General features: G+C 37.1%; 2 protein-coding genes across 2 annotated transcripts; both read left to right on the forward strand.

Moving 5' to 3' along the window:
• Positions 1-4,421: 4,421 nt before the first annotated feature.
• LOC115924753 lies at positions 4,422-6,619 on the forward strand. Its single transcript, XM_030987562.1, has 3 exons — positions 4,422-5,001; positions 5,458-5,633; positions 6,304-6,619. Exons 1-3 carry the CDS (start codon positions 4,422-4,424, stop codon positions 6,379-6,381), a joined length of 834 nt encoding a protein of 277 aa, XP_030843422.1. The 3' UTR covers positions 6,382-6,619.
• Positions 6,620-33,283: 26,664 nt separating this feature from the next.
• LOC100889521 (mucin-3A) lies at positions 33,284-51,212 on the forward strand. The gene is made up of 18 exons (XM_030987564.1): positions 33,284-33,569; positions 34,885-35,070; positions 35,473-35,679; positions 35,988-36,140; positions 37,179-37,277; positions 37,850-38,044; positions 38,408-38,602; positions 39,289-39,416; positions 40,192-40,426; positions 40,981-41,175; positions 41,484-45,215; positions 45,489-45,590; positions 45,966-46,093; positions 46,771-46,993; positions 47,399-47,539; positions 48,095-48,166; positions 48,652-48,806; positions 49,294-51,212. The coding sequence occupies exons 1-18, from the start codon at positions 33,488-33,490 to the stop codon at positions 49,375-49,377; spliced, it is 6,312 nt and encodes a 2,103-aa protein (XP_030843424.1). The 5' UTR covers positions 33,284-33,487; the 3' UTR covers positions 49,378-51,212.
• Positions 51,213-72,089: the final 20,877 nt, after the last annotated feature.

The raw sequence follows: 72,089 nt of genomic DNA on the forward strand, positions 1-72,089 counted from the left end.
TTTAAATGCATGGCCATATATACCAACATGTAAAGTAAACGGTAGTTAAAGGTGAAGACCAGTTTTGGAAACGCCCCAATTTAAAAAAAAAAAAGGAAATGGAAGCTCTTATTACTAATCATGTGAAAGAATATGTTTTGACTAATACATGATGATAACATTTTGTCGGGAAACCGCCTACTAATTGATATATTTGGTAAATTAGTTGATCTACATGGTCCCATATAGATCTTTCTGTGTACAGTGCTTGTAACTTTACGAAGACTGGGCCATATTTCTTATCATTTTGATGATTCCAGAACCTTGCAGTACACACCAATACTTATATGCTAGATAATCAACCTTTTCTGATCGATTCCACAACGTTTCTTTCACAATGCAATCGTATGACCATAACTGGTCTTTATCTTTAAAGCTTATAACATGAGTATCATTTGTCATAAATAAAAATTAAAGATAGAAAAATATATAATGGGGTAGATTCATAATGAGAAATAATTAATCGAAAGTAGCTACGAAATATTTGCCCAAGCGATTATAACTTACATATGGTTAGGCAGTCTGAATTGTTTGAATGGAATCGAGCACGCGAAGAATTGGCCCGACAACCAACAACTACTATGTTTGTTAAACACGTTTCAGAAATTAAAATCCCTGTCCATTTGATTTGTAACCCTTACTGTACTGGGCTATTTCGAGCACTCTCTGACTGGGGGGGGGGGGGGGGGGGAGCCTGGGAGGCCCCCCCCCCCTATGATCTCGGCCGTCGAATGTCCGATGAACGCCAAAATTTGCACGTTTGTAGATATTAACGTAAGGAACAAGATGGTATAATTAGTTTTTTCCTAATATGCAAATTTCTGTCGTTATAGCCTAATTAATTATGCAAAATGCTAATTTTATGCAATTTACAGAAAACTCAACATATTTGTCCGTAGACTTGTGAAGAATCTTGAAAATGTATTGAATAAATGTTTCCTTCATCTCAAATTCATGAGGTTTCATTATTTTTATGATATTTGAAAATGCATAGGTTAATTTGCATAAATTATGAATACGCATTCATGAATATCAAATCTGGAAATATATAAAGGGAACTAAAATCATTACAAAAATTTTCAGACTCCACTTTTTGAATGTTGAAACTCATTATTCATATGAAACTTCTTTTCTAACACAAAATAGTTATTTGATGTAATTAATAATGATAATTTATGCAAATTTGATGCGATTTTCGAATATTTAATTTGTTATGTATTTTATTGTTTTTTTTTCTTATTATATCTATTGTTTTATTTCTAATGTATTCTTTTGTTCTGAAATACATCAAGTTACTTTGAGAAACATATAAAAGCAATTTGATATCAATTCATATCTTCACATTTCTGCTTGTACATGAATATATGCAATTATAGCACTTTTTTGATGACATGCGCATACTAATTGTTATGTAACACCTTATAGGTATATCCAATTTCGACGAAAATGGTATCAAAATGTGCGTAAGACTTGAGGGGAAAAAGTCATGAAACGACAATTCAAAATTCCGAGCGGTTACGGCGCAATCTCCGAAAATGTCGAGGGGGGGGGGGGCTCCCAGGCCCCCCCCCCCCAGTACAGTAAGGGTTAAAGGAATATCGAAAGACATTGATTTAGTTTAATCCTCACCCTGCTCTCCTTCTCCTCCTCATTCTTCTCCGCCTTGAACTTCTCTTTCTTGTCCTTGTTCTGTTCTTGTTCTCTTATTTCCTCCACTTTTTCTTATTTTTTTTCGGTTTCTTCTTTATTCGTGTAACATTTTGTATCTTAAACATAAAGTTGAGTGCTGGTCATGCGTTTGCATTGTGAAAGAAAAGGTGTGGAATTAATCCCAAAAAAAAGGTGATCATGTAGCTTGTAAATATGTGTACTGCAAGGTTCTGGAGTCATGGAAATCATAATAAATTTGGCCAAGTCTTGGTAAAGTAACAAGTATTGTACACAGAAAGATGCATATGGGACTACACAAATAATGTCTGGGTTACTTGATTTCATTATCTTTATATGCTCATTACTCAGCCAGTATACAGTTTCTACCAACATTGTTTGGCAAATGACATTTATTTGTAATTTGAACATTCAGTGTAAGTTTCGTTTGATTATGTTAAGTGACAAATCAACAAGGTCGGTTGTCGTATGAAAGTCCTGTAGAAGTGTATGAAAATCAATTTATGGTCCCCATAAACACAACCCACCTTTCATACGTTGATTATCGCCACTCGTGGGAACAATGAGTCACTGCGGAATGTCTATGAGTTTCAGACTACACTTTTGATCCATACAAATTCACTTAATTTTCAATGTTCACGAAATAGAAAACCATTTTTTATTACGCATATTATTTTAACGGAAAGAACTGCAACAAGAGGCGGACCCGAAACTGGCTATGGGGTCCTTGCAAAACGCCTTTTCCCTATTTTATCAGAAAAAATGGAATTTCCGTCATTTCTCATTTCAGACCCTTGCCAAGTTCTAGTTGCAGATGGCATGACGTATAGCAGACTTGCTGGTCAAACTGATGGTGTCATCTTAACACATGGTAGCCGTATATCATTCACATGTGAAAGAGGGGACCCAGGCCCGACTTCTTCAACATGCAACGATGGTGTTTGGGAACCACCTGTATTGTGTCCAGGTATCCTCATTTTCAAAACCAATCTCGATTAACTATGTAAAGGTTGTGTTGATTGGTACTTAATGGAAATACAGATATATGTAGGGAAAAAGAGAGACTAACAAAAGGGAGATGGTGATAAAGAAAGAGATAGAGGCAAACAGTATATGAAGAGATATACAGAACAAATTGGGAGGGAGGAGAAAGAGAGAGAGAGACACACACACACACACACACACACACACAATAGAACGGAATTAAAATATTCAACTATAAAACCAAAACAAAATGCGGAATAGATTCAGAGAAGTGATTAATAACAATTTATGATATGATACTGAAACAGGTTTTCCGGCGATTTAAAATTGGACAAGAGTTACGTTATTTTCACTGAAGTATGTCTCTCTATAACAGACAATAAGCATACACAGCATCGCGTACACTACTTATCATATTGGCCTCGGTTGATTTTTCGACTTTCCAGAAAGACCCATATAAACCGGAAAGTAACAAATATTTGAGTATTTAAAATCTCAATTTGAGGGGTATGTTTTCACCTTTGTCTGTTTCAGAAACATCAACAACTTACTTAACCACGCTATTTGTGTCCCCGGCTCAACCATCGACTAATGGACGTACAGGTGGAACTGAATTATTGACGACCCAGCCGCAACCCTCGATTACTTCCGGTGCACCAATCTCCCATTCAACAGTTGACCACTCTACTACGACAGAACGAGCAGGTACAGACGATATTTCGACAAAATCATTGCTTACATCGACACCTGCTACAACAGCTTTTGACATTTTCACGACACTATCTATATCTTCCGAGTCAATAGTGGATCAGCAAACGACTGAGCTGCAGCCCTCGATTACCTCCGACGCACCTATCTCCTATTCAACATTTGACCTCTCTACTACTACCACGGATACCAATACAGATCACACGTCAGACGGTTTTACATCTAAGCAAATAACATCCATCCCATCTTCTGGGACAAATGAAATAATTTCAAACAGTCCTATGGAAGCAGTTTCAACCCTTTCACCTGTCACTGATGGTACTGAAACAGATTCCGCGTCAACAGAACGAGCAGGTACAGACGATATTTCGACAAAACCATTGCTTACATCGACAGCTGCTACAACATATTCTGACAGTTTCACGACATCATTTATATCTTCCGGGTCAATAGTGGAACAGCAAACGACAGAGCTACAGCCCTCGATTACCTCCGACGCACCTATCTCCTATTCAACAGTTGACCTCTCTACTAATACCACGGATACCAATACAGATCACACATTAGACGGTTTTACATCTAAGCAAATAACATCTATCCCATCTTCTGGGACAAATGAAATAATTTCAAACAGTCCTATGGAAGCAGTTTCAACCCTTTCACCTTTCACTGAAGGTACTGAAACAAACTCAGCGTCGACAGAACAAACAGGTACAGACGATATCTCGACAAAACCATTGCTAACATCGACAGCTGCCACAACAGCTTTGGACAGTTTCACGACACCATTTATATCTTCCGAGTCAACAGTGGAACAGAAAACTACTGGGCCGACAGAAAGCTTAACACCACCAACAAAATATTCCACGACGACAAATGCTGACCCGTCTAGTGCTCCTACTATCGGAAATACAGTCGATGGAGCATCGGACCAACCGAAAGTGACTTCAGAAACTGTCGCTGCTACCAAGAAAACACCTTATATGCTTCATACAATGACAATGCAACGATACACAGCGACAATGCCGACTGACGGGTCAACATCAGACATAAGCCACCAAGGTACTGCATCAGCTAGTGATGAACCTACGTCACATGTTCTGGATAATACTTTTTCAACCACGGGAACCTTACATACTTCCTTGGGGACACTTTCATCAGTCGCTACATCAGTCGCTACATCATTCGAAAGTATAACAACGGAGACAGTAAAAGAAGAAGCTTCAAGCGACTCGTACCATACTGGACGATCTGTTGCTACCTCACAATATGATACATCAACAGGCACAGATTACTTCAGGGAGACCTCAAATAATCTAGGGACATTCGTGACTCTACATCAATCTATAGGAACTACAGGTCTTGTTAACACTTACTCGCCCAAACCCTTCTTGGCTTCCTCTGACCCTACGTTTGAAACCTCGACAACTATTGGGCAAATAAGCCCAGAGGTTCCAACAGAAGACGCAACAACTCTTGAAATAGACAGACCAACACTAGGAATTACAGAAGGTGCTACTACAACCCCAGCTGAAGAGACTAAATGGTCTACTACAGTAAAGAGAGCTACGACGGATCAACGAGTAACTACCCAAGGGCCAGGTATTTCAATGATGTGCTCCTAGATAATTTCGGCTTTCAAATGATTTTTAGTGTTAACTGGCGGCTCGCAGAATTTTGTTAATTACTTGCCACCTACTTTTTGTTTAAAGAAAGCATAACGATGCTTTCTCTGTTTACAGGACATGTTTGTGATAAGTATAATGAGTGCCCTTGTATTCTGGTTTATTGTTTTATTATTATTTTCATTCGAAAAGGTCTATACCAAAACATTAAACTAAACTAAATCAGGATTGTCATTTTTATTCTGTTTTCATCGTCTCTCAATAAATAACGTTTTCTACTTTTCTGGGAGCTAAAGTTGACAACATTTTCTTCACTTTCTCCATTGATAAACGTATTAATTTCTCATTTACCTCCATCTCGTTTCGGTCTTCCTTTTCCCTTTCTCTCCGCTGCCAATCTCATCAATTCGTTTTTACGTTCGCCTTTGTTTAGTTTCCGCAGAAACCACCTCGAGCTGGTGGGTGATCTTTCTTGGTAGCGTGGGGGCTGCATCATTATTTTTGTTGTTGGCTTCCTGTACCGGATTCATCTTCGCAATGGTCTTTAAGGAGAGACGCAAGATGCATCACAAGGGGTTTGAGTCATCGGATTCTAGTGCACCTGGAAGTGTAAGTGGGCGCTTGACCTACTTTGTTAAAGTACACTCAGATTCATACCAAATAAATAATGTTTACTTTCCCATGAGATATATCCGGCACGAGCTCAATCTTTTATCCATTAATTCAATCTAAAAAAAATAAATATTTTGGTGATTGTACATTTTTTAATTTCTGCATTCAAGGCATTATTCATTGGTAATACCAAGATACTTTTTTTATTGTTTAAATTGATTGAGGAACTACAACGAAAGAAAGAAAAAAAATCAAATTATTCGCCGTAGTGTTGCTTGCCCTGTTAAACCTTGTCTTTAGGCTCGTTCAGAAAGGACATGGCAAGACCGGACCGCGGCTGTCTTGCTTAAAGATGATGTTTAGTGTAATACGCATCACATTTCTGTATATTGTAACAGAGCTCAGTGAATACGTGTAATTCCTTTGTTGCGCCCGGATGCAATTCGTTTATACGTTATACAAAAATAATGATGATAATAATAATTACCCCTAAATTTCTTCTGCCATTCTATTTGTGTTTCTGAATAAAGTCATCGACAATACCATCACCTCCCATTCCCCATCTTGCGATGTTAAAATGTGAGTTTTGATGATTACTTCATGTAAAACATGAATGGAAACGCTCAACATTTATTTTCTCATGTTTAAATTTGGTCTTTGTAAACAGCTGGAGTTTAACGTTACCTACAACCCAGGAGCAACCACGATCACAGACCCTGAAGATCCAGCCATGTTTCACTACTAGTATTATGTAAACGCTTGAAAGGCTATAAAAACCCTCAAAAAATTCAATGCAAAAATAAATGCAACTCGAAATGAATTTGTATCTTAGAAGAAAAGACGTTACAAACCTCTCGGCGAAAAGTGGTTATAGTATATATGATGCTAAAACAATGTCAATCAGAATATGCAGCTTTATTATATTGGTAAAATATGGCAGTAATTGGGTTTATCGTCTATGATTAAATCAAATTGATTGTGGATAAGAAGAATTCATAAAGGTTTCAGGATTTTATTGCACATTGTTACGAATTCAATAAACTTGATCAATCTTGGTTTAACAACTCCTCGACAAAGAAATATAATATTCGTGAATTCAAAAAGAAAAGCTTGAGACCATGATAATCTAACAAAGATCATTGCTTCCTTGTATTATTTTAATTAAAAAAACGAACAATCACAAGATTTGAAAGATTCAAGATGTTTTTTTTTTTTGTCTTCTTTGTAATGATACCAGGATAATCTGCAAGGTAGCCAGTAGGCTTTAAACTCTAAGAAAGTAATATAAACAAAAATAATACTGTAACATTGTAAGTAGAGATTGGGGGAAGTGAAGTCTTTTCCCAAAATTTAGAATTACATAGTGTGTTCCTTTGAAAGTACCACCAGTATTAAACAAAATCAAACAATATGTCGAAAAATTAGGGATCATTCGGCTCAACTTATACCAATGCTTGGAAAGCATAAATCAACCATGGCAGGCATATTTTGTATTCTCGAATCTCACTTTGATGTAGAATATATTTTTTTCGCAATTGAAACACATATTTCTCACTTTAATAACAACAGAATAGTGTTTGAAATCAAGTGACAAACCGAGCCACTCTAACTCATGAAGTGTTTTATTTGAGCATTCCTCGCCACAAGAAGAAATATAAAACAAAACGCAAATAATGTAGCGTTTTTGAAAGTTCACTTTTTAACACCTGACACTTCAGACACACCTTTTGTGCAATCAAACTCAAGGAGGGACATGCCATAGTGTGGCAAACAACCACCGATACACAGAGAGTTCTGACCTGTAAGGAGGTAGATATGATATAAAGTGGTTCGCATGCGTGTGGAGTTTTAAAACCGTTGCAAGGATTATGGATATCTTCAAGAGGAAACTCATTATTCTTGCTGTTATTTGCAATTTCTACATAAATGCAGAATCAGGTAAGGGTAATTTACTTTTATATTCTAATTCATAATGTTTCTTTGTTATTTGAAATTACATTCATGGTCTTTGAATTTACTGCGACACACTGGTATGTTTCCCTTTTTAAAACAAGTTTCATTTTTACTCTGCAGTAAGATGCAATAGGTCATCGTTAGCATGTTGATTTGTATTGATTTGATCTGTCTGGACTTAATGTCAAAATGAGTACAATGTATCGATGTTTTATGGATGATTCAATATACAATCTTTGATAAAATGGGAGACATGGAACTTATGTTTGATCGTAAAGCAGATGTTCTTAAGAAATTAGTATGTTTCAAATTGAATTATCATTGAAGAAAAATAATGAAACCCCATTTATGTACAGTGCCCATAACACAATTGATTTAAGGTATCTCCACATTTATTAAGAAAAACGAATCGTAAATCAGTTTGGCTTTGGTGAAGGGGTTATATATCAATGATACAAAAATAACCTTTATCCCATTTCGTGTTTCCATACAGTATGCACCTCACCAGTACTCACTGAACCAGGTCTGCTGGTCAGCCCTGACCATGATGTATATGATGAGATGGATCTTATCATCCTCTACTGTGATCCTAGTCTATACCTCCTTCATGATGGTCCTGCCTTCAGTTTCTGTATGTCAGATGTATGGGTAGAAGATCCGACGCTTGCTGTATGTCACGGTAAACGATTTCTACATTTCCATTTTTGGTCGAAAATCCTTTTTATTTATCTTTTTTTTAATTATCAGTGATGAAGTTATCTAATCGCACCTTCTTTCAAAAACTGCAAACTATTATCAATTTGATTGTTCGAATATTCAGTTGAAGATACAATTGTGTACGTTTACAGAAGTTAACATTTACATATGTGAACGAGGAGTGTATGTGGGTATATACGACCGATTTCGTTTCATTTTAATGAAGGGGTAAAATGGTGGAAAATTTTACCCATAATAGGAAAAGTGAATCAATATTTTAAATGATTTATGTGTTATGGAAGTCACCGATTGAACAATACCTATTCGGTGTTGCGCTGACAATAACAATGAACAAAAAGAGCGAATAAAACAACATAAGATAATAGTTTTAAACAAAATCGTTATGACAATAGCAAAGAAACACCATTCCAGCTTTTAAAAAAAAATCGAAGTTTCCCTAATGTTCCTTATCAAATATGTTCTTGAAATCGTTATTGAGAGAAGTTCGGTTTGTACTTTTCATTCATTTTGATAGAAGCATGTGATCCACCTGCTACAGACCCAGATGTTGCACACACCAATCAAGAAACAGGTGAATCAGCACCCGAGTATTACCTCCATGGTGCTATCGTTGAATATACCTGTAAAGAGGAACTAGGTGTACTTGATGGTACCAGCACGGCTACCTGTCACGATGGGGTTTGGGACCCTCTTGATATACCAGTTTGCAGGGGTAAGATAATACTTTTATTTTTAATCGATCAATGCTTATTACAGATTAATCTATTGACATATAATCTCAGACATAACGTATACATCGCGGTCATGTGTTTGAAACTGGTCTTGCAGACATTTCTTAATACTGCCAATAACAATGTTCAACATTTCAAATAAAACTGCATGTGTTTTGGTGATAATTTTTAATTATGATAACAAGTATTCTCATTGCAGATGAATGTATGTCACCTGATAATGTATATGAGACTGGTTCATATCGACATGGTACATTAGTGTTCTTTATCTGTCTACCTGGTACGGTTTCAAACGGTATCTCGTTGGTTCGCTGTGTAGATGGAGAATGGTCTGATGCTGTAATGTGCTCGGGTAAGTAAGCATTGGTATTTACTCGTGAAAATGATACCTTCATGTTGGGTTAAACTGATCCTCGGTCCTAAAGAAACGTAATTTAGGTCAAAACATTCTGGGGACGTTCTGCAAACGTTTCGAGAATGTTGTATGTTTGCTGGAAAATGTTTATAGATATATACCGTTTTCTCTAGTTGATTTAAAAGAGATGTACCTAGCTATCTCGTATAGACAGCAAAACAATATGTCAACATTGTACATGTAAATATCCCGACGTGCTTTTTTGAAGCTTGAGCACCACTATCTGTTCAGTCAGCTTGTCAAATAATGTGTATTCGTAAATTATATAACTTGGTATGAATAAAGGTATGAATGAAGAGTGGCCTCCTTAAGATACTGACTAAACATTGTTCTGTATGCAAACATTCCAAGGCTCCTACTCGTAGGCCGAGGTGTACAGCCCTTACAAACCAGCTCACTGATCTCATATTCTTATTGATATTGTCCAGAAACCTCGCAAGTCTTCTCATGATTAAATACATCCCTAGTTGGCCACGCAATAGTCAAATGTGCATCTCCTCTTTTATCTTCATATTTCAAAATGAAATACAATTACCACAAACATATGTATCCCGATGTACTTCCCCTCTTTCTTGTTTTTATCTCTCTTTTTCTTTTTCCAATTTTTCCAATTTTTGTTCCTTCATGTTTGTATTATTATGTATCCATTGAGGGTAATACTGCTATCAAACTTTGCTTACTTTGTCAACCCTCGCGTTTGATGTGTTTGAAGGACAAACATCTCGAGGACAACCCCCCCCCCCCCCTGAAAAATACCCCCTCTAGGACAATAACCCCTGTGGACAAATACCCCACCCCTTAAAATCAATTACCCCTTCTCCAAGAACAACCAAGACAAACCACCTCGAGGACAATTAACCCCCCCCCCCCCTGTCCATTAAAGGGGAAGTCTAACCTGATAATAAGTTGGTTTAAAGAAAAGCATACATTTTTTCGGGGGTAATTGTCCTCGCAGGGGATAATTTTTAAGGGGATAATGTCCTTGGGGGGTTGTTGTCACTTGGGATATTTTTTTTTATTTTTTATTTTTTTTTGGGGGGGGGGGGGTGTCCTTAGGGGAAAGTTTTCCGGGGGTGATTACCCAGGGGGTCATTTTCCTATAACCCACGTAGAAAAACCTGTGTCATCAATTCTAAAACATTCCTGTATTTTCTATATCATCGTTGATCGCAAAATTGTCCAATACCAAAAGAGTTTCTACCAATGTCATGTAACCAACGTATATATATATATATATATATATATATATATATATATATTGTATCCCTTTTATGAAACTTTCGTGAAAGAAAGTCAACACATATTTCTCTTTAAACACATTAGAACCAACACAAACGACTGCAATACCATCGGAAGAACTGACTACAGTCTACAGCCCAATAAGTAAGTCCAAGATAATAAAGTATTGTTTCAATCTTAATATAGAGTGTATTATGATGAAATATGAAGCATTGTTGAACAGATATTCACAAGTTAAAAGCGTTTCTTATTTTACTGGCATAGAAAATGTTAGAGATAGAAATAACTGAAAATATATCCAGACTCAGGTATTTCAAATATTTGAAAACCCACATAATGATATTTAAACAATTAACCAATATTCTTGTTACTTTTAATAACAGTCATCCTCTTAATTTTTTATTTTTTAGCCAATTCTCGATCAGGCATTAAACAGAAATTAACTTGAACGATATTTATTTTACTTCTATATTAAATAACGATATTAAGACAGTCCTGATATGCCTATACGTACAATGATACAAAATTATTTATCGTTAATACTTTTTAAATATCATTACTGAACCAAAGTTATTACGCATTATCGTAATTCTGATATATATTTTGCCACCGATATGTTGTACTAGTAATTGAAGTGCAATGTTGATGTTTATCCACTGTGCTTTATCTATTTAAGCTTGCATTTAAACTGTTTAGTCCACATCCTTGTACACTCACGTTTCCATCTCGTTTGTTCGTAGCCTGCCAGAAGCCTCATTTCAGAAGAGACAACGTTTACATCGACCCGGTTCAGGAGGTTGGCTATCGAGATTTTGATGTTGTGTACTTCTACTGCAATGAAACCATGCCATACGTAGCATATGTCGCCCTCTGTTACAACGAATCCTGGGTTCCCACCATCCCAGAAAGGATTTGTCACGGTAATATATTTGACTTTCTTATCGTAGCGGTCATTTATATATCTCTTTTCTTTTGTTAGTTCACCGAGATCCCTCTTAGACCTTTTAGAAAATAGACTTCGTGTTTAGTAAATGGTCAAAGAACATCACGTTAATTATCAAACATAGTTTTACGAGAAGAGCAACACCATTATCATTTTTTTTTTCAAATCCACTACTGCTATGAAACAATGAAATACGTGGGATCGTGAATTAGCTAATTAGTTTCTTTCTTGCATAGACCTATACTCCCACACTTTTCTCCGCTTTCCCCAGATTGTCTATTAATACCATAAAAGACGTAAATTAAGTAAGATGAAGACAAATTAGAAGTTGATATTCGAAAGCGAATGTTACGCTAGAAATGCAAAACAACACCAACAAATCTAATTATTATAATGCTAAGGATAAACATGACATAACCAGTGTGCCCTCCAATGTCTTACTCTTTCTAGACCCATGTGCAATCCCCGTGGCAGAAGGACTCAACTATACCTTGATAGCTGGTCTTACCGATGGCATTATCTACACGCATGGTAGCGATATATCATATACATGCGAATCTGCAGGACACACCACCACCTCATCGACCTGTGACGATGGTAGCTGGATTCCAATAGTAGAATGTCCTGGTGAGAAAGCAAATAAGCATTGGATGTGTGACATACCTTTCTTCTTTTTTTTTATGTCAGTAATCGCTTATAAAATGCAAGTATTAATACTTTGAAGATTACGGTGGCCGGGTGGTTCAGACAATATTTGTTTAATTGATATTAATGAATGTGATTCATATAATTTTGCTCTTTCCAAACTAAGCACACAAAAAAGCATGTTAAATGTTAAGGCTGGTTTTATGGACCCACTGTTTTTTTCAAAGTGCACATATTGTCCAATGAAACTATACTTACCTTGTACATGTTAATGGACTCACAAGAAAAGTCATAGGCTACGAATGCCTGAATATGTCTTGTTTTAATTTCAGAATATACTACACCAAGAATCCACACTACATCAAACTTTTTGCCAACGGAATATACTTCTAAACTGTTGACCAGTCTCCCTTCAACATATGGTAAAACTAAATATGCCTCAGAATGGACATACTCGACATCATCACCAAGTGCTTCATCGAGACCACTTATCACATCTTCTAGTAAAACATCGCCAACTGTTCCTACCTCATCAAACACTGAAACATTACTACCTCATACAATCATGACTACACTTACTCATACAGATTCCACAGGAACAGAAGTACCTGAAACAGAAACTGCATCTGATCGAACTGATTCAGAAGTTATTCGTACGGCTGTCCCTATAACTGACATATACAGCACATCTGGAATGGAGTCTACTGAGACACCAACCACATATGTTCCAAGTGAAAGCACATCATTCATGCTTACTGATAATAGTCTAACGGAAACCACACCAGAAAACCTTATCACAGACAAATCTACTTCTAGCATATCAGAGAGTTTTCCAACCACATATACATCTATAGACTCCACCTCTCTGGCAACAGCGACCACAGTTGAAAATCCGACGCTAAGTAATTTTACAACATTTGAACCAGAAGCAACACTCCCCGATGCTACCACTGCAGAAAGTCCTACCTCGCGTTCTTCGACTACCCATCATATTACGAGAATGGACTCCACATTACAACAATCTTCTGGCAAACCTATGACATCCCCTACTGTATCGACCACGGAAGCGACAGGAGAGCGTCACAGCTCTACACCATTTGAGACAGAACCATCTGTTTATGACACTACACGTATCCGAATGTCGACGCATACGAGCTTCACTGATACGACGCCTGTCTTGACATCCGCTGCAGTTGACACATCCTCGGTAGAACATACCGGTACATTCACAGAACAGTACATTCAGTCCCCTTCAATATTGACCTTAACTGCAGAAAATACACCAGTTGCATTTTCAACTTTAGGAGCGGAAACAACAGCTTCCCATGACCCTACCACAACTACTATTCATCTGGTCACCCCATTGACTGATAATGTTATTACGAGAACAAGGTTAGCATATTCGACGCATGTCGTATCATCCACTGTGGCTGATGAACTCTCAGAAGAACCTCCAAGTATATCTCTGGGAACATGGACAGCTTCAGATTTTACAAGCGTAGACACGTCGACACTGATTGAGACATTGTCGAAAACGGATTTAATTACCCTCAGTGACGAGTTGACCTCTCCGTTAGGAACAACTTTAGGAGGCAAACCTTCTGTTATAACAATATTACCTCCTTCGACACTATCAAGGACAGCAATGACTGATGCGACCGATGGAGCTTTGCCAGGAACATCTTCTATGATTACAGAAAGTATGTACAGCTTTGAAACTACGGGGAAAACCCTATATACGCCGACTGATATGCCTGGAGTTGATTCAACAAGCCATTCGAAAATAGAAGCTGATTCTACCGAGCACGGCTTGAGTAGGGATCCTAACCATGTCACAACTTCACCAATAACAAGTTCACCAGATTTCACTGAAACTAGAACACTTTCGAGTAGAACGTCACAGTCTTTGACGATTACCGATGCACCATTTACCTTGCAGACTGTTGTGACCACAGATATTGCATCTGTACCGAGTGGAACACATTCTTTAAGCACACCCCTGAAGAACGGTGAGGTAGCAACGCTTTCTACATTTGAGACCATCACTGCCAGTACTGTAGAATCGGTTTCAACGAGGGATTCAATTGTTGACCCGACTACTTTCGTATCGGAGTCATCATCTACCGAGATAACTGCTGCATTAGCCACTCAGTCCATTTCCTTAGAATCAATGACGACATCACTTCATGAGACAGAGATCTCAACGGCCCGACCGGGTTCTTCACTTTTAACCGGTGTTACCATCTATGAGGACCATACTAACAATGTTAACCCTACATTGCAGTACAATAGAGGTAATTATCTATTATGGTATTCCAATAGATATAAGAATTACAAATAAATAACTCCACGTTTATTACGACAACAAAAAAACGGTAGTTCTGTTTTGCTTGCTTTTTCGTTACTATTTCATGGAGTCCTTTAAAACTTTAAACAACATTATTTTCTGTCATACTAAGGTGAAAATTATTTATCATTGATTGGGTCTTCTTTACCCAAACTATTTGTATAATCTGCAATTGATCTGTACTAATACTTGAATGAATTACTACACTGCAGTCCAAATTGAATGCGAAAAAGTATGCGAATTGAACTTTGCAATATGTATTTCCGCCAATTTCAAAAGACTAACGACCTAATAATTTGATTGATTTATCTCGTTTTAAGTCTAGTGTTCTTAAGTGTATGCTGATTTATACAAGCATGACAGGCAAATATTATTTGTTTTGCTTTTTTGTTTAATGGCATTTAGGAGCTGAGGAGACTTGGGCATGGTGGATATACCTACTCGTCGTAGGTGGCGCAACAGCTCTCGTTCTTGCTGGCGTCGCCCTCATACGGTACAAAACTAGGAAGAACAACAACCAAACTGGATCACTCGATACTGCACTTTAGCCCAATGGTATGTCAATATCATGAAATAGTTATACTTATGCTAGGTGAAACTGCATTACTTATATTTAAAAAATGTGTATATCATACTACTACTTTACCATCACACAGAAGAAGAAAAAAAATAAAGTCCATGACATGGTCATCACTTTGTAAACCTGGAAGCAACCGATTATATACATTAATAACGACACATTACTTCTAATTTACCGAGCCACGTTTGCCAATGTTTGTATTATTTTACAAAATTGATGTGTGTTGATGACAACCTACTCCCTTTCTCCTTTCTTTTCCTCACCTCACTATCTCTCTCTCTCTCTCTCTCTGTTTCTATCTCGCCCTCTCTCTCTTTCCAATATGAAACTCTCTTTCCATCTCTACCCCCTCTCTCTTTTTGTATATCCAGCTTTCTCTCCACTCCTTCCATTCTCTAGCACTATCAGTCCTCTGTATTACTCTCTCATTTCCACCTACCTTCCCTTTGCCGTCTTTATCACACTACAATTTTTGAACCTTCATCTATACACCCAAAATCGTTCTACTAATTGTATTGGTGACTCACATGTCCTACTTGGTATTAAACTCATAAATAATTTACAATTGCGTATTGTTTACTTGTATTATTATTATTCTATAAAGTGTCTTTCTTTCATCAAGTAAATATTTTTGTACAATTACTGTGTAATTTAGCCCCCAGGCTTCGTTGCTAATTTTCGAATATGTAAACCATTATTAGTATAAATGTAAAACAAGTAGATCCTTCCTCCCCTACCTCGCCTATATAAAAAGTATCGCTATGAATCGAATCAATGTTGATATTCCTAAAATCGCACATTTTCGGAAAAGAACTTATAAAAACGCCAACAAATTTACTAAGTAAAAGATCAAAGAAGGTATCTCTTTGAATAACATGAAAATTTACATTGTTGGTAATACTATTTTAAAAATGTGTTTGTATCCCCTCTTCTCCATATTTCTTGTCAAACTTTCTTCTTTTATCTTATTCTACCCTTCTTTTCTATTTCATCTTCTCTTTTTCTTCCTCATTTTGTTTTTCTATTGCTTCTTTTTCCTTCTTCTTTCCGCCCTCTTTTTCTTTTACCAGTCTTCACCAGATTTAGATTTGGAAGGAAGATCCGATACTGTGGTGAATGGACTGGAACTTCAAGACAGATGATTATATGAGGATTTTTTTATCTCTCGCTTTCTACATGTTGTACTTTCGTTTTAACTATATCTTTGCGAAAGCTAAATTCAATATGTTGACTGTTTTAGAAGTCCGTGGATACCAAAGATGATGTCAATTCTGGGGAAATGTTGTTTACAACAAACGTAGAATCGTTTAAAAATGAGGTCTTGGTAGACTTGTATTACTTTGTGACACTCGTGTCATTAGTTTACTTAATTTAGAAGTCATTGAAATTAGCGAAATTGTATTCTTTTTCGACCTAAATACAATATTCTAGGATATCAAGAGAGAAAAAAAAATCGACAATGCTCAACGTCATATTATGTCAGAAAAGGGACATTTTGTTGTGGCTGTGTGCGTTTTGTAAGAAAAAATGCTTTGTAGCCAACTAATTCAAAATCTGCATGGTTGCAACCTAAAGAGCCTAAAGAGTATAAATCACATATGGAACGTCTATTTGTAGTATTACACAAATACATTTTGAATGAATGGATCACACAGAACATTTAAAGTCAGTTATAGACTTAACAACACGTGTCACTCCTACCTGTATTACGCGATCAAATACACCGCTTGTCAATCAGTGTATGTCATCAATCTTTGACAAGCAGCTAGTATGATTAAATATGATAAAGAGCAGGGAGGGCTTCAGTAGGAAATACCTAGACAAGGTACCTTTGGAACAGTTTAACGACGCCCGAGGCGGTAGCCGAGGATGTTTGGACTGTTTCGAAGGTACCAAGTGTGTGGGTAATTTTACTAAACCCGAACAAAATGATGGATATTATTTGTTTTATCAAATGAAGTTTTTTAATGAAATGATGTTTTATTACATGATTTTACTAATGATCGGTCATAAGTATTAACTAATGACTGGTCATTAGTAAAATTACGTGTTTGGCAAAATAAATGCCTGGTCACGTGTACTTTCTCAGCCAATCATTTGATTAGGATCCGCTTCATCATTTGTTTTATTAAAGTAATGCACGCTGCAAAAGAGTATGCACACAACAGTACGTAACCTAAAGGAATGTTATGCTTGGATGACTTTGCTCTTTCATAACTTTACTTTACGTTTAGTGCTAAGATGTCATATAAATGTTATATGTAAACAAAATATTAAAAAAAGCTAAATCCATCTTATTTCTTAGAATTCCATATAATATAAGATTTATGGCATCGAATGCTATTTCGGAAATTACGGGATTATTGGATTTATTACAAATATGACGAATCCGAGGACAGTTACAGCGCAATTTCGCTGGTTTCGAACACAAAATACTTCATGCTCTCAATACAAAGCAGATGAAATTCGAAATGATACGACTTTTTTCTTCACACCGAATATTAATCTTGTATATTATATATTAATCTTGTATATCATCATGTTTCATAATTATTTTAAACTGACTCTTTGTTGTACTTCGTGATAGCTATATTTAACCAGAAGTCAAATATAATGGATGACATGTGAATATAGTTTATTCTGCACTTGAAGTCATATTTCCTTTGTGTGGTGTGGTATATAAGTATATGAGTGTCCAATAGAGAGCTCTTGAAGCTTTCAAGTGTATCTGGTCAGTTGTTAGGGACACACGTATAAACAGTGTAACAATCAAACATCTATTGACGTTTAGAATATTTACTATTAGACCGTCCCACCCAAAGAATACCTATTCAAGTGAAATTATTTCGGAATATCTCTGAACAATCACCTATCATCGTTAAACAGTTATACTCTATCTTTTGGCTCAAAATGGAATGCAAAAGAACGTCAATTCTGATCTTATTCTTGTATCAATGCAAACTTTGTACAATGAGTTGGTTCATTTTATTCTCACTGGTATGGCATGTTCTGCGAGTCAATGCAGGTAAGTGAAATAACTTTTTTAAAATGCACTTGTTCAGTTTATTTATTTTTATTGATTGAGAACAAATTGTTTTCTTACTCTGAAATGTAATGTGAACGTTACTAATTCTTTTAATGACAACATTATTTATATAAATTACTTGCCTACTGGAACTGGATGACTCCTGTATGAAAGCTTTAAAGGTACTATGTCCCATTTTTAGCCAACATCAAATTCTGGTAAACTTTGCAGGAACTATGAAGATGTCACGCATGTCCTACCTGTAAAATGTAAAACGTTAGCAGTGTCCTATTATTCAAATCATGCAAGAAAACCAGTTTACTTTCTAAACGTCCTTGTCAGACTATTGAGTGACTGACTAACTTTATTTATTTGGTAATAACAAACATGAAATGAGCTGTTTTGGGGGTAATAGTGTATCTGTAAAGCGCTTAGAGACATTTGTATTAAGCGCTAAATAAAAGCGGAATATTATCATATTACATGAGCATTTGTCTACATCAATACTTCACCTCTTGTAATGGCCAACATTAGCGAGATTGAATCTTCGCGCAGCACAAAACGTACGAACATTCGGTACAAGGGTCTGAAAATCAAACTATTACTAAAATTATTGCATCACTAAAATCGACTCGACAATTAATGCTTGTTATTTTTCCATTAAAAGACACTTTCAAGCCCTTTCGTTTTGAGGAAAGTTCTAAATTTAGTATTATCTTCTAGATGCCGTTGGAATTTAACTTTTTCATTTTATGTGGCCTGCAAACGGGACATAGTACCTTTTAGGAATATTATAATTCAGTAGTCAACTGGATAAATTTGTAAAAGACACTCGCATAAATTCACTTGAAACATTATTGATTACATTTAAATCATGTAGGATAGTTCTCAAGTGTCCGTTAACAAAGGGTAAAAGGAATGAGAAATATAGTGGCAACAATAAAGTTCGCCAAAGTTATTGCATGCAATGTCAACATGAAAATAAATTATTGTATCTAAAAACAAACATGGAATAAACAATGAATATAAGAATTCTATTTATTGAGAATATTCAGTTACTTTGTTCACTTCACAACTTCAAGTTAATCATTTATCCTTACCTCATTTCCCATCATCTGTCTGTCTGTCCGTCTGTCTGTTCATCTCTCTTTCTCATTTTCTTTCTTTAAAATCCTTTATGACTAGCTTTCTTGATGTCATTCTGTCTCTTTTTCTACAATACTCTCTTCATCATCATTTTTCTTCCTTTTTCTCCCTCAATATCCCAGCAGCTCGATCTTCCTCGTTATATTTTAATAAATATTCTACTTTTGTCTTTAATGCAGTCTGTACACCGCCGATAATCACTGTGCGCGGGATGTATGTGGAGCCTGAACAGGCTAAATACGATGAGATTTCGATACTGTCAGTACAATGTGAACCATCCTACATACACGATGGATACTATACGAGTTTATGTTATCTTGGTGTGTGGAATCCCGACCCGTCAGAAACTGCATGTCGTGGTAAGTTATAGCGATGCGAAGAGTATTACCGATGTGGTTTTGTCAAATTTACAGCGTTCTCTATAACCAAAACTGAAATCAATGATTTGTACTCTTCAGATAAACTCTTTTGGAATTACTACTCAACCTTGCAAATCGACAGTTGATGGCACGAAGACCGTTACTTCCATTGGCAATATGTATGATACATTCCTTTTAAGGCTTTTTGCTGACAGCTGGAGAATATTGACAAGCATAAGTGAATTACATTACTCTATTTCCAAAAATACACAATGTCTAGTACTTAATTTATACTGGGAATCTCGCTCAGTAAGCCTAGCTTTTCTGAGATTCCCTCTTTTCCCCTCTTAGTTAAATTAAACAATATTAAATATGTTTGTCTCATTCTCAAACTGAAATGTACCCTGTAAACTAATTTTATTACGCACATACGTATCAGTATTTCGTTACTTGTATAATTCATGTGTTCTATTATATATTGTCACACCGTATGGTTTATATATCTCAATTTAATTTGTGGATATTTCAGTGGAAGCATAAATCAAATCAAGTTGATATGTCGTATTGAAATAGTCCATTCATTTGATTCTCATTTCTAGAAATTAGAGTTCGGATCCCAGTCCAGTACTAACGTTCTTAGACAATATATTAATCTACATCTTCACACTCCACATAATTATGTGTAAAAAGGTATTTAACAATTTATGGGGAAATAATAGCTGCAGGGCAAACAGGAAGAACAGCATTGATATTGATGAGGCTTCCGTGGGTACACCCCATTGTATTACTGTTATTATGAGCTTCCAACAATCAAGGTGGCAAGCTAGGAAAAACAATAACGGGTTCTTGCAAATGGTTGGGTATTTATAGAAATTATCATTGTTGTTACTTTTTGAAAACTTTCAGCCCCTTGTCCCGTTCCCGCCGTGGACTCGGATGTACAACACTTCGATAAAGCAACGAAGATATCCGAGACTGTTCAATACATTCACGGGACAAATATCAGATACAAGTGTGTACAAAATAAAGGTGTTTTCGAAGGAACTAAAACAGCAAAATGCAAGGATGGAATATGGGATCCACCTGAGGTGCCAATTTGCAGAGGTAATGTCATTATGAAATATTTGTTCAGATTATATTTTAGTTCTTAGTTTTGCCAGAGATAAAAATGAAAGTCGTTAAGACAAAGAAATATATTGTAGCATATCATATATTTATATTGCCTGATTTGTTTCAATTACATGATTTTAATCTGTAATTAAGGGTTTACCTTTTTCCTGAAAGGGTTTTTTTTTTAAAAAGTAGTTTCAAGAATATTTAGCTGCATGGCCGCCTATAAAAAACGTGAAAAGGCATGTTAAAGTTTGTATCAACTTTTATTGAGTAAACATGTAAGTTTTCAATTAAAGCCTATTTCAGATCAAAACTCGGAGATCAGAATGTTTTTTTTTTCATTCATGTTTCACATACGACATTAAGATACGAATGCATGAATGATTCCTTCTTTTAATTCTTATGAGAATTATATATTTCTTCCATTGTCTGTAGATAAATGCTTCGCCCCAGCCAATGTATTGCCGTTTAAGCCCTTAGCTTACAAACACGGTTCCACTATTTTCTTTGCGGGTTGTATCGATGGCACAGTTTCAAATGGTATCACCTCCGCAACCTGTAGAGATGGGGAATGGTCAGATAATGTTATTTGTTCAAGTAAGTATTTTTCGTCATATTCATTGATCACGGAAGTCTTAATAGCACTTTTCCTATCTTCAGAAACATAAAATGGAAGATGAGAGAGAACACCATATTAGGAGCATCATTACTTGACCTTGACCTTGTAAGAGACAGAAACGTGAGGATGTCTTTGAAGTGTGTGAGCTTTTTTGTCCCGGAGTACATGATTATTTTACAAATATATCTAAAATGTAATATTTATGTTAAATAGAAGATTACATAGCCATTTGTTTTTTTTAGAAAGTACACACTGTAAACCAAGTGAGAATCTAGATTCGAGACTAAAATCACGTCAATGGTTATCACATTTGAAATGAAACCATTTGTCCTTATTATATCAGATTACGGCATCCATAATGTGATTTTATTCGCAATAGTTATCTTTTTACCGCATTGTCGTTCTGAAAGGACAGTTAAAATAAATGTTGTCACATATTTGAGATTTCATGGGTACCAAAACTAAAGAAATTTTGTCAAACATGTAGCTCAAGTTCTCATTAACATCGCAGAAATTATATGTTAACATGACAGTAAGTTGTGACCCTTTGTCGAGCCGATCAACATTCATAACAAGCAAAGTGTTAAGGGTGACAGTGACTTGACAATTTGTGTCCGTGTTTGTTCATAGTTCCTTCCGAGACAACTGCTAAAGCAACGACTGAGAAGTTAGTCACTACAAGTATGACGACTTTTGGAGTACCTGGTAAAACTTTTCTTTTACATTGTTACCATAACCTACCAATCGAAATTATAATGATTTTGTTTACACATGGAAGTGTCGTCAGCGGCGGGGCCTCGCATTAACCATTATCCCAGTATTAGTCCCATACCCATTGACACCTGGGTGGAATGTGGCAAGGGACGTTAGTTCTGAGCTGAGATTTGAACCCTGAATCCCCGGATTGAGAGTCAAGTTAATGAATCCTTAAGCCGCGACACCATATATCTTTGATTGGCTTATATTTTAAATATAACTGCAATGTAGATATTGGAAATTATGTATATTTTAGAAAAATTGTTATTTTGGAAAGGAAATGAGAAAATATTGACTTTAGACTACTTTAATGAAATGTTATAAACAGTAAAATAATGGGCAACAAATATAAGCTTTTCAAACACACTACACATATTGCCTGCTCAGTGAAAATGTGATATACCTCAAGAAAAGTAAAACTTTGAGACATGGCAGCTGGTAAAATTTAAGATTGAGCGAAATCGAATACCTCGTATTTTCTCTTTTTGTTAAGATTGCTCATATCCAGATCTTGGAAAACAGAGTGCCTACCTAGAACCCTATCAACTGCGTGGTTACAAGAATATTGATACGGTATATTTATACTGTAACGAGACCATACCTTATGTATCACAGATTTCCACTATTTTAGAGATGTTGGCCCTGCTTACCATGCACTGCCGGAAACCTGTATTAAGACAATAAGATGAACTTTGTGAGTTAGTACCTACATTAACGTCAGTCACCACTGACGCCTTTTAATAATGTTTTTCAGTTGCAGATGCTACAACTACCTCTACATATACCACTACTATTGTCAGCGAACCTTTGGCAGAAAGTACACAGCCGAATTCATTTACATCCACAGAGACATATACGAGCATTTACACAACAATCATTACAGATAGTCAACCTTCTACAACAGATTACTTGTCAGAGTATACCACCAACAGCATGTCAACGAAAGATAATACACACTTGACCCCATTGCATACGGATTCTGGAATTTCTACAGCAGAGAGAAGCACGACAGATACGATCATGTATACAACAACCGAAGATTTGATGACGTCTAAGCAAACGGAATATGTGACTGGAACGGAAAAGACAACGGCAAATCCTCCAGTACAAACTCCACGTAGCCAAAGAACAGATTTGACTTATTTACCTGTTTTAACAGAACTTGGAACGCAAACGGATCTAGCGACCGAAACCTTTGAGACATCTTCCACACATCGAACTTGCACCCATGATCCAATAAACAGTGTTCCCTCATCTACCCATGAAACACCTTCAGACTCTACGTTCGACGTCACAATAATGACTGAGACTCGATTGTACACAACGGATGTTCCAGAGCTGACTACAGGCGAAATGTATTCTTCCTTGAAAATGACATCATCCGACTTCTATTATGAGGGTTTGACGTCACCTTCTACAGCTGAAAGTCGAACAAAGCAAGTGACAACAGAACCTACAACATACAGTGTAACCTCACCTACATATTCAAAAACACCAGATATCACAAACCTTCCACAGTCCACCAAACTTGTAACGCAAACAATCACAGTGACCGAAGATTTCCCCACAACCATTTTTTCGACAATCGAACAAACGTCAATAACTAATTTCCCCTTAACAACCGGAGATATTACCACGAAAGACAGCAAAACTACGAAGCGAACAGAGAGTATGCCAAAAACACCCGTTCCATCAATAAAAACGACACGTTCGAAAAGTACAGATTTTACAAGCTTGCTACCAATCACGGAACTTGTACTCTCAACAACCGGGGACATCCCCACGGAAAAGACTAAAACGTCAAGACCAAATACACGTTACAGACCTACAGAATCAACTAGCCTGCCTCAAATTACCGAACTCGAAACTTTTGCAATGACCGAAACTGTCACCACAGCCAGCTTTCCGACAAACAAACAAAGTAGCTTTCCGTCAAGAGCCACGGATATTCACACACTAGAGAGTGAAACGTCATTAGGAGTATCAAGTTCCCAATTTACAGATTCCACAAGCCTGCCTCAACTTACCGAGCTTGGAACGAATACTATTGCAATCACAGATATTTACCCTACAGATCTGCAGACTAGCCAGCAATGGACGGAAAGCAGCTTACCGTTAACAACCGAAGGTCTTCTCACATATGATACTTCTAATTTTACCCAAACGACTGGTGACCCCAAGACACCCACCGATAGCGTGCTAAAATCGTCTACAACACGAACCGAGGCAGTTACGTCGCAAGAGCTTCCAAATGATATCTCGACTTCAACGAAACAATATGATGGAACAACACTCGTTAATGCTATGACAAGCGATGCAACTAGTACCCTTACATCGCCGACATCGGAGACATTAGACATGACTTCGAAATATAAAACTAGGCACTCTTCTACAACTATTGCTGATAAAACCTCCTTGGTGACAGATACTGGCCAGGAAACAGAAGCACTGAGTGAGGCAACTTCTGGATCATCCATATCTGTAACAAATCAACAGCCTTCAACTTTAGAAAAAGATACCAGTACAACCGAATATGCAACGGAAGAAGTGTCTCTTCCATTCCAAACAAACTTAAAAACAATACGTGTTACAGACGATATCACAGCAACACAAAAATCCACATCAGATATCATTACAACAGGACAGACACCCACAACAGATATTTTTACAACAGAACAAGCACTCATCACATATTTCATTACAGCAGAACAAACACCCACAGCAGATATCACAACAACACAAAAATCCACATCAGATATCTTTACAAAAGAACAGACATCCTCAACAGATATTTTCACAACAGAACAAGCATCTACGACAGATTTCATTACAACAAAACTAACACCCACATCAGATATCACAACAACAAAGAAATCCACATCAGATAAAGTTATAACAGGATGGACACCTACAACATATATTTTTACAACAGAACAAGCATTTACGACAGATTTCATTACAACAAAACCAACACCCACAACAGATATTACTGCAACAACACAGAAACCTACAACAAATATCATTACAATAGAACAGAAATCGACAACAGATGTTATTACAACAGATGAGAAAATTACAACATATATCACTACAACAGAACAGACGCTCACAACAAATACAACTACAACAGTACAAACACCCACATCAGATATCGTTACAAAAGAACAGACATCATCAACAGATAGTTTTAGAACAGAACAAGCACTCGTCACATATTTCATTACAGCAGAACAAACACCCACAGCAGATATCACAGCAACACAAAAATCCACATCAGATATCATTACAACAGGACGGACACCCACAGCAGATATTTTTACAACAGAAAAAGCACTCATCACAGATTTCATTACAGCAGAACAAACATCCACAGCAGATATCACAACAACACAGAAATCCACATCAGATATCGTTACATCAGGGCGGACACCCACAGCAGATATTTTTACAACAGAAGAAGCACTCATCACAGATGTCATTACAGCAGATCAAACACCCACAGCAGATATCACAACAACACAAAAATCCACATCAGATATCATTACAACAGGACGGACACCCACAACAGATATTTTTACAACAGAACAAGCACTCATCACATATTTCATTACAGCAGAACAAACACCCTCACCAGATATCACAAAAACACAAAAATCCACATCAGATATCACTACAACAGGACGGACACCCACAACAGATATTTTAACAACAGAACAAGCACTCATCACAGATTTCATTACAGGAGAACAAACACCCACAGCAGATTTCACAACAACACAAAAATCCACATCAGATATCATTACAACAGGACGGACACCCACAACAGATATTTTTACAACAGAACAAGCACTCATCACATATTTCACTACAGCAGAACAAACACCCACAGCAGATATCACAACAACACAAAAATCCACATCAGATATCATTACAACAGGACGGACACCCACAACAGATATTTCTACAACAGAACAAGCACTCGTCACATATTTCATTACAGCAGAACAAACACCCACACCAGATATCCCAATAACACACAAATCCACATCAGATATCATTACAACCGGACGGACACCCACAACAGATATTTTTACAACAGAACAAGCACTCATCACAGATTTCATTACAGCAGAACAAACACCCACACCAGATATCACAACAACACAGAAATCCACATCAGATATTGTTACAACAGACGAGAAACGTACAACAGATATTTTTACAACAGAACAAGCACTCATCACATATTTCATTACAGCAGAACAAACACCCACAGCAGATATCACAACAACACAGAAATCTACATCAGATATCGTTACAACAGGACGGTCACCCACAACATATATTTTTGCAAGAACACGGAAACCCACAACAAGTACCATTACAATAGAACGGAAACCGACACCAGATGTTATTACAACAGACGAGAAACTTACAACAGATATCATCACAACAGGACAGACACTCACAACGAATACAATTATAACAGAACAAAGACCCACAGTAGATATCACAACTACACATAAACCCACGTCAGATATCGTTACAACAGAACGGATACCCACGAGAGATATTACCGCAAAAACAAAGAAATCCAAAACAGATATCATAACGACAACACAGAAACCAACAACAGATTTCGTTACAACAGGACGGACACCCACAACAGATATTATTACAACAGAACAAGCATCTACGACAGATATCATTACAACAGAAGAAACACCCACGACAGATATTACCGCAACAACACAGAAACCTACAACAAGTATCATTACAATAGAACAGAAACTGACAACAGATGTTATTACAACAACACATAAACCCACAACAGATATCAGTACAACAGGACGGACACCCACAACAGATGTTATTACAACAGAACAAGCATCTACGACAGATTATATTACAACAGAACAACTACCCACAGCAGATATTACAACAACACAGAAACCCACATCAGATATCATTACAAAAGATCAGACATTCACAACAGAAGAAGCATCTATGACAGATATTACCTCAACAACACTGCATCACACAACTGAGTTCACAACGACAAGACAAAAATTCACATCAAATATCATTACAATAGAACAGAAACCCACAACAGATGTTATTACAACAGACAATAAACTTACAACTGATATCATAACACCAGAACAGAAACTCACATCATATACCATTACAACAGAACAAACACCCACAAGAGATATCACAACAACACAGAGACCGACAGCAGATATCGTTACAAAAGAAGATACATCCACAACAGATTTCATTACAACAGGACAGACACCTACAGCAGATATAATTAAAACAGAACAAATACCCACAACAGATATCACTGCAATAGATATCACAACGATACCACTGAAACCCACTACAAATATAATTACAAAAGAACAGAATCCTAAAACAGGTATCGCTACAATTAAAAATAAACCTACAACATATATCCTTACATCAAAACAAAAAAAATTGACAAATATCATTACAACAGAATGGATACCTACAACGGATACAAAACCAAAACCCACAACAGAACAGAAACATACAAAAGATACCACTTCGACAGAACATAATCCTACAACTCTCGACTCTGCGTCTGAAGATACCGCACTCACGTCAGAATCGTCTACATTGTCAAGCATTTTATCGACTCACAAAGAAACATTGCCGCCTCATCCTGGAACTATCCTAGCCACTGATGTTACAGCAATATTTTCCTCTACAACACAAAAGAAGATGAACTCTAACCCAACCCATGTTGTAACGACACGCCATGAACCCGGTTCATCTAGAACACATCATACCAAACTATTACAGACAACAGAACCTCCTGAGCCAATAAATGGTGAGTATATGTATTTTCTTAAACTAATGCAATCATTTTTCTCAGTTTCCTACAAAATCCGAAACAAAACCCCCTCCCCCTATACAATATAAATAAATAAAGAAAAATCCCCAAAACATAGATAATAGAACCTTACATATTATAAATAAATAAATTGGATCATAATCTAATGGTTGGTTGAGAGCGTTCACGTGACCAGGCATTTATTTTGCCTAACACCTATTTTTTTTTTTTTTTTTTTTTTTTTTACTAATGACCGGTCATTAGTAGATACTTATGACCGGTCATTAGTTAAATCATGTGATAAAGAATAATTTGAAAAAAGAAGGAAAAAACATCATCTTATAAAACAAATAATACACATCATTTTGTTCGTGCATTAGTAAAATTACCCACCCTCGGTACCTTCGGAACAGTCCAAAAACCCTCGGCTCTCGCCTAGGGCGTGTCAGACTGTTTCAAAGGTACCGTCCTTGTGTGGGTAATTCTTACTAATTCCTTCACTGCTGTGTATTATTTGTATGATATTACATGCAGTGAATAACCGTTTAATTTTTACTATGACTACAAGGATAATGTTCTATTTTAAAGCAACGTCAGTACTTCCTAGTTTGAAAGCGCATTGAAATGATACATACATTCTATCGAAAGCAATAATATACTTTGAATGCAAATAATAGCACCTAGGCCTTTCGCCATTGTTAGCATGCGATGTTATAATGTACCAGGAGAAAGACTGAATCATCTCAAATGTCGAGTAATTTTCTGAGTTGAACTACATGTATAATAAAAATCACCTAAATAATAACTTATATGGAACATATGAAATAGAAAGCTTACTTTATAGACCTCGCTATTATCCGTGATAACCATTTGATATATATATATATGTAAAATTATGAATCCCAAGTCATATTTCAAACAACCAAAGAGCACACACACCACGCCCTTGTTGAACTCTCTGCATTGGCTTCCTATTCAACAGCGAGTGCTCTTCAAGACCTCCACCCTTGTCTTTAAGTCGTTACACTATCTCTCTCCCTCATATCTTACTGATCTCGTTCATGTTAGGCACTCCAGTTACAACCTAAGATCCAACACTCGTACAGTTTTAGATACCCCAAGGTGTCGAACCAATGCTGGTAAGCGGGCATTCATAGCCACTGCTCCAAAATCATGGAACAATCTCCCCAATTTTGTACAAACTGCTGATTCTCTAATGACTTTCAAAAAACACCTCAAAACACACTTGTTTAACTGATGCCCGCTTACCAGCACTTGTTCTTGCTCTTCTATTACCTGTCTTACCCTTTATTTTGTTCATTCCTATATTGTTACATACATGTCTGTTGTTAAGCATCTTTCTATTTTGTTAATTGTTCATTGTATATGTTAATTAAGCGCTTTGTATCTACTTGTAGAAAAGGCGCTATACAAATGTTCATTATTATTATTTCCGATTAACCCAATTTCTTTTTAAACCCGATCTCGACTCTTCATTTATATCTATTAAAGAAGAAACTCTAGCCATCATTTTAGGATCACTGGGTGGTGTTGCTTTTCTTCTCGGTTTGGTAGCATGTTGTATGTGCTGCCTGTGGCTCGCTATTCTCCGCTCTAGACCTGGACGAAGGAGACGAGATTCGGCACTTGGTGATGATCTGGTAAATTTAGAGCAATGTTCAACAATGAAATACATTTATTCGAAATCCCAGTGTGATTGGAGGGATCTGCACCATTAAGATAGAACTGGGTTTAGAGAGATAAACGAATGAAATGCCATGTATAATGACTGTATTACATAAACATATTACACACGTATTAACAAGTACATGACGGTGTTATAATCCCAACAACGTTTTCATAAGGGGACCTGCTAACAAGTTCAAAATGACAATTAAAAAAAAGATACATATGGAATATTATTGAACGGGACATGCTCCGGAGTTTCTTATTCTACATTCAGCTAGACATTTACAACAGGGTCGAAATGTATTGTACTGCTTGATTACAGCGAATGTTAAATCATCATGTTCGTCATCATGGACATCCAACCGAACCTAACGTTTACATCTTCCTAGGAGAAGCACGTCCATACTGTTTTTATTCTGTAAAGGAAATATTGAAACAAACTAAAGAGATCCTGTCGTAGTATTCTTATCCATTACATCTAATATCCTTACATCGGTTTGATATTGCAGTTGGCAGTTCATTGACTGTTTATACGTATTTACTTGTGTTACAGGAGCCCCCTGTAAGAAGCCCCGGAATCATCTACAATCCCTTTTTCATCAACCACGAACCATCCGAGAAAACAACCATCACAACCTTGCCAGAAAGCAGGATATCTACGTGTGAGTAAACTGTTATATACTTATTAAGATGTGTTATACCTTTAATAGCTGCATCTGGTCAATCTACAATTTCTTCTGATAAGATTTTAAACTAATTGCCCATAATTAACAATATAGCCAATGAGGAAGTGTAGCTAGCTATTAGAGGTTATGCCCACCTCCCCTTGTTGATTTTTTTTAAATGAGACAAAAAGAAAAGCCCGAGGACACGGAGGAGATTGTAAAGAGCTATCTATCTTCCCTCTTCCAATCGCTGTTGAGAAGCAGGATGATCGTAAATACTTTCAATTTCAGTCTATTTATGCATCACCTACCGAAACGTGTGAATATGTCAATGAAATATTACGTAACTTGAACGTGACCTAAATATATGCAATGCAATAGGGTTCTAGCACTTCGCTTGATTTGATTTGTTGATAGTCGTTGCACTCGTAGGTTATCGTTACTAGGCTCTCATTGTATTCATCCACGTGCTAATCTTCCTCTAACCCATGACAGGACACGCGATTCGGCAGGTTCTCGTCCATTATACATTGTTTGTATTTAATTTTGAGAAGACAAATAGTACTTCAGTGGTCCTTGAGATTATTTTCATATGAAGTGTTTTACATAATTTATTGTCATCTACAAGAAAAGCGGTTGAAAAACATTTTAGGGGAAAACTCCACTTTGCCATTACCCTTTGTCCTTTTTTTTATGACTAAATCCAATCCCCATCCTTTTCTCTCCATTTTCACCTTTATTTGTTGTACTACAGATTGATGGAGGCATGCAGAAACCTTTGCCAATTTCGACTTGGGTGGATTTCTTCGGTGTTGTTTCGAATACTGCCCAATATAATGTTTAGAAAGAAGTGTGTTAAACTTATTTCTGTTTTGTAAAGTCTTATTTATTCGGAGACAATGCTCTCTGTATCTCTGTCATTTGCATTATGTTTTTTCTTGTAAAAATGATTACGAACGACATTTTATAAGTAAAATCGAATGTATCCTAGAATCAATAACTGTATAAACTTATAAATGGAATGCTCTGTATAAAAACACGTTCTTGAGACTAATGCATTAAGGCGCATGTTTTTCACTGTAGTTAGGATGTGTAGAAGAAGAGTAGGTAGGAGAGAGAGAGAGAGGGGGTAAATAGTTTGAGAGATAGAGATATAACAGAAGAGAGAGAATGCAGGGGAGATATACAAAAGGAAGAGGAGATGAAAGAGATAAAACGGGGGAGGGGAAGAGAGAGAGTTCGAAAGAGAGAGAGAGAGAGACGGGGGGTGAGAAAGTGCGAAAGACAGAGAAAGAGAGAGGAGTGGATTATTTTAGGAGGGCTATAGGGTAAGAGAGTTTGAGAAATGGAGGGGTGTTTCAGAGTTTTATACAAAACAGAATGTGCAAATTAGAGAACCGAGTGTGTAAAAAGAATGTAATAATTATTTTCCAATATCAAATTAAACAAAGCTTGATGCAACCAATTCTGGAAAGTTCAGAAAGTTCTAAATAGGCCAAGATCAACACATACATTTGACGATGACGTTCTAATTTACCTTTCTCTTGTGTCTGGCTTTTATATCTTAATTTCCAAATTAAACATTCAAATGACTAACATTTTTGGTATCTAAAAATAGTCAACGTCATTTTTCTAGGTCAAGGTGAATAGTTCGATTTTATTTCCTCAGTGACAAATTTGAGACGATTACTAGGGTTATTACAATAGTTTGATGGATAGGTATTTGCAAAGCTTTGGTAAATATTGACGAACAGGGTAGGAGTTTACATCTTTCGCGATACCTCTAGTATAAATATGATATAAGGTGTGGGCATTTGATTGATCAATCACACTTGACGAGACTGATCATACAGACATTAGAAAGAAGAATTAGGAATGCAATTTGTGTTCACTAATATATATCAGTTCATAACAGAAGTTGTCACAAGCAGCGAAAATCAATAATACCTTTTTCAAATATCCTGCAAATGGAGAGGTCCTTTTTGAGCAATTTTTTTCGTCTTCAACAATGAACACTCCCACCTATTTGTTATGGCATGCATCCTTCATGAATAAAAATGACGCAACTTTTGTGTCACTTGTCTACTAATTGTCATCTTGGATGTAACGATTGGTTGATTACGAAAAGATCTCCACAGTGTAAAGTGACTTTAGTGGATTCCTTTAAGATTTTTTTTCTCTCGATACTTTCTGACATCCTTCCGTTTTCAACGACTTCTGCATTCATCTTTACTTCTTTATTTCTGTCTATCTGTCTGTGTTTTTCTTCCTTCCCCTTCCTGTTTCTTCCATGACCATCTCTCTATATATTTTAATAATTTAAAATATCCCTTAATCGCCATATTTTTATCTGCTTCTCCTTTTCATTCAGTCTTCCTAACCCCCCCCCCCCCCCCCCCCTCCCCCGACCCGTCCCTCTATTTCCCCCTTTCTCCCGTTAAAAGGCAGTGCATTATCCATGGTTTTAATATCAATAGTCTTGCGTTCATATTCCGTATGATAATGTAATGAAAATGCAGATATATCTTATATCCATCCTTCACTGAATCAGTTTCCCTCCATAGACTTGCGCTAGCAAACTGTAAACTATTGAAGACAAAGATTTAATAACATATTAAAGTTTGAAATATGATTAAATTCAATTTATTAATCAGATCTAAACCAAGAAAAACGTCGTCTGCACCCACCTGGCTGGCCAGTAGCTAGAAGCCAGACAGGCTAAATATTTGACATTTTATGATGAATCATAAAACAATGGAAGTGGATTCACGTCTCTGGAGTGCTTCACAAACATTGCCAATTAGTTGTGCCAAAGCGGGTCATGATTGGAAGATAACAAATCACAGTTAACACAGATGCTGATAAAATTCACGATAACATCTGAACAAATCTGATAAAATATTCAAGAAGAAAAGAAAACAAAATCGAAAGTCCTCGTTAATGGAGACAGACAGTGTTTGAAGACAAGTGCCTCTTTGGAAGAAGAAACATTCTGATCTTAACGTAGTGTTTGTTTGCTATGCTTTGCGTTTTGGTATTGGTTTGAAAGATGAAATATTTTTGTATTAGTTTCCTGTTCGTACATCTACCAGCAATTATCATAATCTACCAAGTAACATCATCGATTGCAGGTGAGTTGTTTTTCTAATTATTCAATTGTAATTTTCGTTACATATTATTATACCTAACTCAGTTTTTGCTACAAATCATTTTTGTAGGATCATATCATTAATTCAAACTATACGATTTTATGCAAAAGGGAAAGGCAGTATTTTATATTTCATTAACCCTAATAAGGCCGGGGGGGGGCCATTATGGCCCCCCCCCCCTCCACAATTTTTCTGATTGCTCGGGAACGCATATGGATGGCGCCCCGCCGCTCGCTGACTTTTTTCTTTCAAGCCTTGCGCAACTTTTAAAATAATTTTTTTGAAAATCGGACCTACGGTTACAAGGTCACGTGACCTTTTGTCCTTGCATGTCAGCCTGAAAATCGCTCATTTTCGTGATTTGTGTACAAAACGTATGGCAAAGTCATTTTTTCCTAAAAACAGATCAAACATGGGTTATTGGGTCTTGATTAAAGTTTAGGTGGTTGTTTTGGGAATCAAAATAGTTGAAATGTAGTAAAATATGAAATAAAACAACAAAAACAATGAAATACATAAGTTAAAAAAACAATGAAATACATAAGAAATTATCAAAACAAGGGATAGCATAAGAAATAAGCTGGCTCTTCCAAATTTTTTGTCGTATTATTATTCAGAATGGTCTAATGAATATATCTAGTGAAAAAGAATGCTTAAATATGAATAATATATGATTTATGGGTAAAAATGTGATTTTTATGACTTTATTTGCATAAATTACCATAAATATGCAAATGAGTGAATTTTTCAAAAAATTGAAATGATCATATTATTCTTTACACTTCACTTGACATGTGTGCAAATTTTCGCGGCGATCGGCCGCTTCGCGGCCGAGATCTTAAGGGGGGGCCATAATGGCCCCCCCCGGCCCTACTAAGACTTCAAATAGCCCGGCCCTATTAGGGTTAAATATCTAATGCAATATGATGACCAATGTAAGTTGTCCCTCTTCCTCGATTACTACTAATACCATCAACTTGCATTAGCTCACTATGACAATGTAATGTTAAACCGCTTAAAAACGCTTTTATCCGATTTGTCAACAACAACAAATCGTTTAAAATTAAATTTATAATTTATTACCAGGAGATTATGATGATATCAATTACGCATAATTACGTTAAAAGATGGGAGTTGTTGCTACCTTTTAGAACAACGTCGATCTGGCGCTGCTCAGTGGCTGACGGGCTCACGATCAATTGGGCAAAAATAATTTCCGTTTCGGTTTAATAAAATTTGGAGTGGACTATTAGGCTATTATTATTATTACTATATCATGTTTTTTCTTTTTTGGCAGGTTGTATTCGACCAGAGATTATCGATCCAGACATCGAGCTCATCGATGACCTACCATTATACGACGATGGAGCAGTAGTGATTCTCTTGTGTGATACCAGTCAGAGTTATGTAGGTTATGGACCTACTGCGATGTACTGCTCAACCGATACATGGATACCAGACCCATCTTTAAGGGAGTGTAAAGGTAACATGAGTTGACAATTTAAGAGTTAAGAGTAAAATCAATATTAGAATGGATTTGAGGCAAGTATAAAACAAAATAATTGAAAATGGAGACATACAGTAAGGAGTAATAAGTGTAATTATGTAAAGGGGCAGTTTGGAAGGGAGAAGATTAAAGAGAAAACTAAATTTAAACAGGTTGGGGTGTAAGGAACTGAAAGGAAAAAACTAGAGAGAAAGGGGATGGGGATATAGAGAAAGAAAGGAAGAAAGCGAGAGAAAGAGAGAGAGAGAGAGAGAGAGAGAGAAGGAACGATAACATATCACATATAGGAAAATATTGAATCAAGTACCAACGTCAATATTCTTTCGAAATGTGAACATTTTTTTTATCATGTTTATTATTTGTGGTACTTTATGCTAGCTCCATGTAACGCACCAGTAGTGACTGCTGGCGTATTGCATTATGATGCTGGTTCGGGCAAGACGGGGGATGTATATCTCGATAATACAGCGATCCAGTTTGCATGTGAAGACACAGAAAGAACTACACTGTATCATGAGCAAGGATTGGAGAAAAGCATCTGCACTGACGGCAGCTGGGACTCCCGGGAAGCTCCCATTTGTGCAGGTAAATATGAAAAGTGTCTGTCCGATTTCACAATCTTCCCCTTTTGTTCTTTTTCGCAAGAAAGCAAATTGTGTTATTTTATTGAAGGGCATGTCTATTTATTCATTAAATATGACATCAGTTAACCAATTTACAAAAAACAAACACTTAATCGTATGACTGATATTCTAGTAGTACATCCTAGTAAATCTTGAATCTTGAAGCAAATATTTCGCATCACCTTGGTATCAAAGATTTAACAGCGATACTACATTGTTATAATTGCCCTAAAAGCCCCTAATAATTTTGTTCGTGCTTTTAATTTGCAGAGAGTTGCACGGCCCCGCCAAACGCCGTACCATCCGGACTATTTCGGAATATGATAGAGGTCACGTTTGCGTGTGATCCGGGATTCCAGCCAATTGGACAAACTGAATTTATTTGCATTGACGGGCAGTGGAACGGCGAATTTTCTTGCGAAGGTAATGACCCTAGGGTCTGAAGACCATAACCCTAGCCCTAACAGAATCCCTAGCGCTAATCCTGATCCTAACTCCAAAATGCGCGGTGTGATATGCTGCAGATAAACTGATATTTAATTGGTAGTTATGCATTATCCAGAAAACTTACTAAATGAAGCATCACTGAACAATTGCAGAAAGCCGACCCTCCCCTGGAAGAAATAGCGCTCTATTTCCGCAATCTCGGTGCAAAACTAAAATGATGTAGTATAGGCATCAGTAAAAACAACGAAACGCTTCAAAATGTAATGTTTAATGTTCGTCATACTGGAATACTTTGAGTGTTTTTGGCGCCATTGCGTTATGCTCTTATTTACTGAATGCTTTTGTGTGCCATTTTTACAGGGTATGACTATAGAATACAACTAAACATGCTAAAGCATATATCAACATATTCTGGCTTACGTCTGTAATTTTACATAATTTTTTTTTTTGTTGGTTCCCGGACATTTGTCTTTCTTTGTTTATTCAAGAAATAGTTCATTTGAACATACAGTGGTTAAAGCCCCCCCCCCCCCCCAAAAAAAAAAAAACAACAACAACAACAACAACAACAACAAAAACGCTCCAACAAAGGGGCAATCTTACATCAATATGTTATTTTTTGTATCGTTGTCATTACTTGTTTGTATTGTTTTAGTTTTAGCTGTTTAGGCAAGAAGATACGAAACCTATCAGTTGTTATTGTCACACTTAAATAACTAAAAAATACACAGTATACAGATTTAATTTAATTGAATTGAAATGATAATGGTTTTATTGAGAATAAAAGAACAACAATGCATCGCGGCCTACACGGCCGAATTGGGCAATGTTTTTCATATGTAAAATACAATATATGAAAACATTCATATCAAATAACATCAAATTAATGAACTGAGCTTGAATAAGCAAATTGTTAAAAAATAAAATTTAACTTTAAAATTCTTATTTCTTATTATTTGATCTCCTTAACTCAATATCTGTACAAGAATTATTATATGATATGTATTTATGCAGCTATTCCGTCGGATGAGCCAATGACTGAAAGGCTAATGACTGAGAAACCGCAGCGTGAACAGACTACCAAACAACCTGCTACAACAGATCCACCTATTGGTAAGTGTCATTTGTAGGAATGACATTCAAAAAGTGACGTAAAAGAACTAGATACATGTTAAAAAGTAGACGTATGGTAATGTTGATTGAACAATTTCGATTCGAAATCTTCACCTTTTTATTCATGATGCATAATTCTTCGGATTATTTTTGTACATAATCAATCTGTTTTTTCTTTCTCCCATATTTCAGAATATCACCAGTATTAATACCGCAAATAGCTAAAGTCTTGCATGAGTTGTGTAACGAAAGAGCTAAAATAAATACGAAGCAGAGCAGAGAGAGAGAGACACGAATGAAGTGAATGTAATGTTAGGTTTATCTAACTATGAGCTAAAACAAACTGCTTGAGAGTTTTGAGGACTTATGAGAAAAGTCCTGCAACTTTTCTAAAAAGAACATTTCTTTTTTAAATGTCACAGTTTGTTTATTATAATCCAGCAAAGGCCAACAGATTTGATAACAAATACATCCTATTTGAATAATTTAATTTATTTACAATCATTGGGATATTACATGTCTCCATGTTGACGTACCTCACGGTTGTTGTCTGTTTTCTTCACATCGTTAAGTGTGCGATTTCCCGGACACTGCTTTGCTCGATCCAGATGCCATCGTCAGTCCAATGCAAGATGGTTACACTCTCTTTAGTCTTATTGAGCTAAGCTGTGGTGGCACTGAACTAACTACCAGTGATGGACCAAGCCGATTTGCTTGCTACAATCGTGGCATGTGGTTACCGTCAATTGAAGATTTTAAATGTTATCGTAAGTGCCTATATGTTCCGTTATATATTTCCAACTATAGCCACATACTACACCAAACTACAATATGATTATATTCTTGTTTTTATGAATAATTGATTTACGTGCATCATTATCATGATCAGCATGTATCAGTGTTATTCCATACATAGTAAGCTAACTAGACATCTAGTTTGCTGTTGTGTAATTAAGCCCCTATTCTGTAAATCCTAAAAAAAATTAAGTTGTCAATACATCAATCAATGATAATTATATAACAATAACAAAGGAGCAATGAAGATACAAACCTTTTAAAATATCTGTATTAAAACTAAATTTATTATTGTATTCACGTTATATATTGCTCTTCTTCTATACCTATTTCAGGACCATGCAACGCCCCATTGGCTAGTCCAAACGTGGAATACATTACTCTAGAGGGTCAAAACGTGGACGAGTTATACAGCCATAATGCAGTTATAGATTTCATCTGTAAATCTGAGAAACAATCGCTCTATGGTCCTTCCTTGGTGTCATGCTATGACGGCGAGTGGAATCCTCAACAGGTACCGACGTGTGAAGGTGAGGACTTCTCATTAGGTAGCTGGGCAAAATATAGTGACATGAACAGAAATGCATAATTGTTGAAAACCATAATTATATCGCACATTATGTTTACCTACATCATGTGAGCTAGTAAATAAATATACTATCTCAATGAGGCTTTCTATTGGTAAAACTTACATTTGGATTTGTTAAAACCAGAACTTCTATTAAGGTAATATTACTATCTGGTATGGCTTTGGGGTACCGGACGTTTCTCTCTTTGCCACTTCATTTCACAACGCCAAAACGATTCCGAACTGAAAATATAACCGGCAGCATATTGACGATTAAAGAAAGAATTTGTTCTGTCTGCTCTTTAGTCGGCCTATTCGGTGTGACTGGGGTATTTAGGTATGGGGATAATTGTATAGCGACTTGTATGCACACACCAGTTTATCTTCAACGATTACCATCCGGATATTTACCCTTAAGAGAATAATCGATTTTAGGTTAAGTTTTTAAGCATAATTTTTATTTAGATGATCCATTACTTATAGCATATGTAATAAAGCAATTGTATGTGAGTCTCTAAGTTTAATTTGAATTACGTAATAATGGTTGTTTGCATTTCAGACTGCGTCAGTAATTAACTTGAAGCAAAAATATTACCAGAAACCAAGCAATGAAAACTATAGTCTAGGGTTTGTTTCTTTTCTTTTTAGATGTGAATCCATTTGAACTAAAATTTAAAATAACCCATATTGACGGCTCCCCGGCAACGTACAAGACCGACTATGCAGATGACGAGTCACAAACCTTTATCGAGATGGAAACAGAGCTCGTTCATGCGGTAAGTTTATTAGTATAATTTAATTCTAGATAATATGATAACACGTATAAATATAGCGATACATATTGCTATGAACAAAGAAAGTGTATTAGCATTATTCAATTTTCGATAATAGTATAGTTGGTATGAATAAAGCAAGACATCACAACTGATAATACCTAGTATCCAAATAAATGAACATGAGGATATATTTACATTGAATACACTATTTTGGAATTAGACTAATGCATGGATTGAAAGGATAATACAATGATGATGACGACGACCATAATGCTAACAACGATGAAAAAATGTCTAATATAGATAAATAAACAAACAAATACAATAAACATATATATTTATAACAATATTGCATTACTTGCCATGGTGGCTTCACTAGTATGTATATGTACTCTTCAAAGGGGCCTGCAATTAGCCTTCATACAAGCATTGCTAGTTTACATTATCTATACCTTGATTCAGATCGAGAGACAGATTTGGGTTAAGCACTTTGCCCATTGGTGACGAACCCATGATTGTTTGTCAAGCCAAGAGCCTTCACCAATATACCACAGTGCCCTAAACTATTCAAATTTAAAATTCAAATTGTCAGTATTGGTCTAAAAGGAAATTCGTTCTGTTAACTCATAGCGAGAAAAAAAGATAAAATGTACATGTGACATGATACATACAACATATACCAGTGCATAGGACCAATAAAACAAATTAAACCAATGACCAGACTGACCCCTTTCTCTCTTTTTCTCTATGACATCAACACCTATTTGCCCACCAGATTGAGACGATCTACACACTGTTGGATGGTTACCTGCTTTCAAAAATAGTCTCCTTCTCAGACCCTGGTACGAGTGGATTAGACGTCTGCGCAGTCGTTTTTATCGATAAATCATCAGTTTCCGGTACCCTTGAAGAGGTCAGTGCCGAGACTGATCGGATCCTAGGTCAGAGTGCAACCATCGATGGACTGTCTTTCCGCTTTACTCTCGATGGTGCATCGGTTCTCGTCTCTGGTTAGTGAACAGAAATCGTTGTCGTATGTATAGATTCTTTGCCTTGATCTTTATATCGTCGTCCGAAAGGCATCTTTTTTATTCCATAATTTGACATATGTTGCTTCTATGGGCTGAAAATGATTTCATTTAAGATGAAGATTAATTGCGTGATACGCAGTCCTAATACATTGAATATCAGTGGAAGGTCATTGTCTGTAATTATATATTTGGCCAGGAAATTAAAGGGACCAGGTGAGTGTTTCGCAAAAACTAAGATCGCCTTTAAGTCGGACTTAACTATGGTAGGCCATTCATGCCATTGTTTTCTGTAATGGCATTGGTTTCTCAAGGGAAGTACAAATCGGGGTCACATAACTACAGAATTTACAATTTTTGATCATTCATTATTGAAGGAAAAAAATAGTATATTAAGATCATAATTGAGATACCAATGGTGAAAGCAACTAGTGGCATGAATGGCCTGCCCTAGTTAAGTTCAACTTAAAGTCGATCTTAGTCTTTGTGAAACACTCCACAGGAATGTAATTAGTCGAATCCACGTTACGTTACAGAACCATGTGAGATACCCGATCTTCTTGAGGGCATCGTATTTGAATCTTCAAATGAGCCCTTGGAGAATGTCTGGTACCCTGACAGTACAACCTTCAGTCTATCATGCGGAGATGAGGACTACATCATTGATGGACCAACGCAACTGGTATGCGAGAATGGAGCTTGGGTGCCTGAAGGAGAACCAATCTGTATCGGTATTATCATTGATTTTAAATGCAATATTATTTTGGTTGTAGGATGTAAATTAAGAAAATATATATGTAAAATAAAATCAGAGAAGTCTTGTATTGTTAAACCGATGATATTGCAAAATTATTTATATTATTAAGGTATGAAACTGTTTGTAACGGATGTACTTCTGATATACACTACAATGCATTAAATAAAATGACAGGCTCGAAAAAACGAGGATGACATATGCCTTGAAATGTGTAAATATGTATTTTTCAAACTGGAATATATGCATTTTAATATGATTATTCCCCCTTTCCACATCAAATAGAACTACAAACGACATCAACCGCTGATGTAACGGAAACGCTTCGTCAGACGACCCCGATCGCTGAAACTACAGGTATGACGCAACAAACACAGAGCACGGATGTTCAAAGTGAATCACCTCTCATTTCAGCAATGTCCACCTCAGCATTCACAACGTCAACATATACCCTAGAACCACACGATACCACGACACCACTGCAGACAATATCAGAAATATCTTTCTCAGACATGACAACACATATATCAGCCAGCCAAGCTACAACTATCCTGACAGTAGAAACGACTGAAGTATTGACAACGCCAGAGGGGGAGATAACGGCTACTGAAGATTCCAAGTTAACCGAGTTCTTAAGCACTTACGGCAATGATTTTACGACTTCAGGCAGTTTGGGCTATACTGCTTCCACTGTCACGCTTAACAGTGTGGACGATGTAACAACATATGAAACAGTTCGTACAGATACTTCGGTGCGAACAGACCATACAACAAGAGCGACAGACAGGGGAATATCTGATTGGCCTACAAGTTTTATTCCAACGACTGGTGACCAAACATCATTTCGAACCACACGAATTTCATACAGCAGTACAGATAGTACAACAGCGACAGATCCGAACCCCACGACGGATCTGCAACCTACGAAAGAAGTCTCAACATTAATCAGTAGTGTGTCCCCAACACTGTTGCATACAGATGGGACCTTCACGTCATCCGATGCTAGTGAGCCAACTAGATTAATGACTAAATCACCAATTCCACTAGAGACAACATATGAGGAACAATCGGCTACCACGCGAACTGGAAAGAGTACTGATTCATTAACTACTAGTGATGAAGTATATACGGGTACTTTTTCATCTTCAACATCAGGACCCACTTTGGGTACGGAGAGACTCTACACGATAACAGAATTAACAATGGCCAACACAGAAGAAGAGATAACGACACATAACATAGAACCGACTATAGAAACTTCGACTCCATTAACCTCATTTCCACAGACGCCGAGTCGAACCAATACTGATAACATTGGGTCACCTAAAGCAACTGATTCAATATCACAAACTGCCCTTGCCTCAATAACCGGTTCCTCTGAATCATCGGATGTCACAACTTCTAATGCACCAACTGAATCTGATACAAATTTTGTTACAACGGAGTTCCTTGCAACAAGTTTGTCTGACACTGAAGCTTTATCTACTACTTTAGATTCTATCTCTAATTTGGAAACTTCCCAAACAACTCAAGGATCTACAAAGGACAGTATCAGTACAAATAAAGTGCAAAATACGACTTACCAAGAGACGAGTCGTCTTTCAACCAATGGTCCTTCGAGTATTCCGACTGATTTGATGACGACATCTCCTGATGAACAGTTTACAGAAAATGCACTGACTTCGCGTATAACGGCAACTGACTCTACGACAGATGTTACAAATGTAGTGTTGACGACAGCAGGAGAAAAAACAGTGGAGACGACTGACATGTTCTCGTCAACGATAACAGAAGTAACAATGACCAACACAGAAGAAGAGGCAACGACAGATAACTTAGAACCTACTCTAGAAAATTCGACTCCATTAACCTCATTTCCACAGACACCGAGCCGAACCAATACTGTTGGCATTGGGACACCTGAAGCAACAGATGTTGCCTCCCGATCTGATTCAATATCACAAACTACTCTTGTTTCAATGACTGGTCCCACTGAGTCGTCGGATATCACCACTTCGAACGCACCAACTGAATCCTTTACTCAAATTCTTATAACCGAGTTCCTTGCAGCAAGTTTGCCTGACACTGAAGCTTTATCTACTACTTTAGTTCCAATATCTAATTCGGAAACTTCCCAAACAACTGAAGGATCTACACAGGACAGTATCGGTTCAACATCAGCTATCACCCATGTGACCCAGTTCCATGCTACTATAGAAGAGACAGAAGCCAGTATGACAAGAACAACTAAGCTTGGAAATGAAGCAACATCCCAGATGTTGACTGAGTGGGCTTCTCTTACCACGGTCTATTCAGATGAAACAACAGTGACTGATTTACTTACAACTGTGAGAAGACCCGTAACATATACTACCGAAGCATATAGCACCGACCATCCTACTGATGAACCCTTCAAAACAGGTTCAGCACGGACAATGACACGAAGTGATGATCCGACAACGAGCGAGATCACAGAAACAACAAAAGGTGTTCTGAAGACTACTCCCCACTTTACGTCCACTTTTAGAATGAACTCCCATGCTCTCACTACCTCCCAAGACACCCAAACTGCAGAAGAATTATCAACATCAGCATTCTTTCATCCGTCAACATTAGCACCAACAGAAGGGGGTTTGTTTTCTACTCATGAAACAGTGAGTGCAGTCAGTGACGAGGTGACGGATAGTGATTTAGTAACATCTCACAGCGCTACCACTCCTGATTCATTTGAACAAACGACACGCATGCCTGGAGATCGAACGGCTTCTATGAAATTTACTTCAACAGAGGCAAGTCGGGAGACATCATCCATGATAACAGATCTGAAGACGGATTCAAATGAAGGATATTCAACAGCAACACAGCAAACAGAAGGTTCGACGGATGTTGGTACGACGATGAAAACAATGAATTCAATTACCCCAGTAGGTCGACTGACTGAAAAGAGAACGACTCAAATTAAAACAACGGCTTGGAAAACAACTGAAAATGACTTGGAGACGGAAGATGGTGTTTCTTCCCCAAGTGTGATGATAACAGCGGATGAAAGAACGACAGAGGACTTTACGGCAAGAACAACGAGTAGCCGGAAAACAAGCGGGATCACACCAACTGTAGACGATATGTCGTCAACGACAGAAAAGGAGACGACCTTTGAAAGAACGACAGAGGACATTACGTCCAGAACAACGAGTAGCCTGACAACAAGCGGGATCGCACCAACTGCAGACAATATGTCGTCAACGACAGAAAAGGAGACGACCTTTGAAAGAACGACAGAGGACATTACGTCCAGAACAACGAGTGGCCTGACAACAAGCGGGATCACACCAACTACAGACGATATGTCGTCAACGACAAAAAAGGAGACGACCACACAAGATAACTCATCAGAAATGATTTTCTCAAGGACAACAGCGAAACAAGTGAATAATTATCAATCGACTACAGATGATGGCACCATTTCAGCAGACTGGACGACAGCTGAATATATCGCTACAGAGTCGCCTACATTGCCTACTGCGACCATGACGATCGGTTATGCTTCAACAATCGATGCTACGACTGGAGATGTTACATCCACTCTTCATCATCTGACATCTACCAAAGATATGCCATCATCTTCAATGGTAACCTACGCAGACACAAGCAATCCCACGCCTAAACATACAGTGCAGACTACGACGTATCAAGAAGAGAGTAGTCTTTCAACATATGTCCCTTCGAGTACTCCGACTGATGTGATGATGACATCTGCTAAAAATGCACTGACTTCACGTATAGCAGCAACCGAAACTACAACAGATGTTACAAATGTAATTTTGACGACAGCTGCAGATAAAACAGTGGAGACGACTGACATGTTCTCATCAACAGTCAAAGAAAATACACCCGGAATTACGGATAGTATATCCAGCAGCCAGGAAACAGTGGCACCACAAACGGACACGGATACCGTGACACCAGCCACAGCTGAAGCAACGGAAGGGGGTCCTTCCACTCAAATACACTCACAAGGTATGTGAACGTAGCATTAGTCATAATCAATAAAACTTCAATGAAAATGCTGCAAACCATACATGCAATATCGTGATTGTGTTTTGCCTATCCGCCAATTTTATTCTTGTATTTCAAGGCAATATCACTCCGTCAGTATAAAAGCAAAATGCCATTTCATCCAACATGTCGAACGTAATTTAAGTCAATTAGTCATTTGCTGTAATGTTTTAAAACAAGACAGGCTTAATTCTGATTATTGCAATAACCTTTTTTTTCAACGTTGTACATCAGAGCCTTGCAAGAGCTGTAATCCAGAAACTGAGACATGTTTAGACGGACGATGCGAATGTAGACCAAGCAAATATAGAGTTTTCTCCAATGATGAATGCTCAGGTGAGAACCTTTAATTTGTTATGTAGAATTCATGCTCGAGGCATAATGCAGAAGAACCGGAGAAGAGGCTATTTTGTAGCTATCCAGCGTATTCTATCAAAAATGATGGGAAGTTACAAAAATGTAAATAAACCTGACAGTACTATGTAGTTATAAAAGGGAGGTAACCGTTCTTTATAAGTAATTAGCATGATGAGAATGTAGCCCCATCTTTGGGAGAAAACTCTTAAAGCACATCACAGTTCACAATACAAAATAAACTCTACCTATTTAAATGCTAATATAATTTGACATAAAGGATAATTGTGTCGTGTTTTTTCAATTGCTATCTTATATATTAGCGTATCTCTCTTTAATTTATTTCATTTTTTGCAGAAACAAAATCCTTCACCTTGACGTTTAGAATCTTGTTGATCGAACAAGGTCAAGCCATCTTCAACAATGACCTTCTGGACAAACAGAGCTCTGCCTATCAAATACTGCAAGGAGATCTCGTCAAGTCGGTACGGTGTGAATTCAATAGTTGTGCCAATGTGATATTTGTGAATACGAGTATAGAAAATAGTCTGTGTATATCAAGACCATTATTGACATCGCTGCAAAGCTCATTTTTCAATAACACAATACTAGTCTTGACATACCTAACTATTTGCTTCACTCTTAGCTGAAAGAAACTCTACTACATTCGGAGAGATTGAGTAGTGCTATCTATATACAAAAAAAAACAACTTACAACTTAATAATTATGATATGAGGGACGTCACAAGGAAGATCCATTGAACATCAAAGTGAACAATCAGATGGAACGTGGCGAAAAAACAGTAAATAAGACGAACAGGAGCTGAATGAAAGTTGGCATACACTAAGGTTAAACCCTAAACCTGGTAGGACACTAGATAACAGATGAAAACCTTACCATTATAATCATATTGAGACATGTAACACGAGTAACAATGTAGAGTTCGTACTATTATCTTTTATCGGATGTTGATGAAAATTGAAATTAGATGATGAAAGATTTTAACCTGAAACGCATCTCTCGCAGCTCAAGCTTGAAATTTTATCGTTGGCAAGTTTTTATGAAGCTCCATTAACAAACTTTCAAGACAAGTCAAATCTGCACAAGAGCGTGAGTGATATGAAGATATCATAAATACCATTTTTCCTTTTTGTGACCTAGATCAATTCAATATTTGATGACTTACCGAGCTTTCTAGGATCAGAGATCTTCTCTTTCCAATCTGGGAGCATCATCGCTACCTCTCTGGTTTACTTCAATTCAAATTCACTCGTCACCAATGATAGTCTGACTAATCATATTGATGACGTCTTGACAACTGATGAATACACAATCAGTAGTAACTCGTCATACACATTAGATGCTAGTAACCTTGTCATTCAGGGTAAGTATCATGAGAGGCGTTTGACTATTTCAATTGATAAATTACAGTTACCCTTGTTAAATAGATCTAGCATGATGTACAACTGTTTCGCATTATAATTATAGGAGCCTTAGTTCAAATATGACATTCATTTTTTTCGCGCACTATTATAAATTTTTAAACCAAAATAGACCACGATGACATATTAAAACATTGTGAAAAACATATGTCGTTAATGACTTAATTAGTCATATAACAAGAAAGAAAACATGATAATCATATTTTATTTGATTCCGCGAGGCTTTAAATAATTCTTGCCAAGCCTACGATGATATTCATTTCTGCACCATTGATATAATCAAAATTAATATTATACTGTATGATTTGAGGCATAATGAATACCTGCTAAATGTGTATATCGTTCAGCTACCAACGAGTGCTCACTCGGAACAGATGACTGTTCGCCTTTTTCAACCTGTTCTGATATCGACAAAGAGGGCTTCAACTGCACCTGTATTGAGGGATATACTTCAATATCTATCCCTTCAGGCCTGCATTGTGAAACAGGTACTAGTTATTTGCATGTTTCTGAATCAGGAAATAGTCCTTTTCTAATTGATGACTTCGATACGAAAGATAATAAATGAAGGGCGAAACTGAAAAAAAAAAACAGATAACGTATAAGAAATAGATATTAAGTTGATAATGGATTCCCATTTTGATTGCAGTTTGAAAACCATGGACTAACCCAATAAATCAATAGGAAGAAAACATAGGAAAACAGATGAACACCTAAAATCTTGACTGACTATGTAACTTAAGTTCAACGGAAATGGTGACATCACTTTCATTAATTCATATTCGTATATAAATCTCTAAAATAATTACTGTCATAGTATGCACTCCTTTTTGATGACCACACAAACTCACTCAAAATTAAATTATGAATCGCACTCACACAGAAAAAAATTAATGTACACTTGATTGTTGTTGTCAGATCATCATACATTGAAAAGAACTAACTGATGATAATAATACCAGTGATATTTGTATTGATTTTGTTGTTGTTGTTATTATTGTTTCTTTTTCTGTTTCCTATTTGGTATCAATTTCTGTCAATAGTGACAACTACATATACGACTGAAGACCTGATTACGAGTACTGTGATGGCTAATGGAAACTCACCCTCAATAGGTAGGCATGTATGCATCTTGGTAAATCATAGCAACCTCTAACTTTAATTGGAGAGGGGAGACATATAGACAGGATATGAAAGAGAAAGATGAAGAAAGAGAGAAAGAAAGAGATGTTGAGATAAAGAGAGAGAGAGAGAAGAATAAAAGGAAAGAGACCGCCCTATTTTACTCTGCACACACTTTCAATGTTGCTGTTTTTAAGGTTTGTTTCAATGATAAGTTTCCGTCGGAAATAACAGTCCTATGCAAATTACGAACATTAAACTAGTTTAACTTAACTAATTTCATTCGCACTGCATTGAATTGTAAAATGTATAGTCAATTTTACGTTTCTTGTACAAAAAGAAAGAAGAGAGACAAAACCTGTGTGGGTGCATATGGTCTACTTATGTCTCTTTACTATATAAATTGTAAAAACAAATGTAATCTTTGGACTTGATACATTTTTGTTATTTCTTTTGTTTCTCTCTTCTTCTTTTTTAGCTACATGGATCTTGATTACAGTGTCGGTCGTTGGAGGCGCCTTTATTATCTTTCTGCTGGTATCGCTTATATGTGTAATCAGGAAATCATCTAAAAGAAAGATCACGCACCCTGAAGAAACATTGGTTGTACCAAAGGCTAAAAAGGACAATAAGGTAAATGTTGTAACTTAATGACTTATGTCGCAAAATATCTAACTTCAATCGGTTAATGATTAAACATATTTCAGTTTTCAATAAGTTAAAACAATTTTCTGGAGAAACATGTGGAAAATGTACATGAGACAACTATTTTGTTAATAAAGTTACACAACCAAATAGGAGCCCATTAATCCCAGGCAATTTGCTTACATATTTTTACAGCGAAACATGATGGATACATCAACAGTGATGTCAATATTTATGCTGTGTTCATTATTTGGGACAATAAACTGTTCATTCTGATAAAATGTTATTTTGAAAAAGGAAAATGTTTGTATAATTTAACCAGTATACTGAAATCACAATAGATAATTAGAAGGGACTAACAAAATTAATTTCTTTTATTGCAATAATCAACATGAGTTCATATGTTTCCTTGTCCAAAATAAAAGCAGGAATTATGCGTGTCTTTTTTTTCCTTAAACTATTTTTCTCATTCTAGTTGGAGGCTTATCGCGGCTACTACACGTCTTTCAACGAATCAATTGACGAGTCAACAGATTACGTGGAGGATACAGCGTTATGATGGTGACTACATTTACATGATCCATTAAAATTATAGTCATGTTCCAGATACCGCAAGAAGTTATGTGACGGGTCCTAGATTCCCTTCTTGCATGGGGGTGGGGGGGGGGCATGTCCTAACATTATAATAAAGTGAAGGAAGTGAGGGAGAGAACGAGAGAGAGAAAGAGAGAGATACACATATATATAGGTAAATAGATAGGTAAGTAGGTAGGTATAGAGATAAAAGAGAGAGAGAGAGAGAGAAAGAGGCGGGTCAAACATTTGGCCGTGGGCACATTAGGACCAGAAATATAACTTTAGAATATTGACCACTGAGCTGTTATCGCCGGAGCATGTGTCGCAAGCAGTAAGAACATTTTCTACACAACTTCCTTCTTATCATGTTATTCAAGGTTGAACAAAACATGTAGGTAGTTGCTTAAAACTCTGCCATCACATTATGATAATTTATATAACATTGTTTCACTGTAAAGGATAGACTGATATGAAATAAATCAAATACAATAATCTTTCCATCACATACAAGACATTTGACACGTAATGTCTCTGATTAGATTATCACGTGTAATCTGTTTACTTTGTATCGCGTACTTTCATCTCCATTGAGTCAATAAGTACAGTAATATATTGTGGATTTATTGTTCTGTTCGTGTTTCTTTTCGCCATTCGTAAATGTGTACGATGTAAATAGACTTATGCTGTATAACTGAATTATCTCATTTGTGTTTCACTCTTTTTGTTCTTAATTTGTCGTTAGAGTCAGTTTTGGTTCTGCAAATTTAATTAATAACGTTTGCTTCGATTTGGTTGACATGTAATAAACTATTGATATGTATCTATGAATTCTAAAAGAAAACAAATGTATATACAACACTGTATGTCGATTAACGTTTGTTTATCATCACCTCCATTTATGGCATGATCTATTGATGTTAATGTAAATAAGATTTGCAAACAATAAAATAGGAATCAAAGGTTACTGTGTTTATTTGATTTGACAATATACAAATAATACATGTTTTCGAGTGCACTAATTAAAATACCATGCACGCAGTTCAAGGCACATTAGGAACATGAACGAGACATGTCGAGTTAATTGTCCATCTAATTGTGACTTAACCAAGTGCAGTGTATATCACTAATGCACTAGCTGAAAACATGTATCATTTTTTTAATAAGATGGGTCTACAACATAAAATTAGAGTCGAGAAGTTGACCGCTGTTATCCCCAATGTACAAGCCCCGTGCATATGGTGAAAATCATGCACGTACACGTGACCGTTTCGACGTTTCTCATTGGCTACACTATGTCTTGATCTAATTTTATATTGATCAATTACAGTTCATAATATCTTGAATATCCCTCTGCCCACTGCTTAAATAGGTGTTTAAGAGTCTCAATGCACAGTGTATGTAATTTATCATCTGAATCTGCTCATAGATTTTCATTTGCCAGTAAACGATGTAAATTGATGTAAGATTTGCATATCGAACATGTCTAAATCTATGGTCACACATATAAAAAGTAGCCTGCTCGGCGGCCGGGCGGCGAGTTTTTAGCCAATTTCGCCCGGGCACCGCTTGTTTTTAGGGCATCGCTCGACGGAGAACGCTCGGGTATCGAGAGTATTTTGGTGACCCGTCGATCACCGGCCGGCCGCCGGGCAATTTCTTTAAAATCAGTGGGTGGCCGGTGGTAGACTGCTCGGGAATCGATGGGTCATCAGTCGGTAACTGCCGTAGAAAAATTGATAGGGCACCGCCTAGGCATCGCTAGGGCTCTACATCCTGCTCGACTTCTCCAAAAATCGCTGGGCGATGCCTAAATTCCAGCGGCGACCGAACAGGCTACTAATCGGTCGGTCGCCGCTCTGAGTTGTGACCATAGCTTTATGCATGGTCGATAGGATGCGAAAGCTAATGTGGTTTGATTAGCAATGGCGCTTGCAAAATGGCGACTGGCTGGAATACTCCCCAGGGAGTGGAGAATGTGCATACCTTGTGTGTGGGTAAGCATGAATCCGATGACCGGGGTAATAGTATATATATATATATGTAAAGCGCATTGAGAGGCCTGCGGTCCTGAAATGCGCTATATAAGGACGAACTATTATTATTATTATTAAAATGGGTCGATAGGTTTCAAATTCGTTGTACTAAATCGAATTTCCCCTTGAACCTTAACTAATTACAAGAAAATTTAAGAACCGGATTTTCACCACCTGACCGCAGATTCCTTGCTTCCTGAATAAAGAAAATGGAAGGAAAATAATAATGTTTGTTTGCATCAAATACAGATTGCATAAATTGGATTCAGTTTCCTGCAAAGGGCCCAGAGGTCTCGTGTTAAAATAGCTGCTTTCTTCCCTTACGTTTTAGAATATATTATATATTTTAAATCACGTTTCCTTTATTAATATTTAATTTGATATACTAAATATCGTTTCATTTGAACGAGGAGATGCATACTGAAAAGTTAATTCTGAATTGTAAGGGTTCATCTTTTGCTCAGTTGTTAATTAGCCATATACAGCCTATTGATAAAGTTATGAAACACATTTGCTAAACATTATCTTTAATACCTTTTTGTTTTTTCAATTATTAATATTATGTTTTCCACTGATACTTTGTAATTATTTATTTTTTTCATTTATAATATTATATATATTTTTTACATTGTATAAACTTGCCCCATGGAACACCAGCAGCGACAATATAGTTGCTGCTGAAAATAGGGCTACCAGCCGTGTTCTGTTCTTTTTTTTGGTATGATTACTTCGTATGTATTTTATCAAATTTTATATATACGGGAATAAAACAACAATATTACCTTGTTTATCACTCTGTTCTCGGCAAGCAAATTTCGATTTTGCCCTGTTTGTAAGTTTGGTTACTTAATTCGTCGCTGTTTTCACGAAGTGACGGTAGTGAAAAAAAATTGCATTCACTTTGCGTTACGATTTTCCTCACTACCGTCACTTCGTGAAAACAAGGACGAATTGGCAATTGTACTTTCATTTTATCTTAATATTATGTACAATAAAAACATACCAATCTATTCCAATATTGTGTGATGCGAATTTTTGTTAATTGTCAAGGTAAAGTTTGTCATGGAAAATAGTAATTATTATGATGATCGTAATGATAATAATAATAATAACAGAAGTAGTAATAATGATAATAATAAGGCGAGGCGTCAAAAATGAATATACCAGCCGGCGGCAGCTAACTGCACTTATGCGTCTTGGCTGCATTTTTTAAATTAGCTAAGCCGGCTAGCGCTGGCGGTAGGAAATGGCATCCAAAAGAATGCGCCGGCTGCCGCCTATCGAATGGAAACCGAGCCTCGGAAAAAGCTAGAAAACATGAGCTCAGCCTGGCTGCCGCCGACGGGAGGATAGTGATATGCCGCCAAACTCCAGCCTCTCGCATGGAAGCCGAGCCTCTTCTTAATGAGGTCGCCTGGGCCCCCGCCGGCCTAATTGAACCAGCCACCCGCCGCCTGGTTCAACGCCACATCCTGCCAAACGATATCTTCATAAAGCAGAATCTAATTTGTCAGAGCAAAAGAAACAGCGCCATCTTATCATCACTGATAAATAGCTCGAAAAAACAGTATAGCCTTGCAAAAATAATCTTTTCAGATTGGACAGCCTTATAAACCCCAATACAACAATAACAACTTGTCACTAGAGACAAATATGTGGTCATTCTTTTCTGATATGCCTTTTTCAATAAAGAGACCAGTCGTACCGTGGATATATGTGGGCTCACTTCATGTAGATGCATCCTGCCTGTAAATGGATTAGATGCCTTGTATTTTCATATTTAAAAAAAATAATTTTGGTAACAACATAAGATTTGCTATTTTAAATTACTGGCTCGCCTATTGTTTATAATACCCAAATCATATATTTGTGTTTATTTTTGTTATGCTTCAATGATATAAATCCTATTATATACCTTACTTTAAGAATCTTTCCTAATCCTGCCATATGATTGGTTGAAAGTGGAGTCGTGATTTTAACTATGCCCGCCAAAATGATCTGTTTTTAAATATGCCTGCCAAAATGTTATCTTTGTCAAGTCGAGGTGAGGGAGATAATATTATCTTTGTCAAGTCGAGGCGAGACAGACAATATTTATATTATATTATAATATGCTGCTGTCATGTTCTGATGAGTTGCGTTTGAAAGATAGAGTTCAGTCTAGACATCAGGGGTGCTTTGTTTTTCGAAGAATTTAGAAAATATAAATCTAACGTACATCTCTATGAGTTTTTTGGGGACTGAATAGATAATAAAAGCAAACATGTCAACGGCAAGCAAGACAATGAAGCATATATTGTCATAAAGCTTTTTATTAAATGAATTTTCTGTAAATATATTGAGTAAATAGGTCGATAATAGAAAAGGGTAGAAGGTATAAACAGTTTTTCTTCGAGTGTATTTTTTTCGTTTAAAATAGAAATTCTATTCTTGAAGTAGTAAAGCCTGCCTTTAAGGAAAGAGAAGATGAACTCTTAATCCATGTCTGAATTCAATTGCACCCTCCCCCCTCCTGTGCGAAGCGCGGAAGCTTTGACATTTCATTAACATATTACTAGACAAAGAAGACGATTCTTTATAGAGTTCTCGATTCTTAAAGGTAATACAAAGTTTTGGGAAATTTTGAAAATTGGGTGGATAATGATTCTTTACAAATTTGATATATTTGGATGCCCCTGTAGATGTATTGTAAGCACTACAAAATTTAGCCCCTAAAACACTTCTGCTTTCGAGAAAAATTGAATATTACAATTTACTGGTGCTCCCGGTAAATGTTGATGAATTTGAAATAGCACCTACGGCCATACAATGGGAGCTGCGACCATGCAAATCTCAGAATATGTAGTTGTGATATATAATTTCCAAACAGTAATAGCTAATCGGTCGATTTTAGTCAAGAAACATTGGTTTATAGCTTAATTAATATCTTGACCTTTAGAGGGAGCTATACAACATAAAGAGTTTATTATTTACAATTTCATAACTTTTGACTCGATTTCAATCGCGACAACGATCCTTGAATATTGTAGGATCGCATATGCTTCCAATATGTCCTTTTGAACCAAATTCATGACCTCATACCAAAACTTTGTATTACCTTTAATCCTTGTCTGAATTTTTAAAAAAAAGTTCTTTGTCTGCTACTTTGGTGGTTATTGCTCAGTTGCGAAGCCAGAGACAGCATTTTTCCACAGTTATGAAATACAATTTTAAAAAGCTATTTTATATTACCTTGGTTAACTCTTTCTCAGCCAAGCAAATTTCTGGTCAGCCCCAGGGGCGGATCCAGCCGGCGTCGAGGGGGGGGGGGGGGGCCCAATTTGTGAGAAAATATTGAGCGGCGCGTCAGCGCCGCGTTCCGCGCTTGCGCGGACAGGGGGAGTCTGAGGGGGGATGTGTCCCCCTGAAAAGCTGAAGAAAAATCGAATTTGTAAACTCAATTTGTGCGATTCGGTGTATACTTTTTGCCAGGATATCATTTGAAATCTGTGACTTTTTCCAGCATAAATTTATGATAGGAGGAAAAGACTGTAAACACAAGAAGTGGGACTATGTGTGCAGTCCGCATAGTACCCCGTTGTGACAAAAAGTCTTTAAGACACTGGTATTCATGGCACCGGTACCTCTAGGCAGGCTCGTACGCAGGGGGGGGGGGTTAACCCCCCCTTTAGTTATTTTTATGTGTGTATTTTAGAATAAACCCCCCCCCCCCTTCGGCGATTTTTTTTTTTTTAAATGTCCTCTTACCACCCCTCCCCCCCCCCCCCCCCTCGCCGCTTATTCAGCAGCCGGCTGAGTCGTTGCGATTTTTTTGGGACCAAAAACAAAAAGTGTCCTCTTACCAACCACCCCCCCCCCCCCAGTGTTTTTACCCAGATTCTGGCGATAAAAATGGGTAATTTTCTGAATAAATCAGGCTTTTACGACCACTTTTACGGAACTAATTTTATGAATCCGCGAACTGCCGAATTTGGAAGCTTTGCCGACATGCTTCACGATGCCTCCGTGTTTTTACTTTTCGCATTGGCTATTTTTCGTGCTTTTTTCCTTAATTACGTTTGTCGCGCTTTTATGTAGATAAAATATGTGGTCTCGCATTTTGCAGGAAAACAAAAGTTTATTTTCTGGGGCCTTGCCCTTGGTTGGTTTCTTTATATTTCTCTTTAAAATACTTTTTCAAATAAGAGGGGGGGGGCTCGAGCCCCGCCATACCGCGGACCATGTACACTGTGTAACAGCATGATGATTTGAAGGATGGACCTAAAGTTAACCGAGTCCTGAAATACTTTTGAACGTTGTAACTTGTACGCCCTAGTGTAGAGAGAGATCATCAGCAGTTTGTTTCTATCATAATATATAGGCCTAAAACACGAATTAGGGCTAGTTTTGACCTGAAAACAACCCAAAGCTCGGTGCATGTCCAGCTGAACCGCGGGAGCTTGGCCTATATACGGATAGGTGAGGGCCCTAGGTCCACTCCTAACTCGTGTTTTAGCCCTTCTTTCTTCCCTTTTCCTTTTCTTTCCTTTCCTTTACTTTCCTTTCCTTTTCTTTCCTTTCCTTTCTTTTTTTTCGGGGGGGGGGGGGGGGCCGGGCCCGTCGGCCCCCCCCCCCCCCGTGGATCCGCGCCTGGTCAGCCCTGTGTGTAAGTTTGGTAATGAATCGGCCATAGTGTAGGCTTTTACCTTCATTTTCAATCTTGATATTGTGTATAATAAAACATATTGAATTTTTCAAATAGCGCGTGATGCAATTCCTTGTAAATTGTCAGTTTATATTAAGACACTTGTCATGGATGATAGTAATAATGACAATGATGATTATAAGGGTATAGTACTACTACTTATTTGTACTTCTTCTCTTTAGATCAATCTTTCCATTGATCTCATGACAGCGCTATCAAGATGGACCTTAAAAATTGTTTCTCGTGGTGGATGTTGCGCTTTGGAATAATATCAATCTTCCTATTTGGAAGTCACAACGTTGAATCGACTGAAAAGGAAGGTATTGAAACAAATATGAATGCATTTCTTTTGTAATTGATATTTTTTGAAATAATCTTAGTTTTACTTTTAGAAACTCAAAACGTTGATTCGAGTCTAAATGACGGTATCAAAACAAAAAAAGGAGAGTGTTTATTTTAGTAATAGTCTTCAGTATAGTCTCAATGTGCTAAGAAGAATCAAATCATATAATTAAGCAAAAACATACTTGTTGAAATAGGAAATGTATCAATTCATTGTATATGTGAAATAAATAGTCTTTGGAATAATCTCAATCTTACTCCTGGGAAATCAAAAAGTTAACTTCAGTCTAAACTGACGGTATTGAAACAAAAAAAGGATATATTTTTCTCTTATTTATAGTCTTTGGTATAAAATCAATGTTTATAATATGCAGTCACTTTGTTGAATTTAATCGAAATGCCTTTTTGAAATAAGAATTGTATAAATTAATTTTATTTTTAGATTCGTAATAAATATGATTGGAATAATCTAATTAGAGGTCACAACGTTGAATCGAGTCTAAATGATGGGTATCGAAACAGAAATATGAGTGCACCTTGTTTTTTTTAATATTTTATTTTAATTGATAGTCTTCGGTACAATCCCAATGTTTCTAATAAAAAGTTGCATTGTTGAATTTAGTCAAAATGACTTGTTTAAATTTAAATTATTTAATTTGTATATTTATAAATCGATATTCTTTGGAATAATTTTATTTTTACTCTTAGGAAATTACAACGTTGATCAATTCTTAATTACGTTATTTAAATAAGAAAACAATGACATTGCATATGAAATGACACAAAGTTTAATTCAAGTCACAATGAAGGTATTGAAAGTGAAATCAATACCTTTTTTTTCCTTCTTTTTTCTGAAATGTTATATATATAACAAAAAAAATTGTTAAAGCATCTTTATTTAAGTGAGTTGGATTACATTAACAAAGATGAAATACACAAAATCATCGCAATAACCTTTTTCCTTAAAAGTCTGAATTTGTTAATGTTGGGCAGTTAGGAGATGGTTTTGTCATGATTGTGAAAGATTTAAATAGAGTGAGAGCATGGAAACAATTAGAAGTAAAACGTCTAAATAGACATCCTATTCAATCTTTATTTCAAATGTAATAATGTGTTGTGTAAATTCCGCATAGTATAAATTAAAATGACATGTATACTTTGTTAGAAATGGAATTGCTGTCACCCTTCGGCAAACCTCAGGGTGATGGCAGGAGGTAACGTCCCCTTGAGCCTATACAAAGAAATATTCCTCCCATAGCAGTCATTATATCTATACTATCTGTGAAATAAATTATTATTATCATTTTCATTTTCTAAAGGATCGACCTGTATTCCTGAATGTGAATCTGGAAGAGAGAGATGTGAACTAAACCAATGCACTTGTATCGCGCCGGTGGCACCGGGCACAGTTCCGTGTCCAGGTAAAGTATTTTTAATAGTCAATAACCTCTCTAAATTTACTTTAATACTAACCCAATTGCAATAAATGACTTTCCGTTCAAAATATATAATAATAGTTATTACACGGGTAAATGACGTACTGGAGATTCTGACTAAATTTATTCTTCCTAGACTAGGTTAATTATTGTCGGATTCTAATCCCCTTTTGGCGATGTTTAGGTAAAGCTCTAATCTGACGAAAAACATGAATTTCCTTATCTTTGGAAATGTTGTAAAAATGTTGGGTTATTATTACTCTCAGTAATATTTTTCTTGTATGCATTTAATTTTCTCCTCTGCGCAAGGTTATATTTACATATATAAATAAAAATATTTTTATACATGGCAGACGCTTATTTTCTGCTTTCACATCTACTTTTTTCTTACGAACGAAGCATCAAATATTATAGGATTTCCCGGCCAAATTCGCGAGTTTGTCATTCAAATTAATTTGTCTTGCGTTCAAATTCGACGGTTTTAGTGCAGTCAGGTATATCTCGGTTTATATTCCCTTTTCTAGTTTTCAAATCTATGGAATTTTCGTTAGAATCTAAGTATGTTTCATTCAAATTAATGAGCAATGTGCTTCTTCCGCTATTTGGTCATTCGATTTGGCGCAACACGATTTTCTGACAACGCGACGGTGTACTGTTAGCATTCTAATTCATTTGTAGCATTCAAATTAGCACTTTAATGCAAGCACTACTTTAACCAAACTGAACTTTGTTATTCCTAACTCATTTTTCCTGAATGAGGTGTCATATGAAAGGGCAGAAACTCAACTTTCTAGAAATGTGATTTTCTCTTTGAAATTCAGATACCGCCCGCCAAACGATCTTTCGGTTTTGTCTCTTCAAATTGATTTTAATCACTCATGCATTAGTATGAGTTGCATCAAATGAAAGAGGAGGATCTAAGCTTTCCAAATATGTGTCATTGTATTAATTATAATTGTGATTAAGTTATGATAAAACATCGATAATTCTCGGGTTCGTTTTATCTGGGACGCACTGTATTGTCTAGTCGCATCATGTAGGGAGGGGAAGAGGGTGAGGTATTTAATATTTTTAACATTTTAGGTGAAGAGAACAGGAGCTGCGAGGATATAGAAATGGGTCGTGTCTTTTTCCACCACCTTCTTCTACTCCTCCCCTTTATATTTACCTCCCATATCTTCTACCGCCGTTCCTATTTTGTTATCAATGGGGGGGGGGGGCATGTGCCTAATGTACCATACCAACCCTTGACATGCATCATTGGAGATCATGACACCGAGATAATGAAGTTTAAAGTCGATTCCGGAGAACAGGATCTGCGACAAAAAATGCAATCATTGATAGTTAAGACGAAGCAAAAGGCAACACCTACTTCTATTTCGCAACGAATAGATGTTTCTGGTCATATACAGGCCTAACTGGATTAAAAGGACCACTCCGTTTTTATGTCATTATTACTATTTCCTGAATTTATAATTTTCATCTGCTGACTGACGAGGAACTATAATCTGAGGTCATTGCCCTCTGCAAATCATTTTCTTATAAATATAGTTTAATTGAGTGGGAGGCTTTCTATACAAAGCTCGGATTTATTCAACAGAACATTTATTGAGTTTGCTAGCACTTTGGTTTCTTTTAAATAGTAAACTCCAGGAATATCTGGAATTACTATTTTATTCAAACATTAACTGATGTTTTCTTGAACCCTTATTTTTGACAATGAAAGTATCCAGGATGCATATTCTAACGTTGCTGTCCATCTATATTTTAATCGGATCAATGGCGTATAATGCTAATGGAGGTAAGTTACAATCAAATTGTATGAATTATGTTTCCTCTACTTCACTCAAATTGTGGTATCCTCTACCACACTGGAATTGTGGTATTGTTTTCCTTCGTTTCCTCTTAAACAAAGTATAGCTAATAATATAGGATTTCCCGGCCAAATTCGCGAGTTTGTCATTCAAATTAATTTGTCTTGCGTTCAAATTCGACGGTTTTAGTGCTGTCGGGTATATCTCGGGTTTATATTCCTTTTTCTAGATTTCAAATCTATGAAGTTTTCGTTAGAATCTATGTATGTTTCATTCCAATTAATGAACAAAGTGCTTCTTTCGCTATGTGGTCATTCGATTTAGCGCAACACGATTTTCTGACATCGCGACGGTGTACTTCTAGCATTCTAATTCATTTGTAGCATTCAAATTAGCACTTTTTGGACTAAAATTAATGGTCAATATACATTTCTCGTTTATTAAAAACTTTTTATAGCTCATTCTTTTTCTTTCAAGATCGTTTTTTCATGTGTATTTCATCCTATTTTATTTTCTTGCATTTATACTCTTAATATACTTTTAGATTTATCAGATATTCATCAGCCTTTAAGTTTGATTGTTAAAAAAAAGACTTACATCTACGGACTTGATGGTCTCAATATTTGTGTAACTTTTCATGTAAGGAAGTTGTTTGTCTTGTGTTTTATCATAAATTTATCACAATTTCATTATGGAGGAAGGGTACAATATTGTGACTGGGGTAGGTGTTTTTGTATCCCCACTTTTCCGGGGTATATGAACATGTCCGTTCAGAGATGCCATATCCCTTGATTTCACCCCTTCTTTACCTAATGTCTGACTACAAACATATGCTTTGTCCTCAAAATTAATAAATTGAATAATAGAAAAGATGGCAAATCATGTATTTAATTGCATTTGTTTTGGAAGCTGTAAACGTGTGTTGAATGTCTTCCCCCTAACATTCCTAACTTGAATAAACATAATTCGAATACGAATGAAAGGTGTTAATTTGAATGATAAAAATGACGCCTCGACAAGTGACGATTCATTTGAATGCTAGTTGAGTAGTTTCTAAATTGAATGACAGATCTATGAAATCCTTCGACCAAAATCCTAAATTAAATACAAAATCGGGAAAATTGAATGATAATTGGCATGGCAAAGCTGATCTGCGCTAACTTAAATGCAAAGTAAATGAATTCGAATGACAAACTCGCGAATTTGGCCGAGAAATCCTATATTTGCGACTACACACGGGATCAATGGTCCGCAATTTACACATTTTATTTCATCAAATTTCCGAAAGAATAATTGCAGCCTGAATTTTGAGATACCAAAGATACTTTAATATTCATAAATATATTACAATAGTAGTTCGAGTTCTTACTTGTTATCTTTTCGGTGAGTAGCAGGGTAGTCATACAAAAGATTTTAAATTTCGGTACTGTAAAGTATTATCGTTTCAAAAATGTATTTGAAACGTTCCAACTCACACTCCGACATCCCTCTTGGTCACTTCAATTTGGACCAGATGCCTCTAGAATTCCCAGCGACCACGCACCGCCTCCCTGATATATTTTCGAACCGCGCGAGGTTGGTATTCATAAAGCTTTTACTGCATATAGTTTTACCTAAACTCTGACAGTTTTACCTCTGGCATGTTTACGTTTGACATTTTCACCTCCGAAATCTTTCTTATGACGTCCTCAATTACCTCTGACAATGTTACCTCTCACCGTTTTTCTTAGGCTTCCCGTTTGTCCAGAACTTATTTTTTACGTGACGCCCCTACTTAAACAAAAACACAAACGATCAGCTTCCCCATAACAGAAGCGGTTGAATATTAGCAACAAAACCTGTTCGGACATGCCTTGTTACAATTCTGAATCTTTTACATGCTCCTGCCAGGAAGTATTAGCTAACGCGGACAAATGAATCATGAATCATAATAATTCATACCTTGTATTGTGTTTCTTATTTTAGATTGTTACAGGCCAAATTTCACGAACCCATACGCAATCTTGCTAGCTCCTGACAAGCCGACCTACGGTCACTATTACTTTATTGATTTCAGCTGCATTGAAGGGAATAGGAAATTTGGTCTACCTGATAGAACATATTGCGGTAATACGAACCAGGGCACTTTCTGGAACCCTGATCCATCTGAAGGCCTTTGTGAAGGTAAATACAATTTTCATACTAAATAGCATGTTTATTTTGCAAGAAAGAAATCTTACACAATTAAAGTTATTCAAGTGACACTTTGTCCAATCAGATTACATGGCTCATTGCTTAGCTTGGGAAGTGTTTTTAATGTATATATTGATCATGTGTATAGATTTTGTGTGTTATTTTATAATTGAAACAACTCTTGAACTGATTTAAATTGAAGTTTACTTTTTTTAACACGTACTACTACCACTACGCCCGGCGCCCCCCTGGGAAAAAAAAACGTGTAAAAACACGTGATTCTTAGTTTTTTGGGGGGATGCCCCCCCCCCCCCCCCCCTGGCGCTCAAGGGGAGGGTGCAAATTTTCAAATTTTTGAGGGCCAAAACCAAAAAATGTGCTCACTGCCCCGCCCCCTCCCCCCACTGAGCGACTTTTCGGCTGGCGCGATTTTCAAATTTTGGAGCTCGACGGTCGTGCTGCGAGTCATGCCGCGTTGCCTACGATATTAACGCGAGATTCGATCAAGAATGGGGATTTCAGGCAAGATTCGTATGAGCAAGAGTAGAGTGCAGGGCGAGCATAACGAGCATGACGAGCGCACCATGATACGTCCTGGCCTACAATTGTGCAGAGGATCAAGGCCTGTTCTTCCTCCAACATATCGAGCAAATATGCTTCTGGCATCCAGCTTTATTTTAGAGAGCGCCAAAATCAGAGGCAACTCTTTCCGGGGGGCGAGGGGCAGGGGAGCAGAGAGGGGAGCAGGGGGGCACAGTGGTCCCACTTTTTCAAGTACTAAAAATGTGCCCCTTTTACATACGAAAAGTGCCCCTTTATCTTTGACAAGTGCCCCTACCCCCTTTTCACCTCCTATAAGTGTCCCTTTTATTTTGACAAGTGCCCCTTTTCCTTCGACAAGTTCCCATGTTCCTTTGCAATAAGTGCCCTTTTCACTTTTGATAAGTGTCCCCCTTCAACTCTGATAATTTGCTTTATTCAAATCTGAGAAGTGCCTCTTTTATTTTGACAAGTGCCCCTTTTCCTTTGTAAGAAGTGCCCTTTCCCCTTTTTAAACTCGAATACGCGCACCTTATATTTTCACATGTTCCCTTTTTCCTTTCTAATAAGGGACCTATCCCCTTCTTACAAAAGCCCCTTTTCACCTCTAATAAATGCCCCTATCAAAATCAGATGGGGGCCCCTTTTCCGTCGACAAATGCCCATTTCCTATTTTCATAAGTGACTTTTTTTCATCCCTGGTGAGCGCCTCTTTTAGAAGGTGTAAGAAGTGCCCCATTTTCACTTCTGATAATTACTCTTTGTACTTTAAAACGAGGTCCTTTTCTTTTCTGATAAGTGTCCCCTTTTCCTCTCATCATTAAACGCGCCCCTAATTTCAAGCGACTAACAGCACCTCTTCCTAAAGCTCGCTCGCGTTTATAGATGATATACTAATGTTACTTCAGTTATTAAAGGTCTTTTCAGTCTTCCGTTATAAAAAAAAAATCTGCATAAAACCCCATCAGGATAGGGTTTTTTGCTCGTTATAAGTTGTAATTTTTCGCACTGCGACCTCACAAATCTTTTTTTTAAATTCCTCGCTCCATTCGCTCGGTCGCAAATAATTTTGAGGACCATCACACTCATCTGCAAAGTATGATGCTTAAACAATATCTTGTACTGTGTACAAAGTGAAACAAATATTGAAATCATCCCTGATAATGTAATCACAATTTAAGGGTACACTCTAAAAAAAACCTGCTCAATTTGAGTCAAAATGTTACTCTTTTGGGTGGTCAAAAGGAAACCACCCGACTTTTGAATAAACTTTACTCAGCATGTGTTGAGTAACAAATCTACCCATCTGTTGAGTAAAAATATTACTCAATAAAAGACTAAATCTCTACTCAGTTTGAATGAGTCAACCTTTACTCAGTATTTACTCTTTGTTTAGCGGTTTCCTTTTTTACTCAGTACTGGGTAGAAACGTAATCAACTCATGTCGAGTAAGAAACTGCTCATGAGTTGAGCCAAATTTTACTCAATTAACGAGTACATGTTTTGACTCAAACTGTTTGAGCGATTTTTTTTGCTCAAATATTGAGTATGTTTTCTGGGTAACGCTTAGTTGCTCAATCAATATTGAGTAAAAACATGTACTAAGTTAAGTACATGTTTTTACTCCATTAGGGGTGCAAACCGATGCAATAGCAGCACCTTTAGGGGTTCAATCCTGCACCCTTTAAAAGGTGCAATCCTGCACCCATCATCGAGGAATACTGGTAAAATTTGCTCGTACACAAATACATATTAAACATGCATGATGTTTCTTGGTTAGTAATTATATAATCAATATATATATTGCTAAAACGTGAATGTAATTGTAACATGATCAGACAAAATAATATATTGGTTAATGATTGCCAAAGGAAAATACAAAATCAAAAAATTGATGTGCATTGTCATAATTTGCTTAACAAATCATGATAAATGTATTTTTATGTGAACACGTGGAAAGTAATCATGAATATGCATGCAATATGCAAACTTTTATATTGCACCCTCTTTTGGTCGATAGGGTTCATTTTTGTGGGAAGGGTGCAAAATCTTATATTGCACCCTTTTTTTAACCCCTTTTCCTTCAATAGGGTTCATTTTTATGTAAAGGGTGCAAACTCTCATTTTGCACCCTTTTTTGCACCCTTTTTTCTAAGAGTGTATCTCAGTTCTTTCGCATCTTTCTGCACGCGCACATGCATGCACGAGACATGCACATGACGGACAATGAAAGAGTACAAAATATCCAGTTCCTTAGGTAGACAAAGGAACATAAAGCTGCTATTATGTAAAAATGTGTAGAACAGGTGTCACATGCATATTGACAGCTAGTTGCACTTTCCATCGATCCAACTTTCACTCGCACCCGAGGTAAATTCGGGTAAGAGATCAATGTTGATTTATTTATCACCTGCCGCAGCGTAATACCCAACCGTAGTTTACTCAAAATTGATACAAACGAAATTCGTACTCAATGTTGAGTCATTGATTTACTCTTTATCGAAGGTAACAAATTACTCGGGTGACGAGTACCACTAAAATCAAGGTCTTACTCCAGCTTGAGTACTGAATTGCTCATTTTGTTACTCAACTTGTTTTACTCGGCACAATTTACTCGCTGACATTAAGAGTGTATGAACCAATGTCTAAAACATTGTATATTTTCGCTTTGAGATTTCCCTTTTACAGGTGCCCTTTTTTTCTTGGTACCCCCTCCCCCCCCCCCCAACTTCGGTTGGCCGCCCCTGGCCAAAATGATGCATTTCCCGCCCCTTGATCACATATGAATTGTTGAAGACTCTTATCACTCGTTGGAAGATCGAGTTGGTAGATCGGTACAAGTCGTACACAAGTCATCGCAACTCAACCGAGCTCGCGTGACTCGTACATCCATCGTAGCAAACTCGATAATGCGTCGTATGATAATTCATGCAAATGCCATACAAATTAGTACATTTCAAGCGAGTTCACGCGAGTTTACGCGAGTTCAAGCTCGCGCCAGCTCGCCACAACTCGAGGCTCCAACTCGGCTAAGTGGGAGCCCTGCTACAGTGCTACTTTACAGACACATAATCAAAATCTATTCAAAAGCTTCTTAAAAACAAGTGCGTTTTCAACACAACTTTGAATACAGCAATAGATGAGGCATTAAACAAAAATGTCTAGTGCTAGGTTATTACAAAGCTGAAATGGCACAACTGAAAGCGCAGAGGGTCTATTTCTTCGGTGATTATTTAAAATTTATATTTGTGTTCACAGCTCAATGCAGCACAACCAATCTATTGGACAATGATATCGTGGTCATGGTGAATGGTAGTCAACAAACTCTGGTCGATAGTCGAACTACAGGACAATTTTCATGTAGAGACCCTGGCCAGTCTACCGGTCCACCATCAGCCATATGCACGAATGGAACTTTTGATTATTCAGACGAACCGTCATGTTTAGGTAAGTTTATAAGACTAGGTAATATTTCCGCCATTGATATGATTATAAGCGAGAGGCTAAAATTGCTGTCTGCAAATCAGCTCAAAATGTTCTAAAGTTAAATATATTCCCGGGCTCTGAAAGATTAAATGACTAATTCAAGCTAAACTGACATTAACTGATCGAGACTAATCGATCCTCGTCACCCCAATTAATGAGGATTAGAAACCAAAGAAATGAAATGCATTTAAGTCGCACCATGTTCATAATGTCTTTGTAAATTGGGTAGTCCATTCTGATATTAAAATCGATTAAAAATGATGCATCGTGTGGAGATTGTACACGGTAAAGTACAAAATGACCGCGGAGTATATTTGTATACGAGTTGGTCGATAACCTTCTAACCTGTAGGCTCTATGAGGAACAGTCATTAAGAAAGGTTTCTGCATTCTTTTTCATCCAAGCATACTGTCCAGTATGTCTTGGCGATCTAGAAGAAAGTCTTTACTACGACATTGCCGACGACCCAGTGATAAATGAGACCAACACACTCTACTATAGGGACGGAGATGTAATAACATACAAATGTTTAGATGGGTACGAAGGTCCAAAAAACCGCACACCATCTGACGACGGCACGAGCACATGTAACGTCGGGTCGTGGGACCCACCTGGAATCCCAATATGCATGGGTAAGTGACCAACGCCTAATTAACCGCAGAATAATATTCACAATTCCATTCATGGGTGAATGATATTTTCAGTGAGTCATTATCGTACTTGAATTTTTTTCTCATATTATATATATATGTATATATATACACTGTTGGTCATAATGGTGGAATAATTATTTTTTACCCCAATTAATGGAATGATTTTGACAATGATTTATTCCTAATAGATCTAGATAATAGTATACATTCTCAGATTTTATTGAATAATAATTTGTGAGTGTTTGTTTTGCGTGACTGCTAAAGCATGTGTGTGTGCTACTATGCTAATCAACTAGGGGACCTGCGTCCTTAAGTCATAACTGACGGTAATGAGGATTAATGCCTGACAAAAGGGCACTAATAAAGCACATCGACAAGGTTTTGATCCTGGGGGCTCACAGTAATGAGGCTATTGCTTAGCCAATGAATCATGACTGTACGCAGCGGGGGCTAGGGTACGTCGCCGCCCCCACAAATACAAAAAACGAAGAAAAGGCAATCAATTATCAATAATTCATTGCATTTTGCCCCGTCCCCCAACATAACAAATATTCTCCATGTGGGCATGCCTTGAACCATAATGCATGGTCCTACAGTCAAAATCTTTCCATAAATTGGGGTAAAAAATAATTATTCCTCCTTTATGACCAACAGTGTATATACTGTGGCGTTTTTGGACCCCACCCCTCTACTTTTTCTTTTAATTAAACAATTGGTGGGTAAATAAAATATACATGTTTATCTTTCACAAACATCCACAGAACATACTACTGTGACATACCCGATAACAACACAGGAGACCAAAAGTTTTGATTCTTCTACCACTCCAATGCTAACATCCCCAGAACATACTACTGTGACAGACCCAATAACAACACAGGAGCCTACAAGTTTTGATTATTCTACCACTCCAATGCTAACATCCCCAGAACATACTACTGTGACAGACCCAATATCAACACAGGAGCCTACAAGTTTTGATTCTTCTACCACTCCAATGATAACTTCCCCAGAACATACTACTGTGACAGACCCAATAACAACACAGGAGCCTACAAGTTTTGATTCTTCTACCACTCCAATGCTAACATCCCCAGAACATACTACTGTGACAGACCCAATAACAACACAAGAGCCTACAAGTTTTGATTCTTCTACCACTCCAATGATAACATTCCCAGAACATACTACTGTGACAGACCCAATAACAACACAAGAGCCTACAAGTTTTGATACTTCTACCACTCCAATGCTTACATCCCCAGAATATACTACTGTGACAGACCCAATAACAACACAGGAGCCTACAAGTTTTGATTCTTCTACCACTCCAATGCTAACATCCACAGAACATACTACTGTGACAGACCCAATAACAACACAGGAGCCTACAAGTTTTGATTCTTCTACCACTCCAATGGTAACATCCCCAGAATATACTACTGTTACAGACCCAATAACAACACAGGAGCCTACAAGTTTTGATTCTTCTACCACTCCAATGCTAACATCCACAGAACATACTACTGTGACAGACCCAATAACAACACAGGAGCCTACAAGTTTTGATTCTTCTACCACTCCAATGCTAACAGCCCCAGAACATACTATTGTGACAGACCCAATAACAACACAGGAGCCTACAAGTTTTTATTCTTCTACCACTCCAATGATAACTTCCCCAGAACATACTACTGTGACAGACCCAATGACAACACAGGAGCCTACAAGTTTTGATTATTCTACCACTCCAATGCTAACATCCCCAGAACATACTACTGTGATAGACCCAATAACAACACAGGAGCCTACAAGTTTTGATTCTTCTACCACTCCAATGATAACTTCTCCAGAACATACTACTGTGACAGACCCAATAACAACACAGGAGCCTACAAGTTTTGATTCTTCTACCACTCCAATGCTAACATCCCCAGAACATACTACTGTGGCAGACCCAATAACAACACTGGAGCCTACAAGTTTTGATTCTTCTACCACTCCAATGATAACATCCCCAGAACATACTACTGTGACAGACCCGATAACAACACAGGAGACCACAAGTTTTTATTCTTCTACCACTCCAATGATAACATCCCCAGAACATACTCTTGTGACAGATCCAATAACAACACAGGAGCCTACAAGTTTTGATTCTTCTACCACTTCAATGCTAACATCCCCAGAACATACTACTGTGACAGACCCAATAACAACACAGGAGCCTACAAGTTTTGATTCTTCTACCACTACAATGATAACTTCCCCAGAACATACTACTGTGACAGACCCAATAACAACACAGGAGCCTACAAGTTTTGATTCTTCTACCACTCCAATGCTAACATCCCCAGAACATACTACTGTGACAGACCCAATATCAACACAGGAGCCTACAAGTTTTGATTCTTCTACCACTCCAATGATAACATCCCCAGAACATACTATTGTGACAGACCCAATAACAACACAGGAGCCTACAAGTTTTGATTCTTCTACCACTCCAATGATAACTTCCCCAGAACATACTACTGTGAAAGACCCAATGACAACACAGGAGCCTACAAGTTTTGATTCTTCTACCACTCCAATGCTAACATCCCCAGAACATACTACTGTGACAGACCCAATAACAACACAGGAGCCTACAAGTTTTGATTCTTCTTCCACTCCAATGATAACTTCTCCAGAACATACTACTGTGACAGACCCAATAACAACACAGGAGCCTACAAGTTTTGATTCTTCTACCACTCCAATGCTAACATCCCCAGAACATACTACTGTGGCAGACCCAATAACAACACAGGAGCCTACAAGTTTTGATTCTTCTACCACTCCAATGATAACATCCCCAGAACATACTACTGTGACAGACCCGATAACAACACAGGAGACCACAAGTTTTTATTCTTCTACCACTCCAATGATAACATCCCCAGAACATACTCTTGTGACAGATCCAATAACAACACAGGAGCCTACAAGTTTTGATTCTTCTACCACTTCAATGCTAACATCCCCAGAACATACTACTGTGACAGACCCAATAACAACACAGGAGCCTACAAGTTTTTATTCTTCTACCACTTCAATGCTAACATCCCCAGAACATACTACTGTGACAGACCCAATAACAACACAGGAGCCTACAAGTTTTGATTCTTCTACCACTACAATGATAACTTCCCCAGAACATACTACTGTGACAGACCCAATAACAACACAGGAGCCTACAAGTTTTGATTCTTCTACCACTCCAATGCTAACATCCCCAGAACATACTACTGTGACAGACCCAATATCAACACAGGAGCCTACAAGTTTTGATTCTTCTACCACTCCAATGATAACATCCCCAGAACATACTATTGTGACAGACCCAATAACAACACAGGAGCCTACAAGTTTTGATTCTTCTACCACTCCAATGATAACTTCCCCAGAACATACTACTGTGAAAGACCCAATGACAACACAGGAGCCTACAAGTTTTGATTCTTCTACCACTCCAATGCTAACATCCCCAGAACATACTACTGTGACAGACCCAATAACAACACAGGAGCCTACAAGTTTTGATTCTTCTACCACTCCAATGATAACTTCTCCAGAACATACTACTGTGACAGACCCAATAACAACACAGGAGCCTACAAGTTTTGATTCTTCTACCACTCCAATGCTAACATCCCCAGAACATACAACTGTGGCAGACCCAATAACAACACAGGAGCCTACAAGTTTTGATTCTTCTACCACTCCAATGATAACATCCCCAGAACATACTACTGTGACAGACCCGATAACAACACAGGAGACCACAAGTTTTTATTCTTCTACCACTCCAATGATAACATCCCCAGAACATACTCTTGTGACAGATCCAATAACAACACAGGAGCCTACAAGTTTTGATTCTTCTACCACTTCAATGCTAACATCCCCAGAACATACTACTGTGACAGACCCAATAACAACACAGGAGCCTACAAGTTTTGATTCTTCTACCACTACAATGATAACTTCCCCAGAACATACTACTGTGACAGACCCAATAACAACACAAGAGCCTACAAGTTTTGATTCTTCTACCACTCCAATGCTAACATCCCCAGAACATACTACTGTGACAGACCCAATAACAACACAGGAGCCTACAAGTTTTGATTATTCTACCACTTCAATGCTAACATCCCCAGAACATACTTCTGTGACAGACCCAATAACAACACAGGAGCCTACAAGTTTTGATTCTTCTACCACTCCAATGATAACTTCCCCAGAACGTACTACTGTGACAGACCCAATAACAACACAAGAGCCTACAAGTTTTGATTCTTCTACCACTCCAATGCTAACATCCCCGGAATATACTACTGTGACAGACCCAATAACAACACAGGAGCCTACAAGTTTTGATTCTTCTACCACTCCAATGCTAACATCCCCAGAATATACTATTGTTACAGACCCAATAACAACACAGGAGCCTACAAGTTTTGATTCTTCTACCACTTCAATGATAACTTCCCCAGAACATACTACTGTGACAGACCCAATAACAACACAGGAGCCTACAAGTTTTGATTCTTCTACAACTCCAATGCTAACATCCCCAGAACATACTATTGTGACAGACCAAATAACAACACAGGAGCCTACAAGTTTTGATTCTTCTACCACTCCAATGATAACTTCCCCAGAACATACTACTGTGACAGACCCAATGACAACACAGGAGCCTACAAGTTTTGATTCTTCTACCACTCCAATGCTAACATCCCCAGAACATACTACTGTGAAAGACCCAATAACAACACAGGAGCCTACAAGTTTTGATTCTTCTACCACTCCAATGATTTCTTCTCCAGAACATACTACTGTGACAGACCCAATAACAACACAGGAGCCTACAAGTTTTGATTCTTCTACCACTCCAATGCTAACATCCCCAGAACATACTACTGTGGCAGACCCAATAACAACACAGGAGCCTACAAGTTTTGATTCTTCTACCACTCCAATGATAACATCCCCAGAACATACTACTGTGACAGACCCGATAACAACACAGGAGACCACAAGTTTTTATTCTTCTACCACTCCAATGATAACATCCCCAGAACATACTCTTGTGACAGATCCAATAACAACACAGGAGCCTACAAGTTTTGATTCTTCTACCACTTCAATGCTAACATCCCCAGAACATACTACTGTGACAGACCCAATAACAACACAGGAGCCTACAAGTTTTGATTCTTCTACCACTACAATGATAACTTCCCCAGAACATACTACTGTGACAGACCCAATAACAACACAAGAGCCTACAAGTTTTGATTCTTCTACCACTCCAATGCTAACATCCCCAGAACATACTACTGTGACAGACCCAATAACAACACAGGAGCCTACAAGTTTTGATTATTCTACCACTTCAATGCTAACATCCCCAGAACATACTTCTGTGACAGACCCAATAACAACACAGGAGCCTACAAGTTTTGATTCTTCTACCACTCCAAT

This window comes from Strongylocentrotus purpuratus, unplaced genomic scaffold (assembly GCF_000002235.5).
Source record: "Strongylocentrotus purpuratus isolate Spur 01 unplaced genomic scaffold, Spur_5.0 spur5_scaffold_16, whole genome shotgun sequence".
In the NCBI taxonomy this organism is placed as follows: domain Eukaryota; kingdom Metazoa; phylum Echinodermata; class Echinoidea; order Camarodonta; family Strongylocentrotidae; genus Strongylocentrotus; species Strongylocentrotus purpuratus.

Coding starts and splice junctions, on each gene's coding strand:
- LOC115924753 (XM_030987562.1), top strand. CDS start 4,422: ATGCCGACTGACGGGTCAACATCAGACATAAGCCACCAAGGTACTGCA. Junction 5,002..5,457: donor AGTAACTACCCAAGGGCCAG/GTATTTCAATGA, acceptor GCCTTTGTTTAG/TTTCCGCAGAAACCACCTCG. Junction 5,634..6,303: donor ATTCTAGTGCACCTGGAAGT/GTAAGTGGGCGC, acceptor CTTTGTAAACAG/CTGGAGTTTAACGTTACCTA.
- LOC100889521 (XM_030987564.1), top strand. CDS start 33,488: ATGAAATATTTTTGTATTAGTTTCCTGTTCGTACATCTACCAGCAATT. Junction 37,278..37,849: donor TACAACAGATCCACCTATTG/GTAAGTGTCATT, acceptor CACATCGTTAAG/TGTGCGATTTCCCGGACACT. Junction 48,807..49,293: donor AGGCTAAAAAGGACAATAAG/GTAAATGTTGTA, acceptor TTCTCATTCTAG/TTGGAGGCTTATCGCGGCTA.